The sequence below is a fragment of the Mus musculus genome, chromosome X (assembly GCF_000001635.26).
Source record: "Mus musculus strain C57BL/6J chromosome X, GRCm38.p6 C57BL/6J".
Taxonomy (NCBI): domain Eukaryota; kingdom Metazoa; phylum Chordata; class Mammalia; order Rodentia; family Muridae; genus Mus; species Mus musculus.
This window is the reverse complement of record NC_000086.7, coordinates 26,655,517-26,727,605: the sequence shown is the minus strand read 5'-3', so window position 1 is coordinate 26,727,605 and position 72,089 is coordinate 26,655,517. Positions and strand designations below refer to the sequence as shown.

The window sequence follows — 72,089 nt, the reverse complement described above, 5'->3', positions numbered from 1 at the left end:
TGTTGGGTTGGGGTGCCCAGGACTAGGTGGGGTGGAAGTGCTGCGTTCTGATGATGGTAAGTGGTCTTGATTTCTGTTAGTAGGATTCTTACATTTGCCTTTCGCCATCTGGTAACCTCTGAGGCTAGCTGTGATAGTTGTCTCTGGTTAGAGCTTGTTCCTCAGGTGACTCTGTTAGCCTCTATCAGCAGACCTGGAAGGCTAGTTCTCTCCTTAGTTTCAGTGGTTAGAGTATTCTCTGCAGGCAAGCTCTCTTCTTGCAGGGAAGCTGCCCAGGTATCAGGTGTTTGAACCTGCCTCCTGACAGAAGTTGTGTTCTACTCACCAAAGGTCTTAATTTCCCATGGAGGGTCCTGTGCAGACCTTGGGGATCTCCAGAAACTCTGCGCACAAGGAACTCCAGTGCTGGTGTGGACCAGAAGGGACATGTGACCTTGATTTGCTAATTTTCTGTTTCCCTAATTAAGGCAGTCTCAAATCCCGCCCTATTGGATTGGAGCAGATGCTGAGTTCCACTCACCAGAGGTCTTAAGATCCCGTGAGGGTTCCTTTGGGGGTCCTTGCGGGTGTCCGGAGACTCTGTGAGCAAGATACCCCGTGCTGGTATGGACTGGAAGGGAATTGTGACCCTGATCAGGCTGGTTTTTCTGCTTCCCTAATTAAGGCAGTCTCATGGCCTGCGTGATTGGATTGGAGTACATGGTGTGTTCCACTCACCAGAGGTCTTAAGATCCCATGGGGGATCCTGTGGGGGTACTTGCAGGTGTCCAGAGACTCTGTGGGCAAGGAACCACAGTGTTGGAGTGGACCAGCAAGGCCACAAGTAGCTTTCGTGAAACATATGACCTACATTGCTTCTGGAGGTATTGTTAATGCTAAGGGTCCCTGAAACCATCAGAATAATGTGAAGTTCAAGTTAAATAGTGTTGCCTATTTTCATGTTGAATTACATATTCTGGCATATGTTATGTTGAAAACATATCAATTGTGGTACCAGACACCGGTATATGTCCATGTTACTTCAGGCCTCCAGCATTCTTGATGCCAATTCGGACAATATTGATATGAGGGTGTCAGACATTCAATGGAATTATTACAGATGTATGTTATCCATTTTTCTGCTCAATTTGTGCGAAGATTCTTACCATCTATAATAATTTTGATGTCACTATGCATCCTGCCTCTTGAATTACCTTGATGTCCCTTATTCTTCTTGGCAACAGACTTTACTTTGTATGCCAGATGCCTGTTGTCATAGGCATCCAGGTCAGGGGTGAATCTTACTCCCACTTTAGACTAATTAATGACACCAGAGACCCCAAAGCAAAGTGAAGCTTGCTCTTAGTTTGGACTAATTAATGACATCAGAGGTCCCAAAGGCCATGTATTCATTCATCCATGATGTCACTGGTAACCATGTTGAGATTTATAGTCAGAGTTTGTAGCAGGAATGGTGTTTCAACAATTGTTACCTTTGAAGAGGTCCATGACATCTGAGATGCTCCAATCATAAATATCTATTGTGAACATCATTGTCAGTACTGCTGCCTAAGTTTATAATGACAAAAGAGTTGTGTACTGTTATTGAAGTTCCCTTTGATGTCAGTGATCACATCTGAATGTTGAAGCTATGCTGATATCATTGCTGTTTGCTGTGATAAGCAAGCATAATGGTATCTATTACATGAAGTTCCTATTACTAATGGAGACCCTGATAATGGTTATGAGCAGTGTTGTTTCTGGAGAAACTGCTGAATTCCAAGGTAAATGCTGATACACAATGCCATATTGAGGTAAGTGTTGTTATCTGACACTGGATAGAAAATTGATGTCTGAGATCCTACCCACCACAGGAAGTTCTGTTGATGTCCCTGATGCATTCATGTAGCTCCTGATGTGAAACATGTATGGCATTTTCATTATTATGATTCTACGTGAAACAACAACAACAACAAAAAACTATGATGATGCCAGTGATGTATGCTGTGACCAGCAATTTTGATAGAGTCCAAGTTTGATTTTATTCCTATTGCTAATGGAAACCCTAGTGGTGTCTATGATCTGTGCTACTGCTTGAAAATATAATGAACCTCAAGGTCCACAATAATGCCCAAGATTATTTTGAGGGAAGTATTCTTATCTGGTTCTGGAGATCAGATTAAAATCTGGAAACCTACCTGCCACAGGATCATCAGTTGGTATTTCTCATGTATGTGTATAGCTCACAATATCTAACATGTGATAAATATTGATAATTGTTATCCTGCTGGAAACCTGAAGCTATTTTGAAGTCAGTGATGCAGCTATGACCAGCAATCATGGTGGGGTCTTTTATTCCTGTTGCTAATTGAGACCCTGGTGATGGCTATGATCTGTGTTGTTTCTTGAGAACCTGATGAATTCAAAGGCCCATAGTGAAATGATAGGTTATATTGAGGTAAGTGTTCTCAGTAATGGAGATCAGATTGATATCTAACATCCTAATAGCCACTACAAATTCTGATGATGTCACTGATACATGAATACATTGCATGATGTTGACTAAGTAATGTGCAAGATCCTTACTGCCATCTGAAATAATGTGAATATCAGTGATTTATCCTGCAACTAAATGAGGCAATTATGACAATGATTTATTCTGCCCTGTGAAGTGAGGTTGATGTCATTGATATATAACTGTCTTCACACCCCATGGGATTGCCCTAGGTCCATGTTACCATTCGCAACCTGGTTGCCAGTGATCCCTGCTGTCCCTGGTTACCATGTTAATATCACTATTACATAGTTCCTGTAGAAACTATGGTGATATCAATCATCCATTCTGCCTCAAGTAGCCATGTTTAAACCCTCAGTCCATGATGCTTCTTGGATTATTGTTAATGTCAAGGATCCCTGAGGCTAGCAGAGACTTAGGTGAAGTTTTAGATAAATTCTGCTGAGTCACATCATGTTGAATTACATGTTCTGAGATATATTATGTGGAGGTCACATATATTGTGGCAATGTACACTGTTGCCTGTTACATATACTTCAGGCATCTAGCAGCCATGGCAGTGATACCTTCTGCCTTATGGGACCACATTAATATCACTGTCTCCTACTGCCAATGGAATCATTGTTGATGTCTGTTATCAATGCTTCTGTCAAATTTATGTCAAGTATCCTTCTACCTGTAAACATTTTGATATCATGATTCAAAGTGCCACTAGGGGAGTTTCTTTACATGGACATATCTACCTTTGAAACTCTCTTGATATCCCTGGCAACTGATACCATGGTATATTTCAGATTCCTACTGACACAGGCAACCAGTCAGTGAGTGATCACTACTAACACTTTGGAACAAATTTATATCAGTGATCCCAAATGCTAGGGAAACTGGCCAAGGGAATTGGGAAATTGATGTCACTCATCCATGCTGCCAGTGGTAACCATGTTGAGATCCTCAGTCAGTGTCTTTGAAGATGTCATGATGTCTGTGATAACTCAACAAGAATAATGTGTTGTGAAGTTCATTGTCAGTACTGTTGTCTAAGGTCATAATGATATAAGTGCAGTGTGCTGCTACTGGACACATGTTTGATGCCACTGAACATATTTGCAACCTGAAGCTATGTTGAGGTCAGTGTTGTATTCTGCAACCGGAAATCATGATGAACTCAATTCTTATTGCTTATGGAAACCTTGGTGATGTCTATGATCTGTGCTTTTTCTAGAGAACATACTGAATTCCAAAATTCATACTGACACTTGATGTCATGTTGAGGTAAGTGTTCTTATGTAGCACTGAATATCAGATTGAAGCCTCATATCCCACCTGCCACAGGTAATTTTGTTGATGCCCCTGATACTTTCATGTAGCAACTGCTATCATGCATGAAATGGACAATATTCTTACTACCACCAAAAGAGGTAGTGATCTCAGTAATCTATCTTGTTCCTGGAAAAGCGTTTTATGACCCTAATTTTTTTATGCCCCCTAAATCAATGCTGATGTCACTAATATATACCTGGCAACAGACCCCATGGTATTGTCTGAGAATATTGTTGACAATGGCAAAATTATTGTCAGTGATCCTAGCTGACACTGGAACCATGTTGACTTCACTAATGCACAGGTGCCACAGAAATGTGGATGATGTGAATCATGCATCCTGCCTCTAGTATCCATGTTGAAATCCATTGTATGTGTTGCTCCTGAAGGGACTGTAAATGTGAAGAATCCCTGAGACCGTCAGAATCTTCAATGAAGTTCAGTCAATAATGTTATCTTAGGTCATGTTGAGTTACATGTTCTGAGGAATATTATGATGATGTATATATATATAGTGGCATCAGATACCACTGTATGACCATGATACTTCAGGCCTCTAGCAGAAAATATGTCAGTGATCCCTGAAGACTCTTCTGCCCAAATTATGACCTTCATTAACTGCCAATGGAATTACTACTGATGACTGTTATCTATTCCTCTGTCTAAAATCCCAGAAGTGTCTTGCCATTCATAAGCAATTTGATGTAACAATGCACCTGGCAACTGGAAAAGAGATTTGTTTATATGAAACCCTCTGAAAGTATTTTTATGTCCCTTGTACTTACTGGCAATGGACACTATGTTATATCAGAGATCCCTGCTGCCATAGACAAACAGATTAGGCGTGTTTTCTACTCCCACTTTGGACAATATTGATGACATCTGTGATCCTGACTACCAAGGAAAATATATTGACATTACTGATTCATGCTGACACTGGTAACTACTTTGACACCCATAGTCTGTGTGGTCATTGAAAAGCTACATGATGTCTATGATAAATCAACCATAAGAATCTGTTGTAAAGTCCATGGTAAGTATTGCTGCCTAAGTTCATAATGAGCTAAGTACTGTTAGCTGTTACTGGAGAGTAGTTTGATGCCTGTAATCCTAACTGAAACCTGAAAATACCTTGATGTGAGTGCTGCATGCTGTGATCAGCAATAATGATGGAATCCTTTTTTTTTTTTTTTCTATTGTTGATGAAAAACCCGGTGATGGCCATGATCTCTCCTATTGTTTGAGAACCTGCTGACTTACAAGGTTCATGTTGATGGTAGAGGTCATGTTGAGGTAAGTGTTCTGAGGTGACACAGTAGATCAGATTGATGTCTGAGATTCTATCTTCCATAAGAAATTCTGTTGATGTTCCTGCCTGCTATCAACCATGTAATGTACATGGTTGTTACTGCCCCTGGAATTGCGCTGTCAAGATAAATATTGCCACCTGATAAGAGGTTTATAATCATAATTTTTCTTCCCTTTTAATCTTTGCTAATGCCATTGACATATAAATGGCAATAGATTCCATGGTATGGCCTTCGTTACATGCTGTCAATGGCCACCTTGTCATTAGTGATCCCTGATACCTCTGAGAACTATATTAATGTCACTCATTCAAAGTGCCTACAGAAAATATGATAATATCCATTATGATGCCTTCAGTGGCCTTGTTTAAACCCACAGTCCATGATGCTTCTGATGAGACTGTTAATGTCCAGGATCTATGAGACCATCTGAACATAAGGTGAAAATTTAGGTCTTACTGTTTCTCCATGTCATGTTCAGTTTCATATTCTGTTACACTGAGGACACATAGTGACAAAAGATACCACTTTTATATTCATGACATTTCAGGCCTCAAGCAGCTGTGATCACAGTAATCTCTACTAACTTATGGGGCAACATAAATATGAGCGTCTCCAACTGCCTATAGAATCTCTACTGATATCAGCTATCCAAATTTTTCTGCTGTTATTTATGAGAAGTATGCTTTCAGCTGCAACAATTTTTATGTCAAAGATCCATCCTTTCATCAGAGAAGAGGATTATTTACATAGTCATTCATGCCCTCTTAAATATTTTGATGGCCTTGATACTTCCTGACATCAAACAAGGTGGTATATACCAGTTCTAAGCTGCCACTGGCAACCAGGTCCTGAGGGATTCTTACTGCCTCTTTGGAACAGGTAATGACATCAGAGATCCCAACTTCCCAATTGCCAAGTTAAAAGTATTGACATTACTTATCAATAAAGCATCTGGTAAACATGTTGAGATTCATAGATAGTCTTGACTTTGAAGACTCTGACGTTGAATTCTGTCCTGCCTATGATCCTTTAGTCAAAGAGTCTATTGTAAAGTTCATGATCACTATTGCTGCCTAATGTCATAATGAGGTAAGTGCTTTGTGCTGCTACTGGAGATACTTTTGACACCTGGGATGGTACTTGAAACCTGAAACTATGTTGATGTGGGTAATGAATGTTTTGACCAGCAATCATGATGGATTCCATTGTTTCTATTACTGAAATTGATGGAAACCCTGATCATAAGGATGATCTCTGCTGCTGTTTAAGGTAATTCCATATTTTATGGTCCATACTGACACTGGTTATCATATTGAGGTACAGGATCTGAGGTGCACTGGAGATCACATTGATATCTAAGATCCTATTGGCCACAGGAAATTCTGTTGATATCCCTGATATATGCATGTAGCCCCTGCTCTGGACCATGAGTTCACTAATATATACATAATGGGAAGACAAATCGTTCTATGTCTATACTCTTTGATACCACAAGCAACAATATTGTCATTGATCCTTTCTCGCATTTAGGGCCACATTAATCTGAGTGATTCCAACTGTCATTGGAATCTATACTGATATCAGTGATACATGTTTCTCTCACCTGTGTGAATGTCATTTATTATATATATATATATATATATATATATATATATATATATATATATATATATATACTCTTAGCTGTGATAATTTTGAAGTCAATGCTCCATTCTGACACTATAGATGTGATTTCTGTTCATGGTTCTCCCTGCTATCTGAAACAATCACGATGTTCTGATTCTTCCTGGCAATAGACGCCATGGTATATCCAAGAACTTTGATGCCAGAGGCAACCAGGATGTTAATAATACCTACTGACAGTTTGGACGAGATTGTGATACCAATTGTCCTATTTGCTAAGATAAATATGTTGATTTTACTCTCCCATTGTACCATTTGTAACCACATGTGCTGACTCTGAAGATCTTGGTAATGTCTATGATCACTGTGGACAAAAGCATCAATTATGAAATGCATGGTCAGAACTTCTGCCCAAGATCCCAATGAGGTTAATAATGTGTTTTCCTATTGGAAACTTGTTTCAAGCTTCTGATGTGACTTACAACCTGAACCTATGTTGCTGTCACTGCTATATGCTGAACCCAGGAAACATGATGGTATCCATAGTTTCAATTACTTGGAAGACCCTATTGAAGTCAATGATTTGTTTTGCTTCATGAAAACAGACTGAATTCCAAGGTTCATATTGATGTACAAAGTTATACATTGAGGTGAATGTTCTGAGCTGGCATTGGGGATAAGCTTGATGTCTGAGAGCTTACCTGCTGCTGAAAACTGTGCTGATATATCTGATGCATGAATGTATTTTCTTTTTGTAGACCTTGTTGTGGGTAATATTCTTGCTGCTGCAAGAAGAGATTTGATGTAATTGATCCCTCCTTCCACCAGAGAAAAGATTTATGTCCATAATTGAATCTTTTCAATATTAGTGATACACTTGTCAGCAGACACCAAACTATATCTACAATTCTTACCCGCAATAGCAAACATCATATTAGAGATTTGTGCTGCCACTTTGGACCATGATGATATCAGTGATTCCCAACTACCTATAGTAAAATTATGATGATAGCCATCCATAGTGCTACATGTAACTCTGTTCATATCTATAGACAGTGCTGCCTCTGAAGATCTTGCTAAAATCTATTATCCCTACTGCTAGAAGACTCTGTCTTGAAATTCTTGGTAAATACTGTTGCCTAAGTCATGTTTACTTAAGTGTACTGTGTTACAATCAGTTATGATTTTCATGCCTGTGACCTGACTGCCTTCTGACATCAGTAATCACGACAGTGATTATTGTTCCTCTCAAGATATTATGGGGCACAGGAATCTATGAAATGTCCATGATTTATGCATATAGCCCCTCCTGGTTTTTTTTTTTTAAATAATTTATACGCTCTTTACTGCAACTAGAAGAACAGATCACAGTATCATTGATCCATCCTGGCAATGGAGAAGACGCTTATGTTAATACTATTTCCAGGTTCTGAATCTATGCTGATGTCAAAGATACACCTGGAAACAGTAACTATGTTTTTTTTCCTTCAAGATCTGTGCTACCACAGGCAACCTTGATTTCAGTGACCCCTGTTGCAAATGAGTACCATATTAATATCAATAATTCAAAGTGCAGTTAGAAAGTATTTTGATGTCCATAACCAATGATGGCACTAGCATCTATATTGAAATGTATGGTCTGTGTTGCTTGTGATGGAATTGTTCATATCAAGGAGCCCTTTGGCCACCAGAGTCTATTCTGAAGTTTAAGGTCAATACTGTAGCTTGAGGTCATGTTGTGAAGTGTTCTAAGATATGTTATATTGATTTCATTGATATAATGTGGGAAAAGATATCATTGTTTTATGTCCACAATCCTTGATACCAGGATCATCCAGGATCATCCAGAATGCCCATGTTCTCTGATGCCACTTGGAACATTAATACAAGTTACTCTAAATGCCACCAAAATATATACTGATATCATCAATCCACACTTCTGCCATCTGACACCATGTTAGGTATATGATGTGTACTGCCAACTCTAACCAATTTGATGTCAAAAGTCTATCCTGCCACTAGAGTGGACATTACTGTCTATGGTCTTATATGTCCTCTGAAACTGTGTACATGCCAATGATACCTCCTGGCAACAAACAACATGGTTCATCTCAGATGATGGCTGCCATTAGCCACAAGAAGATTAGGAATTCTAGCTGTCAGTTTGGACCCTATTGATTATATCATTGATCTCAGGTGCATAGGAAAATATCTTGATGTCACTTAATCCTGCTGCCTGTGGTAACCATGTTGATATCCCTAGTCAGTTTTTGCTCTCAAGAGCTTGGTGATGTCTGTGAGCCCTATTGGCAGAAGAATCTAACTTGAAGTTCATGGACAGTGCTGCAACCTACTTCATGTGGAGTGTTCTGAGTTCCACCTCAGAGATGTGTGTGATCCTACTTGCAACTTGAAGCTCTATACTGATATTAATAACACCTGCTTTTACCAGCAAAAAAGATGGTGTACATAGGTATTATTGAGATCCTACCTGCCACAAGTAACTACAGTGAATTCTTTGATGCATGTATGCAGCCCTCAATGCAGATCATATTAATTAAATACCCTTTTTGACAGCAGATTCGCTATTGATGTCAATGATCCATCTTGCCACTGGAGAAGAAATTTATTTGCATGATCTCTTCTTCCCTCTGAGTCTACGATGATATCACTGATTTATCTTGCAATAAACACCATGGAATCTATACTGATGTTGGACCTGGACTCTGCAACAAATGTGTGCGAGCCCCAGTTTCAGCCTGTGTATGCTCCTTAGTTACTAGTTCAGCATCTGAGAGCCTCAGTGATCCAAGTTGTTTGATTGTGTTGGCATTCCTTTGGAGTTCTTATCCCCCTTGGGGCCCTCAATTTTCTGCCCAACTCTACCATAAGAGACCCAAGCTCCATTCAATATTTACCTGTGGGTGTCTGTGTCTGTCTGAGTCAGCTGCTGAGTACAGACTCCTAGAGGTCAACATGCTTCTGTCTGCAATCCTATCACTGTATCATTAATGCTGTCAGGGATTGGTTGTTGCCCATGGGATGGGTCTCTAGTTTGGGCAGTTATTGCTTTGCCATTGCATTGGTGTTTTTTCTTTCTCTTGTCCATGCATTTCTCATAGACAGAATAAATTTTAGGTCCAAAATTTGAAGATGTGTTGGTGTGACGATAGCTTCACTGGAGTTCTTACATAGACACAAGAGGTTGACCATTCAGATTCCATAGCACAATATTGTAAGTCACAGTTAAGATCATACACATTGATATTTGAGTGCCTTCCCTTTCCCAGGTCTCAGTCTCATCCTCAACATGCCACACCCCTACACTCTATACCCATGCAAATTTCAGTTTTCCCTTCATTCTCATGGTCATCTAGACATCTACCCTGCCCTTACCCACACTGGATTCTGAAGACTGCCATGTCATTACTCATTCTTTCTCTCACTCACTTAATTTTGCCCATCTGCTGCCCCTGATTTTTTTTAAGTGAGATTCAAGCATCCTCACTTTGTCCTTTCTTCTTGTTTAGCTTCTTTGGGTCTGTGAAGTACAGCAATTTTATCCTGTATTTTAAGACTAATTTCAACTTATAAGTGACTACATGCCATACATGTCCTTTGGGGCCTGGGTTAACTAGCTCAGGATGATATTCTCCATTCCATCTATTTTCCTACAAAATCCATGATGTCTTTGTTTTTAATAGCTCTATTGTACTCCACTCTGTAGATGTGTCACATTTTCTTTATCCATCTTTCAGTTGAGGGACATCTAGGCTGTTTCCAGTTTCTGGCTATTATGAATAAAGCTATGGACATGGTTGTGCAAGTGTCCTTTTGGGGACAGTGGAATATCTTTTGGGTATATGCACGGGAGTGGTATAGCTGGCTCTTGAATAGAACTTAAATAGAATATTTACAGTTTTCTAAGAAACACCAAATAGATTTCCAAAGTTGATGCAGAAGTTTGCAGTTCTACCAGCAATTGAGGTATGTTCCCCTTGATCCACATCCTAACTAACATGCATTACCACTTAAATTTGTGATGTTAGCCAATATGACTATAGTATGATAGAATCTCAGAGATGTTTTGATTTGCATTTCCCTAATGACAAAGCACATTGAACATTTCTTTAAGTGCTTCTTGGCCATTCAAGATTCTTCTGCTGAGAATTACCTGTACCTAATTTTTCACCTAGGTCATTTGGTTTTTTGGAGGTTAACTTCTTGAATTTTTAGTAAATTTTGGACATTAGTCCTCTATGGGATGTCCGTTAAGTGAAAAATTTTCTTTTTTTTTTTCTTTCCATTTTTTATTAGGTATTTAGCTCATTTACATTTCCAATGCTATACCAAAAGTCCCCCATACCCACCCACCCCCACTCCTCTACCCGCCCACTCCCCCTTTTTGGCCCTGGCGTTCCCTTGTTCTGGGGCATATAAAGTTTGCGTGTCCAGTGGGCCTCTCTTTCCAGTGATGGCCGACTAGGCCATCTTTTGATACATATGCAGCTAGAGTCAAGAGCTCCGGGGTACTGATTAGTTCATAATGTTGATCCATCTATAGGGTTGCAGATCCCTTTAGCTCCTTGGGTACTTTCTCTAGCTCCTCCATTGGGAGCCCTGTGATCCATCCATTAGCTGACTGTGAGCATCCACTTCCGTGTTTGCTAGGCCCCGGCATAGTCTCACAAGAGACAGCTACATCTGGGTCCTTTTGATAAAATCTTGCTAGTGTATGCAATGGTGTCAGCGTTTGGATGCTGATTATGGGGTGGATCCCTGGATATGGCAGTCTCTACATGGTCCATCCTTTCATCTCAGCTCCAAACTTTGTCTCTGTAACTCCTTCCAAGGGTGTTTTTTTCCCACTTCTAAGGAGGGGCATAGTGTCCACACTTCAGTCTTCATTCTTCTTGAGTTTCATGTGTTTAGCAAATTGTATCTTATATCTTGGGTATCCTAGGTTTTGGGCTAATATCCACTTATCAGTGAATACATATTGTGTCAGTTCGTTTGTGAATGTGTTACCTCACTCAGGATGATGCCCTCCAGGTCCATCCATTTGGCTAGGAATTTCATAAATTCATTCTTTTTAATAGCTGAGTAGTACTCCATTGTGTCGATGTACCACATTTTCTGTATCCATTCCTCTGTTGAGGGGCATCTGGGTTCTTTCCAGCTTCTGGCTATTATAAATAAGGCTGCTATGAACATAGTGGAGCTTAGTCAACAAGCCTGCAATCCCAACAAAGAATTCTCACCTGAGGAATACCGAATGGCAGAGAAGCACCTGAAAAAACGTTCAACATCCTTAATCATCAGGGAAATGCAAATCAAAACAACCCTGAGATTCCACCTCACACCAGTCAGAATGGCTAAGATCAAAAATTCAGGTGACAGGAGATGCTGGCGTGGATGTGGAGAAAGAGGAACACTCCTCCATTGTTGGTGGGATTGCAGGCATGTCCAACCACTCTGGAAATCTGTCTGGCAGTTCCTCAGAAAATTGGACATAGTACTACCGGACGATGCAGCAATACCTCTCCTGGACATATATCCAGAAGATGCCCCAACTGGTAAGAAGGACACATGCTCCACTATGTTCATAGCAGCCTTAATTATAATAGCCAGAAGCTGGAAAGAACCCAGTTGCCCCTCAACAGAGGAATGGATACAGAAAATGTGGTACATCTACACAATGGAGTACTACTCAGCTATTAAAAAGAATGAATTTATGAAATTCCTAGCCAAATGGATGGACCTGGAGGGCATCATCCTGAGTGAGGTAACAAATTCACAAAGGAACTCACACAATATGTACTCACTGATAGGTGGATATTAGCCCAAAACCTAGGATACCCAAGATATAAGATACAATTTCCTAAACACATGAAACTCAAGAAAAATGAAGACTGAAGTGTGGACACTATGCCCCTCCTTAGAAGTGGGAACAAAACACCCTTGGAAGGAGTTACAGAGACAAAGTTTGGAGCTGAGATGAAAGGATGGACCATGTAGAGACTGCCATATCCAGGGATCCACCCCATAATCAGCATCCAAACGCTGACACCATTGCATACACTAGCAAGATTTTATTGAAAGGTCCCAGATGTAGCTGTCTCTTGTGAGACTATGCCGGGGCCTAGCAAACACAGAAGTGGATGCTCACAGTCAGCTAATGAATGGATCATAGGGCTCCCAATGGAGGAGCTAGAGAAAGTAGCCAAGGAGCTAAAGGGATCTGCAACCCTATAGGTGGAACAACATTATGAACTAACCAGTACCCCGGAGCTCTTGACTCTAGCTGCATATATATCAAAAGATGGCCTAGTCGGCCATCACTGGAAAGAGAGGCCCATTGGACTTGCAAACTTTATATGCCCCAGTACAGGGGAACACCAGGGACAAAAAGGGGGGTGGGTGGGCAGGGGAGTGGGGGTGGGTAGATATGGGGGACTTTTGGTATAGCATTGGAAATGTAAATGCGCTAAATACCTAATAAAAAATGAAAAAAAAAAAAAAGAAATAAAAACTGAATCATGAAAAAAAAATAAAGATATGTATCTTAAGGTAGCAGGTTCCACGAATAAATAATAAATCTTATATTGATAAAACCAAACCAACATAGCATATAATATTATATTCAACATGTACATTAAAACCACGAAAAGAACTTCATTGGTAAATAAAATATAAAAGTTTATATAATAAAGGAGTGGGGGTAGGGGAAGAATTGGCCCAGTTACACACAAATGGGCAATTTAAACATCAGAGAGTAACTCTAAAGGGAGGGTGTTTATCTTGGTGGGCAGGACATCTGGCTAAGCTCAAACCATATCAGCAGGTGGTCCACTACTCATCTTGAGCTTGTCTGCAGGATTATCCTTGCATGCCTTTCTTACCTCAAAGGCTAGTTGGTTCCTGGGATGACTTTACAGCCTTTGTTCTTTGCTCTAAGCCCAAAAAGCCCTCCTAACTAGCAAGCTGCATGAGACATGGACCTTGAATAAACTTTCTGGGTAGGGCTTTAAAGTCTTGAATTTAGTTTTCTTTGTTTCAATAGGAATCAAATTTGAGATATTAACATAGTCTTTCCTTTTAGGGTTACATTATAATTGGCTATAAAGGAGTCTCCATTGTTCTGCACAACCTTGATAAAACATTTTACCATGAACGAATGAAAAAAAAATTAAATTACAATTATAAAAGAAGCAACAAAAAATATATATATTTGTTTGGGTTGACCACAACATAAGGAACAGTATTAAAGGATTGCCAGCAATAGGAAGATTGAGGACAACTGCTTTAAATGGTACAAATAAGCTACCAGAAGCAAGGTAATACCAAGTGAGTTTATAGTAATAGTCCTCTGAAAATACTACAGGCTTTGATAGAATGGTCAAGATATGATTACATATTTCCTAATAAACAGACTTGTTTTATCTAGTTGAAGTAAGACTACACACACTAACATTTTCTGTACCTTGCTTTTTGTCTTGTTGACAGTGTCCTTTGCTTTAAAGAAGTTTCGCAGTTCCATGAGGTCCCATTTATGGATTGTTGGTCTTAGAGCCTCAGCTATTGGTGTGTTATATTCAGAAAATTTCTCACTATGCCAATGTATTCGAGTTTATTTTCCACTTTCTCTTCTATTAAATTCAGTGTTTCTGGTTTCATGTTGAGGTCCTTGATCCACTTGAATGTAAGCTTTGTGCATGGTGATAAATATGAATCAGTTTGCATTCTTCTACAGGCAGACTTCCAGTTAGACAAGCACCATTTGTTGATGCCTTATTTTTTTCCACTGTATGGTTTTAGCTTTTTTTGTCAAAGATCAGGTGTCCATAGGTGTATGTGTTTATTCATGGGTTTTCGTTTTTTATCTCATTGATCAACCTGTCTGTCTCTGTACCAACTCTATGTGGGTTATTATTATTATTATTATTATTATTATTATTAATTTTTCTTAAGTGATTCTTCTAGATATTCTTTTATTGTTCAGAATTGTTTTGGCTATCCTGGTTTTTTGTTTTCCCATATGAAGTTGAAAATTGTTCTTTCCAAGTCTGTGAGGAATTATATTGGAATAGTGATGGAAATTGTATTGAGTCTATACATTTTCAACCTAAAATTGTTCCTATGTAAAAGAAATGCAGGGGGAAATGAAGTAATAACTAAAGGAATGGCAGACCAGTGACCAGCCCAACTTGGGATCTATCCCATGGGCAGGTACCAAACCCTGACAGTATTACTGATGCTCTGTTGTACTTTCAGAGAGGAACCTAGCAGAGAGGAACCTGTCCTCTGAGATGCTATACCAACAACTGAATGAGACAGATGTAGATGCATATATCCAACTACTAGACTGAGGTCAGAGACATGTATGGAAGATTTAGGGGGAGGAATGAAAAAACTGAAGGGGTTGGCAACATGGAAGACCAACAGTGTCAACTAATGTGTACCACTGGGAGCTCCCAAAGACTAGGTCACCAATCAAAGAGGAAATAAGTCTGGTCTGAGGCCACCAATATATATGTAGCAGTGGACTGCCTCGACTGGCCTTAGTGGGAGAGGTTCTGCCTAATCCTGTAAGAGTTGCAGACCCAGGGAAGGGGGATGCCCATGGTGATACCCATCTCAGAGGCAAAGTGAGAGGGAATAAGGTGAAGAACTGTGCAAGGGGGTGCAGGAGCAGGACAGTATTTGAGATGTAAATAAAACAATGATAATGGTAATAATAATAATATGTTCTTTAAATAAAGATGAAAAATAACATTTTTCTGACTTCACTGGATCTCAGAACAAAGGAAAAAAAGGACCAATGAAAAAAGAATATGAAAATATTATGGAAACATAGAAAGACAGACTATGTGTGAAAGAGAACTTGGTTGACACAGCTGGAGTCTTTGAAGTCTCAGTATATTTCTGCTGTGTCATACATGATCATTTCTGGGGGAATCTAATCTTCACCTTTATCCAACAGAGTCCTTTGAAAATATAAAAATTATGCCTTTTTAATAATAATAATCACATAAAATATATGCACAGTGTGTATAAATAGAACCAATTGATATGAAATAATGATTATTAATTTTTAGGCAGATAAGGTAACAAAAGACCAAACAGTTAAAATAGTGTGTTCCTGGAGACATAAAAGCCTGAGTATCATTGGCCTTAGGAGGATTGCATCATAATACATTGTGACTGGTGCAAAAGCTAGAAGGGGAATTGGGGTTGGTATAAAATAAAAATAGAAGATAAAAAGATAGTAGGGGATAAAGACGGAGTATCCAAATACCACTCATGCATTTTGCTTACTGAGAGATTAGACCATGATTGATAGAGATTACACATGGATTGTCAATCTTTTCCAATTGTTAAAAAGCACCACAGAAAGATATAGGAATCAGTGGACTACTCATTGATAACTTGTGAGTTTGGAGATTTGATGGAATTCACTTTGGGAGTTGAATGTGTAGTGTGCACATGCTAAGTGTATAGTTCCATGAGAGAGATAAACAAATAATGCAAGAATAAAGCCAAAGCTCCTGAACAACAAACTATATTAACTATTCTGCTTCTAAGTAACTAACAAAATACACAGGCTGGATCTAGGCCTCTCAGCTTAAAGGTCATAGATGTACAGCTTGGTCGTCATGCGGGTCCTGAAGAACTAAAGTGGGGGTTATCTCAAAAGAAACAACAATTTGAAAATTCATTGGGAATAACAAAAAACCTAGGATAGTGTAAACTATTCTCAACAATAAAAGAACTTCTGGTGGAACCACATTCCCTGACCTCAAGTTGTATTACAGAGCAATTGTAATTAAAAAAAAAAAAAACAAAAAACAAAAAACAAAAAACTGCATGGTATTGGTACAGAGACAGGCATGTAGACCAGTGGAATGGGATTGAAGAACTAGAAATGAGTCAACACACATATGTTCGCGTGTTCTTTGACAAGGGAGCTAAAAATAATCCAGTAGAAAAATGACAGCATTTTCAACAGATGGTGCTGGTTCAAGTAGAAGTTAGCTTGTAGAAAAATGCAAATTGATCCATTCTTGCCTCCTTGTACAAAGCTCAATTCCAAATGGATCAAGGACCTCCTCATAAAACCAGATACATTGAAACTAATAGAAAAGTAAGTGGGGAAGAGTCTTGGGCACATGGGCACAGGGGAAAATTTCCTAAACAACAAGAGTTAACAAATGGGACCTCATAAAATTGCAAAGCTTCTGTAAGGCAAAGGACACTGTCAATAAGACAAAATGGAAACGAACAGAATGGGAAAAAAATTTTAACAATCCTACATCAAATAGAAACCTAAATTCCAGTATATACAAAGAACTCAAAAAGTTAGATGCCAGAGAAAAAATGACCCTATTAAAAATGGGGTACAGAGCTAAACAAAGAATTCTCAACTAGGGAATATATAGTGGCTGAGAAGCACCAAAAGAAATGTTCAACATCATTAGTCATCAAGGAAATGGAAATCAAAACAACCCTGATATTCCACCTCACACCATTCAGAATGTCTAAGATCAAAAACTCAGGTGACAGCAGATGCTGGCAAGGATGTGGAGAAAGAGGAATACTCCTCCATTGCTGGTGGGGCTGCAAGCTGGTAAAACCACTCTGGGAATCATTTTGGTGGTTCCTCAGAAAATTGGACACAGTACTACCTAAGGACCCAGCTATACCACTACTAGGCATGAACCCAGAAGATGTTCCAATTTGTAATAAGGTCACATGCTCCACTATGTTCATAGCTGTCTTATTTATAATAGTCAGAAACTGGAAAGAACCCAGATGTCCTTCAACAGAGGAATGGATAAAGAAAATGCGGTATATTTATACAATAGAGTACTACTCAACTATTAAAAATTAATTTATTAAATTCTTAGGCAAATGGATGTCTCTGGAGGATAACATCTTAAGGGAGGTAACCCAATCACAAAACACATGATATGCACTCACTGATGAGTAGACATTAGACCAGAAGTTCGGAATGCCCATGAAAAAATTCACAGACCACATAGGTGTAGATTAGAATGAAGAATTTCAACTTAAAGGTCCAGGAAATATCATCAAAAAATATATAAGAAAACTTCCCATACCTTAAGAAAGAGATGGCCATGACCATACAAGAAGCATACAAAACTCCAAATAGACTAGACCAGAAAAGAAATTCCTCCTCACACATAATAATCAGATCAACAAATGCACTAAATAAAGTAAGAATATCAAAAGCAGTAAGGGGAAAAGCTCAAGTAACATATACAGGCAGAACTATTAGAATTACTCCAGAATTCTCACCAGAGACTGTGAGAGCCAGAAGATCATGGACAGATGTTATACAGACACGAAGAGAACACAAATTTTAGCCTAGGCTACTGTACCCAGCAAAACAATCAATTACCATAGATGGATTAACCCAAGTATTCCATGACAAAAACAATTTCACACAATATCTTTCCACGAATCTAGTCCTTCAAAGGATAATAATGGGAAAACACCAACACAAAGATGGAAACTACACCCTAGAAAAAGCAAGAAAGTAATCCTTCAACAAACCTAAAAAGAAGACAGCTGCAAGAACAAAATCACAACTTTAACAACAATAATAACAGGAAGCAACAATTACTTTTCTTCAATTTCTCTTAGCATCAATGGACTCACTTCCCCAATAAAAGACATAGACTAATAGACTGGCTACAAAAACAGGACCCAACATTTTGCTGCTTGCAGTAAACCCACCTCAGGGACAAAGACAGACAGTAATTCAGAGTAAAAGGCTGGAAAATAATTTTCTAAGCAAATGGTCCCAAGAAACAAGATGGAGTAGCCATTCTAATATGGAATAATATTGACTTCCAACCCAAAGTTATCAAAAAAGATAAGGTGGTGGGAATCATACTCACAAAAGATAAAATCTACCAAGATGAAATCTCAATTTTAAACTTCTATGCTCCAAATGCAAAGGCATCCACATTCATAAAAGAAATTTTAGTAAAGCTCAAAACACACATTGCACTGCACACTATAATAGTGGAAGACTTCAACAACCCTCTCTCATCAATGGGCAGATTCTAGAAACAAAACCTAAACAGACACACAATAAAAGTAACAGAAATTATGAAACAAATGGATTTAGTTGATGTCTATAGAACATTGTATCATAAACCAAAAGGATATCCCTTCTTCTCAGCACCTCATGATGCCTTCTCCAAAATTGACCATATAATCAATAACAAAACATGCATCAACAGATATAAAAATATTGAAATAATCACATGCATCCTATCAGATCACCACAGACTAAGGCTGATCTTCAATAAAAATATAAATAATAGAAAACTCACATACACGTGGAAGGTGAACAACAATCTACTCTATGATAACCCTGTCAAGTAAGAAATAAAGAAAGAAATTAAAGACATTTTAGAGTTTAATGAAAATGAAGCTACAACATACCCAAACTTTTGGGAAACAATGAAAGCAGTCCTAAGAGGAGAACCCATAGCTTTGAATGCCTCTAAAAAGAAACTGGAGAGAGGATACAGGAGCAGCTTGACAGCACAACTAAAAGTTCTAGAACAAAAGGAAGCAAATTCTCCCAAGAGGAATAGAAGGCAGGAAACAATCAAACTCAGGACTGAAATCAACCAAGAAGAACAAAAAGAACTATAAAAAGAATCAACCAAACCAGGAGCTGGTTGTTTGAGAAAATCAACATAATAGACAAACCCTTAGCTAGACTAACTACAGGGCACAGGGACAATATCCAAATTATCAAAACCAGAAATGAAAAGGGAGACATACCAAAAGAAATTTAGGAAATCCAAAAAAAATCATCAGATCCTACTACAAAAGCCTATACTCAACAAAACTGGAAAATCTGGATAACTTGTACAATTATCTAGACAGATATCAGGTACCAAATTAAAACCAGGATCAGATAAACAATGGAAATACTCCCATAACCCCTAAAGATATAGAAGCAGTCATCAATAGTCTCCCACACAACAACAACAAAAAAAGCCCAGGATCTGATGAGTTTGTATAAAATTCTATGAGATTTTCAAGAAGACCTAATACCAATACTATTCAAAATATTATGCAAAATCAAAAGAGAAGGAACATTATTCAATTTGTTCTATGATGCCAGAATTACAATTATACTCTAACCATACAAAGACCCAATGAAGAAAGGAAACTTCATACCAATTTCCCTTATGAATATCAATGCAAAAATACTCAATAAAATTCTTGCAAACTGAATCCAAGAATACATCATGATCAAGTAGTAGTCTTCATCCCTGTGATGAGAGGATAGTTAAGTATACAGAAATCCACCAACTTAATCTACTAGAGAAAAAAACTCAAAGACAAATCCACATGATCATCTCATTAGATGCTGAGAAAGCATTTGACAAAATACTACACCATTTATAGTAAAATTTGAGGAAAGATCTGGAATTCAAGGCCCATACCTAACATAATAAAAGCAAGAGACAGCAAACCAGTAGCCAACATCAAACTAAATGGTGAGAAACTTGAAGCAATCCTACTAAAATCAGGGACTAGACAAGGTTGCCCACTTTCTCCCTACTTATTCAACATAGTACTAGAAGTCCTAGCGAGAACAAATCAACAACAAAAGGAGAACAAATAAATATAAATTGGGAAGATGGCAAAATATCACTATTTCCAGAAGATATGATAGCATGTATTAGTGACCCCAAAAATTACACCAGATAAATCCTAAACCTGATATACAACTTCAGTGCAGTAGCTAAATATACAATTAACTCAAACATGTCAGTGGCCTTTCCCTACACAAAGAATAAAGAGGATGAGAAAGAAATTAGGGATACAACACACTTCACAACAGTCAAAAAATATAAAATACATTGGTGTGACTGTAACTAAGGAAGTGAAAAGTCTGTATGACAAGAACTTCAAGTCTCTGAAGAAAGAAATTGAAGAACTCAGAAGATAAAATGATCTCCCATACTCATGGATTGGCAGGGTTAATATAGTAAAAATGTCTATTTGCCGAACAAAATCTACATATTCAATGTAATACCCATCAAAATTCTAACTCAATTCTTCACTGAGTTAGAAAAGGCAATTTGCAAATTCATCTGAAATAACAAAAACAAAAACAAAAAAACAGAAAAAAAAACAAAAACAAAAAACTAGGATAGCAAAAACTATTTTCAATAATAAAAGAACCTCTAGGGGAATCACCATGGCTGACCTCAAGCTGTACCATAGAACAATTGTGATAAAAACTGCATGGTACTGGTACAGCAACAGACAGGTAGATCAATGGAATAGAATTGAAGACACAGAAATGAATCCACCCTGAGATTCTACCTCCCACCAGTCAGAATGGCAAAGATCAAAAATTCAGGTAACAGCAGATGCTGGCAAGGATGTGGAGAAAGAGGAACACTTCTCCATTGTTGGGTTTGCAAGCTTGTACAACTCTGGAAATCAGTCTGGCGGTTCCTCAGAAAATTCGACATAGTACTACCAGACGATCATGCAATTCTTCTCCTGGGCATATATCCAGAAGATGTTCCAACCAATAAGAAGGACACATGCTCCACTATGTTCACAGAAGCCTTATTTATAATAGCCAGAAGCTGGAAAGAACCCAGATGACCCTCAACAGAGGAATGGATACAGAAAATGTGGCACATTTACAAAATGGAGTACTAATCAGCTATTAAAAAGAATGAATTTATGAAATTCCTAGGCAAATGGATAGACCTGGAGGGCATCACCATGATTGAGGTAACCCAATCACAAAAGAACTCACACAATATGTACTCACTGATAAGTGGATATTAGCCCAGAAACTTAGAATACCCAAAATATAAGACAATTTGCGAAACACATGAAATTCAAGAAGAATGAAGACCAAAGTGTGGACATTTTGCCCCTTCTTAGAATTGGGAACAAAACACCCATGGAAGGAGTTACAGACACAAAGTTTGGAGCTGAGATGAAAGGATGGACCATCTAGAGACTGACATACCCGGGGATCCATCCCATAATCAGCCTCCAAACACTGACACCATTGCCTATACCAGCAAGATTTTGCTGAAAGGACCCTGATATAGCTGTCTCTTGTGAGACTATCCCGGGGCCTAGCAAACACATAAGTGGATGCTCACAGTCAACTATTGGATGGATCACAGGGCCCCCAATGGAGGAGCTAGAGAAAGTACCAAAGGAACTGGGAGTACCTGCAACCCTATAAGTGGAACAACAATATGAACTAACCAGTAACCCCCGGAGTTCATGTCTCTAGCTACATATGTATCAGAAGATGACCTATTCGGCCATCAGTGGAAAGAGAGCCCATTGGTCGTGCAAACTTTATATGCCCCAGTACAGGGTAACATCAGGGCCAAGAAGTGGGAGTGGGGGAGGGGAGTGGAGGGGGAGTGGGTCGGGGACCGTGTGGGGGACTGTTGGGATAGCATTGGAAATGTAAATGAAATAAATACCTAATAAAACTTAAAAAAAAAGAAATGAACCCACACACCTATGGTCGCTTGATCTCTGACAAGGGAGCTAATACCATCCAGTGGAAAAAAGACAGCATTTTCAATAAATGGTGCTGGCACAACAGGTGGTTATCATGTACAAGAATGAGAACTGATCCATTCTTATCTCCTTGTACAAAGTTTAAGTCAAGTGGATCAAAGACCTCCACATAAAATCTGAGACACTGAATTTTATATAGGAGAAAGTGAGAAAAAGCCTCGAAGATATGGGCATAGTGGAAAAAATTCCTGAACAGAACAGCAATGGCTTGTGCTGTAAGATCAAGTATCAACAAATGGGACCAGATAAAATTGCAAAGATTCTGTAAGGTAAAAGACACTGTCAATAGGACAAAAAGGCCACCAACAGATTGGGAAAGGATTTTTACCAATCCTAAATCTGATAGGGGATTAATATCCAATATATACAAAGATCTCAAGAAGCTGGACTCCAGAAATTCAAATAACCCAAAAAAATGGGGTACAGAGCTAAAAAAGAATTCTCAACTGAGGAATATCGAAGGTTTGAGATGCACTTGAAAAAATGTTCAGCATCTTTAACCATCAGGGAAATGCAAATAAAAACAACCCTGAGATTCTACCTCACACCAGTCAAAATGGCTAAGATCAAAAATTCGGGTGACCTCAGATGCTGGCGAGGATGTGAAGAAAGAGGAGCACTCCTACTTTGCTCGTGGGATTGCAAGCTTGTACAACCACTCTTGAAATCAGTCTGGCAGTTTCTCAAAAAAATTTGACATAGTAATATCTGAAGATTCAGTAATTCCTATCCTGGGCATATACCCAGAGAAGGACACCTGCAGTAGTATGTTCATGGCAGCTTTTTTTATAATGGCCAGAAGCTGGAAAGAATCCAGATGTCCCTCAACAGGGGAATGGATACAGAAAATGTGGTACATTTACACAATGGAATACTACTCAGCTATTAAAACAGTGGATTTATGAAATTCCTAAGCAAATGGATGGACCTGGGGGACATCATCATGAGTGAGGTAACCCAATCACAAAGAAGTCACTTGAAATGCACTCACTGATAAGTGGATATTATCCCAGAAACTTACAATACCCAATATACAATTTGCAAAAAAAAAAAAAACCCACAAGAAAATTAAGAAGGAAAACAACGCATGGACACTTCATACTACCTTAGAATAGGGAACAAAATACCCATGGAAGGAGTTACAGAGACAAAGTTTGGAGCTAAGTCGAAAGGATGGACCATCCAGAGACTACCCCACCCGGGCATCCATTCCATAATTAGCCACCAAATGCAGACACTATTGCACATGCCAGAAAGATGTTGCTGAACAGACTCTGACATACCTGTCTTGTGTGAGGATATGCCAGTGCCTGGCAAATACAGAAGTGGATGCTCACTGTCATCTATTGGATGGAACACAGGGTCCTAATGGAGGAGCTAGAGAAAGTATTCAAGGAGCAGAAGGGGTCTGCAACCCTATAGGTGGAACAAAAATATGAACTAACCAGTATCCCCAGAGCTTGTTTCTCTAGCTTCATATGTAGCAGAAGATGGCCTAGTCAGCCATCACTGGGAAGAGAGGCCCGTTGGTCTTGCCAACTTTATATGCTGCAGTACAGGGGAGTGCCAGAGCCAAGAAATATGAGTGGATGGGTATGGGAGCAAGACGGGGAGGGGGAGGGTATAGGGGACATTCAGGATAGCATTTGAAATGTAAATGAAAAAAATATGTAGTAAAAAAATTGAAAACAAACAAAAAACAAAGAAAAGGAATACACCTCACAAGGAAGTTGTACAAGGCGTGAAATAGGACAAAAGGAGTTATAGAGAAATATGCAAATTAAAAAATATCAGTGGGTTTTGTGTGTGTGTGTGTGTGTGTGTGTGTGTGTGTGTGTGTGTGTTAGGTCAACATTAATTTAAACACACCAGATGCATGCCTGGTACCTGAAGAAACCATAGGAATGCAAATAAGTGCACAAAACAGTGGTTGGAAAAATGACTCATCTGTTAAAAGCACCTGTTCTATGCAGATGACCAGGCACAAAACACCCACATCGTGGCTCACAATTTATGCACAGCTAAAGTTTCAGAGAATCAGTGCACACTTCCAGCCTCTGTAGGCAACAGAGGCATAAGTGAGAGAGAGGGCCAGAAGGGTCTAGCATGTTCTTGTAATCAAGGTCAGTACTAGGAAGGTGGAGACAGGAGTGTACCAGGGGATATAGGGGATCTGGATGCTCCCTTCTGATCTCTTAGGACAGAATAAACTCTTGTGGTGTGCTTATGTACATTCAGAAAGAGTCCACACACATTCATTGTTACGCATATGAATAAATACAAACCAAAATGGCATGCAAGAGCCTCTACTGTTGAAATAAAGTAGTGCCGTTTGCAGTGTTTCATATGTTTCACATTTGTTCAAGTTTTTCAAGTATGTAAGGGCTTAAAAACTAGAAATTGTCTTAAAGCCAGTAGTAGCTCATTCCCACCTTCTGAAAACTCCCTTTGAAGCGATGGGGCCTGGTACTCCATGTACGCATGAGCAGGATATATTCAGCCAATCAGCACAGACCTGATTTCTCCAGCTTGCATCACAAAGGGTCCTCAGAATCCTCAGTCCAGGAATCTCTGCTGACAACGGTTTTTTACCATTGAGGAGTTGAGCACAGAAGGGTGCAGTTGTGAAGGTGTTCACCTCTGAGATAACCTTTAAGTGATAATCGGCTCTGCTCAGGGTTGTTGGACAGTTAATCGAGGTATGACAGGGTGGGGCATATCAGGCCCAGGTGGCCACTAGGTGAGGGAATGCCTCATGATCGCCATTTCCTATGGCTTCTGATTGTTAACTGAAGGTGGAGGACCATATTCATGGCAGAGGATTGAACAGGTCAGGGCCTTAGAAGATTGTGAACCCTTGGAGGACACAATCATGGGGCCTTGGGATAGGATCAGAGAGCTGGCTGCAGGATTGTGGGTCGGGGGAGCATGGGGCTGTGAGTGAGGAGCCTTGGCGCTTGTCCAGTGTGCTGTAAGGAGCCTTAGGGTCCAACTTGGCGCTTGCCCTGTGTGCTGTCCCGGATCCAATTAAAACACACTGAGGATTCCTCCCTCTTCATTGTCTTCTCTACGGTGTGTTCCTTTGGTATAGACTGTATGGACATTGCAGAGAGGGGAGTGGCGTAGGAAGAATGAATGAAAAGAAGAAGAGGAGACATTACAAGAGATTAATAAGTAATCTGGGAAGGATTCTGAACAGGGATCCTCCTGTCTAATCGCCCATGTATTGGGATTAAAGACTTGGACCACCAAGTTCAGCTTTTTCTCTCAGTTTTAGTTCTGTAGGATGGGATCTTCCTTTGTAGCTCAGACTGGTCTGGCTTGGGCTGGCCTTTAACTTACAATCTTCAGATGTTTGAAATCCTCGGCTTCCCCCAATCCCAAATTTCTCCAATATAAGGATTTTCTGTGTGGGTAGTGGTGGTGAGTGTTTGTTGTAGACTGAGCATTGGGTCTTCTTGACATGAATATATAGTTACCATGTTCATCATCTTTCTGGATAGTACTATGAATTTACTTTAAAACTGAGATATACTGAAAATCAGAATTGCTGATGTTTTGTTTAAAAAGAATCTTTGGGAGATAGTACCAAAATTCAGATGCCTCAAAGTTTAAATGCAAACACATTTTGCTCATCATTTTTGGTGAGAAAGGGAGGACTCACGTATTAAAGGCTGGCCTGTTTTTGCCTTTTTTAAACTGAGAAATGACAGATTGTTAACTTGGGTTCTAAAGAAGGATTTAAAATAAGTAAGTTAAAGAAGATTTTAAAACAAAGTTGGGAGGGAGAGGGACATGATAAATGGGATACATGAAGGAAATTTTAAGGGGAAGCATATATATATATATATGTGTGTGTGTGTGTGTGTGTGTGTGTGTATACATATACACATACACACACACACATACACATGTATACGTGTGACCATATTGAATATGTATGCAAAACTCTCTGATAAAAACAAATTATTAAAAATATAAGTGTTAAAAAACAAAAGAAACAATCTTTCAATGAGCTAAGATAATTATATAATTATTTGACTTTTTGACATTTTTAACTATTTAAATGATACCTTTGGATTTAGATAACTACATTTTTTTCTTTTTTCCTTTTTATTTTTATTTTTTAACTAAGAAGACAACTGAGCGCTTAAGAGAAAAATGTCTATTAAGAAACTGTGGGTGATACCAAAGGATGGTTACTTATTACTTCTTGACTATGATTCAGATGAAGAAGAAGAGCAGGCTCATTCTGAAGGTATCCAGTCTTCAGTATTGATTGTGTCCTGAAGTTCATTAGACCTTTCCCAACTCACCTGCAATGGAAGAAGTCTTTTCTAAGTTTTCATATACTTCATTTCTAATTTTACCTATATCTATATATTCCTATACCTGAGTTTTAGCAGTGCATATACCTACTCTTGGCACTGTAGACATAATATGTTGAGAAACGATAACTTGCTATGGTTTTACCCCAGAAAAAGACATGAACGTTGTTCCTATATGTTAGCAAAACATGAATTTATTTCATAATACCTGCAAATAAATTATTCCATTCCTTTTTTCTATTGTATATTTTCTTTATTTACATTTCAAATATTATCCCCTTTTCTATTTCCCCTCTGCAAATCCCCTCTCCTCTTACCACTCCCCCTGCCCCCAACACACCCACCCCCAATTCCTGGCCCAGGCATCCCTTAATACTGGGGCATAGGACCTTTACAGTACCAAGGGTCTCTCCTCCCGTTGATGACATACTAAGCCATCCTCTCCTACATATGCAGCTGGAGCCATAAGTCCCACCATCTGTTTTATTTGATTGGTGCTTTAGTCCCAGGGAACTCTGGGGGTACTGGTTAGTTCATATTGTTCACCCTCCTATGGGGCAGCAAACCCCTTATGATCCTTGGGAACTTTCTCTAGCTCCATCATTGGGGACCCTGTGCTCAGTACAATGGATGTCTGTGAGCATTCACTTCTGTATTCGTCAGGCACTGACAGATCCTCTCAGGAGACAGCTATATCAGTCTCCTGTCCCCAAGCTCTCGTTGGCATCTGCCATAGTGTCTGGGTTTGTTGGTTATTTATTGGATTGATCCCTGAGTGAGGCAGTCTCTGGATTCATTCAGTCTCAGCTGCAAACTTTGTCTCTATAACTCCTTCCATGGACATTTTGTTTCCCATTCTAAGAAGGAATGACGTATCCACACTTTGGTCTTCCTTCTTCTTGAGTTTCATGGGTTTGCAGATTGTATCTTGGTTATTCTGAGCTTCTGGGATAATATCCACTTATCAGTGAATGCATATCATGTGTGTTCTTTTGTGATTGGGTTATCTCCCTTAGGAAGATATCATCCAGATCCATCCATTTGTCTAAGAATTTCATGAATTCATTGTTTTTAATAGCTGTGTAGTATTTCATTATGTAAATGTACCACATTTTCTGTATCCATTCCACTGAAGAGGGACATCTGGGTTGTTTTCAGCTTCTTGCTATTATAAATAAGGATGCTATGAACATAGTGAAGCATGTCATTATTACAAGTTGGAATATCTTCTGAGAATATGCCCAGGGAGGAGTATTGCTGGATCTTCCAGTAGAACTATGTCCAATTTTCTGAGGAAACACCAGACTGACTTCCAGAGTGGTTTTACCAGCTTGCAATCTCACCAGCAATGGAGGAGTGTTCCTATTTCACCACATTCTCGCCAGCATCTGCTGTCATCTGAGTTTTAGATCTGAGCCATTCTGACTGGTATGAGGTGGAATCTCAGGTTTATTTTGACATGCACTTCCCTCATAATTAAGGATGATGAACATTTTTAGGTGCTTCTCAGCCATTCGGTTTTCCTTAGTTGAGAATTCTTTGTTTATCTCTGTCCCCATTTTTAATGGGGTTATTTTATTTTCTGGAGTCCAGATTCTTGAGCTCTTTATATATATTGGATATTAGTCCCCATCTGATTTAGGATTGGTAAAGATTGTTTTCCCATGTATTGGTTGCTGTTTTGTCCTATTGACAGTGTCCTTTGACTTATAGAAGCTTTGCAATTTTATAAGGTCACATTTGTCTATTCTTAATCTTACAGCACAAGCCATTGCTGTTCTGTTCAGGAATTTTTCCCTTGTGCCCATGTCTTCGAAGCTCTTCCCCACTTCCTCCTCTATAAGTTTCAGTGTCTCTGGTTTTATGTGGAGTTCCTTGATCTACCTAGACTTGAGCATTGTACAAGGAGATGAAAATAGATCAATTTGCATTCTTCTACATGCTAACTGCCAATTGAGCCAGCACCATTTGTTGAAAATGTTGTCTTTTTTTCCACTGGATGGTTTTTGCTCCTTTGTCAATGATCAAGTGACAATAGGTGTGTGGGTTCATTTCTGTGTCTTCAGTTCTATTCCATTTATCTACCTGTCTATCAGTATACCTGTACCATGCAGTTTTTATCACAATTGCTCTATAGTACAGCTTGAGGTCAGGCACGGTGATTCCAGGAGAGATTCTTTTATTGTTGAGAATAGTTTTTGTATCCTAGGTTTTGTTCTTATTCCAGATGAATTTGCAAATAGCCCTTTCTAACTCAGTTAAGAATTGTGTTGGAATTTTCATGGGGATTGCATTAAATCTGTAGATTGCTTTCGGCAAGAAAGCCATTTTTACTATATTAATCCTGCCAATCCATGAGCATGGGAGATCTTTCCATCTTCTGAGATTTTCTTTGATTTTTCTTCAGAGACTTGACATTTTTATCATACAGATCCTTCTTTCACTTACTCAGTTAGAGTCACACCAACGTATTTTATATTATTTGTGACTAATGTGAAGGGTGTTGTTTCCCTAATTTCTATTTCATCCTGTTTATTCTTTTTGTAGAGAAAGGCCACCGATATGTTTGAGTTAATTTTGTATTCAGCTACTGCACTGAAGCTGTGTATCAGATTTAGGATTTCTCTGGTGTAATTTTTGGGGTCACTTATATATACTATCATATCTTCTGGAAATGGTGAGATTTTGCCTTCTTCCTTTCCAATTTGTATTCATTTGTTCTCTTTTTGTTGTCTAATTGCTCTGACTAGGACTTCAAGTACTATGTTGAATAGGTAGGGAGAAAGTGGGCAGCCTTGTTTAGTCCCTGATTTTAGCGGGATTGCCTCCAGTTTCTCACCATTTAGTTTGATGTTGGCTACTGGTTTGCTGTCTACTGCTTTTATTATGTTTAGGTATAGGATTTGAATTCCTGATCTATCCTGGACTTTTCTATGAATGGGTGCTGTATTTTGTCAAATGTTTTCTCAGCATCTAATGAAATGATCATGTGATTTTTGTCTTTGAGTTTGTTTCTATAGTGGATTAAGTTGATGGATTTCTGTATATTAAACCATCCCTCATCACAGGGATCAAGTGTACTTGATCATGATGGATGATCATTTTTATGTATTCTTGGATTCAGTTTGCAAGGCTTTTATTGAATATTTTTGCATCAATTTTCATAAGGGAAATTGGTCTGAAGTTTCCTTTCTTCATTGGATCTTTGTATGGTTTGAGTATAATTGTAATTCTGCCTTCATAGAACAAATTGAATAATGTTCCTTCTCTTTAGATTTTGCATAATGGTTTGAAGAGTATTGGTATTAGGTCTTCATGAAGATCTGATAGAATTCTGTACTAAACCCATCAGATCCTGGGCTTTTTTGTTTGGGAGACTATTAATGACTGCTTCTATTTCTTTAGGTGTTATGGGAGTATTTCTAGGGTTTATCTGATCCTGAATTATATTTGGTACCTGATATCTGTCTAGAAATGTGTCCATTTCATCCAGATTTTCCAGTTTTGTTGAGTATAGGTTTTTGTAGTAGGATCTGATGATTTTTTGGATTTCCTAAGTTTCTGTTGTTATGTCTCCCTTTTCATTTCTGGTTTTGTTAATTAGGATGATGTCTCGGTTTCCTTTAGTGAGTCTGGCTAAAGGTTTACCTATCATGTTGATTTTCTCAAACAACCAGCTCCTGGTTTGGTTGATTCTTTGTATAGTTCCTTTGTTTCCAATTGGTTGATTTCATTCCTGAGTTTGATTGTTTCCTGCCTTCTATTCCTCTTGTGAGAATTTGCTTCCTTTTGTTCTAGAGCTTTTAGTTGTGCTGTCAAGCTGCTCCTGCATCCTCTATCCTGTTTCTTTTTAGAGGCATTCAGAGCTGTGAATTTTAGTCTTATTACTGTTTCCATTGTGTACCATATGTCTGGTTATGTTGTAGCTTCATTTTCATTAAACTCTAAAAAGTCTTTAATTTCCTTCTTTATTCCTTCCTTGACCAAGTTATCATTGAATAGGTTGTTGTTCACCTTCCACATATATGTGGATTTTCTATTATTTATATTATTATGGAAGATCAGCATTAGTCTGTGGTGATCTGATAGGATGCATGGGATTATTTCAATATTTTTATATCTGTTGAGGCATGTTTTGTGACTGATTATATGGTCAGTTTTGGAGAAGGCCTCATGAGGTACTGAGAAGAAGGGATATCCTTTCGATTTAGGATACAGTGTTCTATAGATATCAACTAAATCCATTTGTTTCATAACTCCTGTTGGTTTCACTGTGTCTGTTTTTAGTTTTTGTTTCCAGGATGTGTCCATTGATGAGAGAGGGGTTTGGAAGTCTTCCACAATTATAGTGTGCAGTGCAATGTGTATTTTGAGGTTTACTAAAGTTTCTTATATGAATGTGGCTGCCCTTGCATTTGGAGCATAGATGTTCAGAATTGGGAGTTCTTCTTGGTAAATTTAATTTTGATGAATATGAAGTGTTCCTACTTGTCTTTTTTGATAACTTTGGGTTGAAAGTCAATTTTATTTGATATTAGAATGCCTACTCCAGCCTGTTTCTTGTGACCATCTGCTTGGAAAATTGTTTTCTAGACTTTTACTCTGAGGTAATATCTGTCTTTGTCTGTGAGGTTTATTTCTTATATGAAACAAAATGCTGGGTCATGCTTACACATTAAGTCTTTTAGTCTATGTCTTTTTATTGTGGATTTGAGTCCACTGATATTAAGAGATATTAAGAAAAAGTTGTTGTTGGTTCCTGTTATATTTGTTTTTAGAAATGGAATTTTGTTCATGTGGCCATCTTCTTTTAGTTTTACTGCAAGATTACTTTCTTGCTTTTTCTAGAATGTAATTTCCCTCCTTGTTTTGGTGTTTTCCCTTCATTATCCTTTGAAGGGCATGATTTGTTGGAAGATATTGTGTAATTTTGATTTTGTCATAGAATACCTTGGTTTCACCATCTATGGTAAAAGAGTTTTACTGTTTATAGTAGCCTTGGCTGGCATTTGTGCTCTCTTAGGGTCTGTATGTCAACTGTCCTGGATCGTCTGGCTTTCATAGTCTCTGGGGAGAAGTTAGGTGAAATTCTGATAGGTCTGCCTTTATATGTTACTTGAACTGTTTTCCCTTACTGCTTTTAATATTCTCTTTTTTGTGTGCATCTGGTGTTTTGATTATTATGTGATGGCAGGAATGTCTTTTGTGGTCTAAAGTATTTGGGGATCTGTAGGCTTCTTTTATGTTCATGGGCATCTCTTTCTTTAGGTTAGGGAAGTTTTCTTCTATAATTTTGTTGAAGATATTCACTGGCCCTTTAAGTCTGAAATCTTACTTCTCATCTATACCTATTATCCTTAAGTTTTGTTTTCTCCTTGTATCCTCAATAACCTTGATGTAATTATTTCATTTATAAAACTGTTTGAAAAACTCACATGGGCAGTTTTTCCAGAGAAATGCAAATTGAAAATACTTTATTAACTATTACTTATATAGCATACTTTCAAATGTTTCCATTTTCTATTGTCAATATAGTAAAGAGGCCAGCATTTGGCAAACATGAGAATATGCCGCCTCACGTAGAAGCAGATGAAGATATAAGGTAATATTTTCAATTTTTCCCAGTTCAATAGAGTACTTCAAAAGTAGTGTTTGTGATCCCTTCACTGGAGGAGTAGATTCAGGAAAATCAACAATTCATGGTCAGATGCAGCTATATATTGAGTTCAAGCCCAGCTTGGGGTCCTTAAGTCCTTGTCATCACAAACACATAGCAACTAGGACAATATACCCACCTGCATGGGATCTTCCCAGATATACACACAAACAAAAGGAGAAACATAATAAAAATAAGAGGGGGACCATCTGGGAAGAAGAAGGGTCTCAGCAAGTGTGGGAGAGTTATGAATAAACTACTGTGTGTTGTAAATGTATGAATTGTTAAAAGTAAGTAATTCAGGTTCACTTTGGTTGTCTGCCATGTATTTTATATGCATATGACATTTGTTCCAAACCAAACATTATATATTTATTCTAAATAATTAAAAGAAGTTCCTGTGTAAATTTTTTTTGTGTGCTAGGCAAATGCTCTACCAGTCCACTATATTTCTAGCTTTAACATTTTATTGTCCTTTCTTCACAGAGATGAACAAGACAGTATGTTGGATAAATCTGGAGGTAGGTGTTTTTGGAGATATTTGCCTGTTGTTTGAAGAGGACATAAGATGGCATCAGATCTCTATAAACCCTACAGCATAAGAGGATAATTTTAGGTTTCACAGTAATTGTAGTTTTCTTTAAAACACATACAGATGACTACTCACCCAACATTCAGAAACAAAGATTAGCTGAAGGTGTACCTCAGTGGTACAGCACCATGTAAAAGCTATGAGTTTCATCTTCAGTGGTGAAAAAACAAAACAAAACAAAACAAAACCCAACCAACACACGAAATTAACAAAACACCCACCAAACAAACAAAACACAGCAATAAGCCTTGCAAATGAAATGTTAGTTTTCCCAGTTTGCCCAATTAACTGTAAAGTGAGCAAGAAATGCAATTGGCTATTATAAGGAAACAAACAAAACCAGCATTAAGCATTTTAGGAACCTAAATTTAGGCATGATTAGAGAAATACACCCCCCATATAAAAAGACAGTGGCTACAGCAACATAACAAACCTTGCAGAGTGGCTAGAATTATGGCTCACTTGGTAAAGTGCTTTCCTTGAAAATATATGGACTTAAGGTGGGGACCTAGAATCCACTTTAAAAATGCAGGCTGCAGTCCAGTGCTGAGTAGGTAGAGATAGCTAGCTGGCTAGCCAGGCTAGTGACGTTGGTGAGCTGCAGATTCAGAGAGACCCTGTCTCTGAAGATTTAATTTGGATCAGGCAGTGGTGGCGCATGCCTTTAATCCCAGCGTTTGGGAGGCAGAAGCAGGGGATTTCTATGTTTGAGGCAACCCTGGTCTACAGGTTGAGTTCTAGGTCAACCAGGGCTATACGGAGAAACCCTGTCTGGAAAAACAAAAAAACAAAAAATGTAAGTTGGAATATGATTGAGAATAAAGCCTTCTTCTGCACACATATACTGAAATGTATAAACATCATTTTTGCTGAATCTCTTTTTATGATTTACAGAATCCTTTAAAATTATGTTTTTTTTTTCTTTTTCTGGAAATAGACAATATTAGGAAAGTGTCATATTTCTATAATCTCCACTGTATATTAAAAATAAACATCTATCGAGAGAAATGATCCAGCATACCTTAAAACACACACAGGACAGGGATGGAAAGTTAGCTTTCAAATTAAGACCACTTGTTGCTTGAAAACCAAGGTTTAGTTCCTAGGACCCATATAATGGCTCACAACCATTTGTAATTCTAGATCCAGGGGAATTGGCATCCTATTCTAGTTTCTATGAGCACCAGACATGCATGTTGAACAAATACAAACATGCAAAAGCACGTTAGTTAAATAAATAAAACAAATCCGAAATACACATAACAGCCCCTTCAACTGAAACAAAGTAGGAGAGTCTTCTTTAGGGTTCATTTTATTTTAAGTTTCAAGTTAGTATTGCAAACTTGGAAAATGGAAAGCTTCTGGGTAGTAGTGGCAGCTAAAATACTACCTCTTTTTTGCTCCTTGGATGACAGATGACTGATAGAGCCTCTCTCACTTTTGTAAGCATGTGCAAACACGGCCAGTCAGCAAGGGGCTTGGCTGAGATTGTTTTACAGCTGCCCAAACCCTGTTACCCAGTATGCTTTGTGGTGGCCACGAAGCTGAGTTCTTGAGGAAGGGAAGTTTCTTGAGGAAGCATGGTAGGGGGAAGTCTCTGTGGAGGTAGTCAGTGACCTGTTAAAAGATGGTTAATAATGGTTCAGGTGGGGGTCCGGGTGGGGTGAAGGTGGCGGGCGGAGTTGTTACTTCCAGAGTAAGGAGAGGAGGTGACCCTCCCTGGACTCCGGATAGCACTGCTGCTGGGTTCACAATCGACTTTACCCACTTAGACCTCTGCGGTGAAAAACGGAGAACTTCACTAAGGGCAGGAGTTTGAAAAGCCTAGCATCTAGCAGAAAGCAGGAAGGCCATGGAATTGGAGACCCTGAAAGTCTTCCTTGGGCCTGGGGATGTGAAGTGTGAGTAAACTGGAGGTCAGTTAGTGGCAGAAACAGACTAGAACCTTTTCTGTGCTGCTGCTACCCGACAGAAATTGATTAAAAACAAACTGAAGACGAGTCTTCATTTTCTTCTACCTGGTGTTGAAAGGCCAGATTGCCGAAATTTGTATATATAGGATCCACACGGCCTCAAAATCCCGAGGCTCCTCTCAGCCTCTGAAGTGCTGGAACTTCAGACATACTTCAGGCCAGGCTGTGTTTATTTATGTGTTGTTTTGGTTTAGGGAAGTAAGCTCTAACTCTGTATCTCAGGAGTGTCTGAAACCTCATGTGCAGCTTGAACTGGCCTTGAAACTGAAGTCCTCAGCCTTACAAATGTACTGGGACCTGAGGAAACATGCTTGTTTTATTTTTTACTTTTAAAATTTGTGGGGGTTTTTCATAGTTGAAGATTGAACCCAGAGCTTCTTGCTGTAGTAGTGAAATATATGTCCAGCCAGACAGAACTTTATAATTTAGATTTGTATTTCGATGAAAAAGATTGAGGAGCTTGGTTGTGATAATAGCAACTATGATTTTATTTGGAGATTGAGATGCAGACACATTTGCTCTAACTTATCAAAAACCTTGCAGGAATGGGACCAACATGCAGATCCTCCTATGTTTAGATATAAACCCACATGAAGTCACAGTTAAAGCCATCATAGTGTGTGTGTGTGTGGTGTGTGTAAGAGAGAAAGAGAGAGAGAGAGAGAGAGAGAGAGAGAGAGAGAGAGAGAGAGAGAGAGAGAGAGAGAGAGAGAGTTTTAAACTAAAAAATAACAAACCTCTATTCTTTTATAGTAAGGAAGACCAAGATACTTTATTCAACTTAAATAATTCTTTTTAAAAATGTGTACATATTAAAGTTAAGGTTATTAATGGCTATCTTTGAAGCCAACTATTGTGTTCCATGTTTAAATACTAAAGTCTTTAGTATTAAATCAGAGGGTAATAGAAATATGGTTTTATCTTTAAACCCTTCATGCAATTATGAAGTGCTGTTTTTGTAAACATCATTCCTTAATGTTATTTTATATTTCAATTTTATTAGTTTAAGTGATTTTTTATTCAAAAGGCTTGAGAAAATTTCTTTTTTTATTTTAAATCAGAAAATGTAAGTTTCTCAGAGGAATGGCAGCGTTTTGCACGTTCTGTAGAGACACCAATGGAAAACTGGAATTTGTTAAGTGGTGAACAGCAAGTTAGGAATGCTTCAGAATTGGACCTTATGGAAGGTACCAGATATTTAATGATGGGCATTGATGTTACACTTCCTTTTTTTCTCAGTTGTTCTTCTTAGGCTTGTAAAGGAGATCAAAAATCTCATATTGTATCTCTTTTCTTTAATCACAACATATAAATAAATAGCTTAAAACATATTTTTAGATGACAATTAGACATTACTTGATTTTGTTTAACTTCTAGGCAAATAATAGATCTGCTTTAAAACCTAATGTTGGCACTATGCCTGAATGATCACAAAGTATTTCATTAAAATTTGCAAAATAACATAATTGTTTTAATATCTTGTTTTATTACGAACCCAGTACAGAATCCAGTAACTCATGATGATGGGAATGCAAATCCTGAAGAAGTAGTTGGAGATACACGGTAATATGTTCAAACTTACTATTTCCTTCTTAGTGTAAGTACTTCGAGAAAAGTTTAATTGATTGTATAGCAAGTAATGTATATTAATAATTGAAATATGATATATACTATAAACAATATTTCTATAAGATTAATCCTTAATTTGAATGGTTTTCTTGGAGGCTGTAATGTTGTGGGTCAAACTCTCATCGTCCTGCTTGTAGGACTAAAGCTGAGCCATCAAACTGTATCCCCAGCATCCTTACTTTTTAAAGCTTTAATTACTTCACAGATCTCCAGTACAAAATATACTGGGAAATTTTGAAGGTACATTTTTGGATATATAATTTGTTTAAACTATATAGTATTAACATAATTTATATATTAGATAATATTGATTAATATACTATATGGCATCTTAATGACTTATTTATATGTAGTATTTTGTGAATATTTTTATTTTAATTTAATTTATTTATTATGTGATAATATCTTTATTTACATTTCAAATAATAGCCCTTTCCTGGTTTCACCCCAGAAACTCCCTATTCCATTACCCCTCCCTGTGATACTATGAGGGTGTTCACCCACCCACCCACTCCCACTTCCCCACCCTCGCATGTGCATACACTGGGGCATTGAACCTTCACAGGACCAAGGACCTCTCCTCCCACTGATGTCTGACAAGGCCATCTGCTGCTATATATGCACTGGAGCCATGGGACCCCCTCTTTTGTTGATGGCTTAGTCCCTGGGTGCTCTGGGAGGTCTGGTTCATTCATATTGTTGTTCTTCCTATAAGGTTGCAAACTCCTTCAAATCCTTCAGTCCTTCCTCTAACTCCTCCACTGGGAACCCTATGATCAGTCTGATGGTTGGCTGTGAGCATCAGCCTCTGTTCTTGCCAAGCTCTGAAAGAGCCTCTCAGGAGAAAGTCATATTAGGCTCCTGTCAGCAAGCACTTGTTGGCATCCACAATCGTGACTGGGTTTGGTGTCTGCATATGGGATGGATACACAGTTTGGGCAGACTCTAGATGGTCATTCCTTCAGTCTCCGCTCTGTACTTTATCTCCATGTTTCCTCCCAGGAGTATTTTGTTCCCCATTCTAAGAAGGACTGAAACACGCACACTTTTGTCTTCCTTCTTCTTGAGCTTCATGTGGTCTGTGGATTACATTTTGGGTATTCTGAGCTTTTAGACTAATATCCACTTATCAGTGAGTGCATACCATGTTTGTTCTATTGGGATTGGGTTACCTCACACAGGATTATATATTTTAGATCCATCCATTTGCCTGTGAATTTCATGAAGTACTTGTATCTGTACCATTACCATACATTTTTATCATTATTTCTCTATAATACAGCTTGAGTTCGGGAATGATTCCCCCTGAAGTTCTTTTATTGTTGAGAATAGTTTTTTGATATACTGGATTTCTATTATTCCAAATGATTTTTCAAATTACTCTTTCTATTTCTATGAAGAATTGAGTTTAAATTTTGATGGAGATTGCATTGAATCTGTTGATTGCTTTTGGCAAGATGGCCATTTTTACTAAATTAATTGTGCCAATCTATGAGCATGGGAGATCTTTCCATCTTTTGAGATTTTCAATTTCTTTCTTCAGGGACTTGAAGTTCTTATCATACAGATCTTTTGCTTGCTTGGTTCGAGTCACACCAAGGTATTATAATTTGTGACTATTGTGAAGGGTGTTGTATCCATAATTTCTTTTTCAGGCTGTTTATCCTTTGAGTAGAGGAAAGCTACTGATTTGCTTGAGTTAATTTTATATCCAACCACTTTGCTGAATTTGTTTATCAGGTTTAGGAGTTCTCTGTTGGAATTTTGGGGGTCACTTACATATACTATCATATCATCTGCAAATAGTGATATTTTGAATTCTTCCTTTCCAATTTTTATCCCTTTGACCTCTTTTTGTTATATAGTTGCTATGGATATAACTTCTAGTACTATAAAATACTACTATATTATATACTACTGTGAATAGGCAGGAAGAGAGTGGTCTTGTCTTGTCTGATATTAGTGGGATTGCATCAAGTTTATCTCCATTTAATTTGATGTTGGATACTGGTTTGCTCTATATTGCTTTTACTATGTTTAGGTATGGGCCTTGACTTCTTGATCTTTCCAAGAATTTTATCATGAAGAGTTATTGAATTTTTGCAAATGATTTCTCAGCATCTAATGAGATAATACTGTTTTTTTTCCTCAAGATTTTTTACATAGTGGATTACGCTGATGGATTTCCATATATTGAACCATCCCTGTATCCCTGGGATGAAGAACACTTGATCATGAAGGATGATCATATTAACATGTTCTTGGATTAGGTTTACCAGAATTTTATTGAGTATTTTTGCATCAATATTCATAAGTGAAACTGGTCTCAAGTTCCCTTTCTTCATTTGGGTCTTTGTATGTTTTGGGTATAAGTGTAATTGTGGCTTCATAGAAAATTGAATAGTGTTCCTTCTCTTTTGATTTTGCATAAAAGTTTGAAGAGTATTGGTATTAGGTCTTCCTTGAAGGTCTGATAGAATTCTGTACTAAACCCATCTGATCCTGGGCTTTTATTTTTTGTGAGGGGGTTGGGAGCCTATTAGTAACTGCTTCTATTTCTTTAGGGGTTATAGGAGTGTTTACAGGGTCTATTTGATCCTGATTTAAATTGGTACCTGATATCTGTCTAGACAGTTGTCCATTTCATCCAAATATTCAAGTTTTGTTAAGTATAGGCTCTTATAGTAGGATCTGATGATTTTTTTTGGGGGGGGTTCCTAAGTTTTTGTTGTTATGTCTCTCTTTTCATTTCTGGTTTTGTTAATTTGGATACTGACTCTGTGCCCTCTCTTTAGTCTGCCTAAGGGTTTATCTATTTTGTTGATTTTCTCAAAGAACCAGCTCCTGGTTTGGTTGATTCTTTGTATAGTTCTTTTTGTTTCCACTTGTTTGATTTCAGCCCTGAGTTTGATTATTTCCTGCCTTCTACTCCTCTTGGGTGAATTTGCTTCCTTTTGTTCTAGAGCTTTTAACTGTGCTGCCAGGCTGCTAGTGTATGTTCTCTCCAGTTTCTTTTTTAGAGGCACTCAGAGGTATTAGTTTTTCTCTTAGGAATGCTTTCATTGTGTCCCATAAGTTTGGATATGTTGTAGCTTCATTTTCATTAAACTCTAAAAGTCTTTAATTTCTTCCATGACCGAGTTATCGTTGATTAGACTGTTGTTCACCTACCACGTGTATATATATGGGTTTTCTATTATTTATATTATTATTATTATTATTATTATTATTATTATTATTATTTGGGGGGTTAAGACAGTGTTTTTCTGTGTATCCGTGGCTGTCCTGGAACTCACTTTGTAGACCAGGCTGGACTTGAACTCAGAAATCCACCTGCCTCAGTGTCCCGAGTGCTGGGATTAACGGCATGTGCCCCCATGCCTGGCTTATTTCTATTATTATTGAAGATAAGCCTTAGTCCGTGGTGACTTGATAGGATGCATGGGATTATTTATATATTTTGTATCTGTTGAAGCCTGTTTTGTGACCCATTATATGGTCAGTATTGGAGAAGGCATCATGAGGTGTTGAGAAGAAGGCACATTCTTTTGTTTTATGATAAAATGTTCTATGATATCTATAGATATAGATATCTGTTAAAACCATTTGTTTCATAACTTCTGTTAGTTTCACAGTGTCTCTGTTTTGTTACTGTTTCCCGGATCTGTCCGTTGCTGAGAGTGGGGTGTTGAAGTTTCCCACTATTATTATGTAGGGTACAATATATACTTTGAGCTTTAGTAAAGTTTCATTTATGAATTTGGTTGCCCTTGCATTTGGAGCATAGATGTTCAGAATTGTGAGTTCATCTTTGTTGATTCACCCTTTGACAAGTATAGTGACCGTCCTTATCTTTAAAAAACAAAAACAAAAACAAAAACAAAACAATAACAAAAAAAAATAACAAAAACCTTTTGGTTGTAAGTTGATTTTATTCCATAGTAGAATGGCTATTACATGTTGTTTCCTGGAAATATTTGCTTGCAAAGTTTTTTCCAGACTTTTCCTCTGAGGTAGTGTCTGTCTTTGTCACTAAGGAGGGTTTACTGTATGCAGCAAAATCCTGGGTTCTGTTTATGTATCCAGTCTATTACTCTATGTCTTTTATTGGGGAATTGAATCCATTGCTATGAAGAAATATTAAAGACCAGTGACTGTTGGTTGTTTCCTGTTACTTTTGTTGTTTGAGGTGGAATTATGTTTATATTGCTATCTTCTTTGGGGTTTCTTGAAAGAAGATTTCTTTCTTGATTTTTGTATGGTGTAGTGTTTCCCTCCTTGTGTTGTAGTTTTCCATCTATTTTTTTGAAGGTTTGGATTTGTGGAAAGATATTGTGTGAATTTGATTTTATCATGGAATACTTTGGTTTCTCCATCTACGGTAATTGATAGTTTTGCTGGGTATAGTAGCCTGGGCTGGCATTTGTGTTCTCTCAGGGTCTATATAACATCTGTCCAGAATCTTCTGGCTTTTATAGTCTCTGGTGAGAAGTCTGGTGTATTTCTAACAGGTCTGCCTTTTTATGTTATTTGACTTTTTTCCCTTACTGCTTTTAATATTTTATCTTTAGTGCATTTGTTGTTCTGATTATTATGTGTCGGCAGGAATTTCTTTTCTGGTCCAGTTTATTTGGAGTTCTGTAGGCTTCCTGTATGTTCATGTGCATCTTTCCTTAGGTTTGGGAAGTTTTCTTCTATAATTTTGTTGAAGATATTTGCTGGCCCTTTGACTTGGGAATCTTCTCTCTCTTCTATACCTATTTTCCTTAGGTTTTGTTTTCTTATTGTGTCCTGGATTTCCTGGATGTTTAGGGTTAGGAGATTTTTGCATTTTGCATTTTCTTTCACTGTTGTGTCAATGTTTTCTATGGTATCTTCTGTACCTGAGATTCTCTATTCTATCTCTTGTATTCTGTTGGAGATGCTTGCATTTATGTCTCCTTGGTTTTCTTTCTCCAGGTTCATCTCTCTTTGTGAGTTTTTATTCTGTATTTCCATTTTTAGATCTAGATGGTATTTGTTCAATTCCTTCACCTGTTTGATTGTGTTTTCTTTAACTCTTTAAGGGATTTTTGTGTTTCCTCTTTAAGGGCTTCTAGCTGTTTTCCTGTATTTCTTTAATGGAACTATTTTTGTTCTTAAAGACCTCTATCATCAACATGAGATGTGATTTTGAATCTGAATCTTTCTTTTCCAATATGTTGAGGTATTCAAGACTTGCTCTGGTGGCCAAACTGGGTTATGATGATGCCGACTAGTCTTGGTTGCTATTGCTTATATTCTTGCACTTACCTCATGCCATCTCGTTTTCTTTGGTGCTACCTTCCCTTGCTGTCTCTGTCTGGAGCCTGTCCCTCCTGTAATCCTAGTTGTGTCAGAACTCATAGGAGTCCAGCTGTCTCTGAGATCTTGGGATCCTGGGATCCTGATATTTTGGGGGTGTCTGAGCTCCTGGAAGTCATGCTGCCTCTTGGATCTTGAAATCCTGGTGTGACCAATCTCCTGAGATTCTGCTGTGTCAGAGCTCCTGGGGGTTAAACGTTTTCTTGGTGTTGCAAGATTTGGTGGGGTGCCAGAGCCCTAGGTTTTCTCTAGACACAGTTGCATACTGCAAGGAACCTGTGCCTCTGGCCGGGAGGATGATTTTGTTTCCCTGGTTCTTGTGGGGGTCCCAGATACACAGGTTGTTGGGAAAGATGTTGTGCCCTCAGCTGTGCTCTTCTGTCAGAACTCCAGTGTTCCTGGGTGTGTCTGATCTCCTGGGAGTCGAGCTTCCTCTGTGATCCTGTGATCTTGAGCATTTCAGAATACCTGGGAGTCGTGCTCCCTTTGGGTGTTTTAAGAGTGGGTGCAGAGCCAGTACCCCAGGTCTGATCCAGGTGCAGTTTCAGACCAGAAGGAATCCATGCCACTGGAAAGGCAGGAGTTCCCGTGTCCCTGGATCCTTAGGGACTAAGTTAATCCTGATGTTGGGGCCATTCCTGTGATCCTGGGAGTGTTAGAGCACCTGGGATTTGAGCTTACTCTGGGTATTGTGGGACTAGGTCAGCACCCAAGATCTATTCATGACATGGACACTTGCAAATATTTTTGATTTAGCATCATGGACTTATTTTTGCCTGTGGTACAGAAGTGAAAATGGTGCTTTTTCAACAGGTGTGACATTAATTAAACTTAATTTTAATTTTTTCGTATATTTGTGTCTGTGTTTCATATATACACATGTGGAGGGCAGAGGAGGATGTTGGGTTTTGCTCTATTTCTTCCCACCTTATTCCCGTAAGACCTGCTCTTTCACTGAACATGTAGCTAGATAAGCAGCCAGCAAGTCCTAGCAATTCTCACTCTGCCTACCACAGTGCTGCTATTGTAGAAGCAACCATCCATGGTTAGTTTTCCAAATGGGTACTAGAATCAAACTTGCGAACGTCCTCCTTTCACAGTAAACCCTATTTATTACTGAGGCATCTTCATAACTGCATTGAAGGGATTTTTAGAGGAAAAAAATGATGTAAACTTTTCTACATTCCATGTATTCAAAGCTAAGTGATATGTATACAAAATTCTGTACATACAACAGTATTTCTTTGACCCAGTATTAATTTTATATTAAGTCAGTTTCTTTTCTAAAACTCCTCTGTGCTTTTCTTTATATGACACAATGGAAAAATGAATTCTTTAATATAACCCTTATTACTTATTTTTTTTTAAATTTTATTTTATGGGTATGTTTGTTTTGCTTGATTGTGTGTTTGTACACAGCTTGTATGTCTTGTACCTCAGGAGGCCAGATGAAGGCATTGAATTCCCTGGAACTGGAGTTATAGGTTGTGAGCAACCTTGTGGAAGCTGGGAATCCATTCTCAGATCTCTGGAAGGGAACCAGTGCTCTTAACTGATGAATCATCTCACCAATCCCCTCACTGATTTTTATAAAATGAATTATGTAACTGAAAGTGAAAGACAAATTTACTAACCAGTGAGGGAATGAAACTCAGATCCCATAGAATCTATTTTAAATTATATGTAATTGAATGTTGCATAAGCTTTCTTAGAGGATAATAATTTGTCTTTGATATATAGTCTCACTATGTATGTCAGGCTGGCTGGAATTTTCCTATGTAACCTATGTTGTCCTTTACACTGGAAATCTCCTACTAAGCTTCCTAGACTAGGATCATAGACCCAAAACGTCTTAAATGGCTTAAGAAACAATGCTCTTAATACCTATTTTTCAGACATATTTGTGTATTAGTGTTTTGCTTACAGGTATATATGTGTACCACATATGTGCCTGTTGCCCATACATATAAGATGATTATTTCAGACACCTTGGACCTGGAGTCACATAAAGAGAAAACACATGGAAATTTATATCACAGATTCTTTCAAAAAAAAATTCAAACAGAAATTAGAATGACTTTGGCAAACGAACAAATGGGAGAGGTAGAGTTGTTAGTTTTGTAGGGTCACATTTGTATCATTTTAAAAATTATATGTGGCTGAAGTTGAAAAAAAAAACATTACTGAGCTTTTAGTAAAAATGTGTGTCTTTGATTTTGTCTAAGCAGTTAACCCTATAACTTCATGCCTTCAAGGAAACTAAATCTAAATCTTAGAAATCTGTGAAAATTTTTATTTTCTACTTTAAGTACCTGTTAATGAGATTTTAAAATTTGATTTACATTCATTGTGGAAACACAGAAGTCTTGCACAAAATCTTAGAAGTGTAATTTGTTGTTTATTATGTTTAACAATATGGAAAAAATCAATTACATATGCAGACAATTTGTATATTTTAATTGACTTATGTTTTGCACTAAGTCTTAACTGAATCAATATAGGAAAATAAATTAGACATTATATTTGATAGAAAATAATGAAAAAATACTTTGAAATACAATTAATTTTCTAAAATAAGATATATATGTATTAAAACTTCTTTAATTTTTGAAAAGCTAAAACATAAAAGAAGACTTCTCTGATAATCTTTCAGGGGAAAAAAACTATAATGATTTCCCATTAGATAATTTTTTACTGCTGTTTTTCTTTTTATAGTATGAAATGGTCAATTTAATTTGTTTTGAGTGTTCTTTTTCATATAGGTATGAAATGTGACTGCTTTTATTACTGTGCTTTACAGAAAGAAGATCAACAACAAATTGTGTGAGCAGAAATTTGATATGGATATACAGAAATTCAATGAAGAACAAGAAAAATCAGTGGTTGGTATCATAACTAACTTTATAATTAACCTAGAATAACTAAGTATCAAATAGGAATGGAGAAACTAGCCTTGTGTTGGGCACATGCAACGAAGTTAATTTTCATTATCTATCTATCCTTGGTTCTGTTCTAGTCCTACTGAATTGTAAAGCAGAGAAGTATGATCATATACTATATCAATGAAAACCACTAGGTATTTTCTGGTAGACCAGATTATAAATTTTCAAGAGGCAGACTTTTGCTGAAAGATGAAGAGAGGATTACCAGTTTCTACAAAAGGAAGCACACTATGTCAGCCTCAGGTACAGTGGAAAGGAGAGAGAAAGCTTACTTACTGGTGTCATCTGGACTCTGTTGTTAATATTCGAAAGCCAACTCAAACTGGCAAGTCAGTTCTTACAATTTTAAACTTAGTACAAATTTAGTAACAACAGTGGGTAGAAACAACCTTTCTCAACAGCCCTGGCAGAATATTCCTGTGGAAGAATATCACCAAACTATTTTAGATCATCTCTCCATTACTGTACCAATGACTGTAGTCATCACATAGTTTCCAAGTAAGATCTGAGATGATGACCATATTAACTATTTTTTATTTCATTGGTTAATAGTTTGAGAAGTATTCAATTTGAAATGAACAGGAGATCCATTCCTGCCTGGGAAGGCATTGAGGAAGCCGCCATTATGAGTCAGTTCTGGAAAGAGATAGGGACTAAAGATAAAAAGTAAATGAATACTCCAATTGAAGGCAATTTTTAAACCTTGAACCCTGGATGAAATTTCAAGGGGGAGTAACCATCCATGTATATGAGGAGTCTAAAGACAGACTCCCAGAGTAATTCAATATTTGTAATTCTGCATGAGGTGGGGGTGGGGGGTGAGAGTGAACCAGTAAGGGAAGAGAACGATTGGTACAAATAAAACTACCATGAGTGAAGGAAAACATTTAAGGAAGAAAAGTTCACTAACTTTGTCATATGTTGCTAATTGGCCAAACAAAATAGATTTGCAGGGCTGGAAGATGGTTTATTTGGTAATCTTTCTCACTGTAGGCATGGAGACTCGAGTTTATATTCCCTGAATAAGCATGCACGCACACACCTCCACCACCACCACTACCACCAACACCACCAACAACAAAACAAACTAGCAAAACTAAAAACAAACCACCACAACAATAAAAGTTGGTGTGGTGGTGAGCATTTTAGAACCACCAAACTCAGATTTAGTTCAGAGATAAGAAGATTCACAGAGCTTCCTAGCCACCAGTTGTAGCCTAATGGATGAGCTCTAGGTTCATTGAGACCCTGTCTCCCAAACAGTGGGATGCAACCAAAGAAGACACCCAATATTAATCCTTTGTCTCCATATGTATGCACGTGTCCATTTTTTTAAAGGGAAACTTCACAAAGTGCAGGTCATTGTACTTAATCAGGATGATTTGAGTGGAAATGTGAGGTACAAAACTGATCACAGTGAATAAAGGACAAAATAGGAATCTAGTAGCAGAATGAGAAAAGGTGGAAACGGCTTGTCTTAATTTTTTTAAATGCAAATTACCATGGTTGTCTGCCAACATAAAGAATACAAAGAGAAATTTATATTACTTCTTCCATGTGTTACTTGAGATTGGAACCTAGAGAAAACAAATCTACCACTAAACTTTGTCCCCAGACATCTTTTTACACTTTATTTCGAGGCAGGGTATCTTTAAGTGATCAAGTCTATTCATGATCTTGTGATCATTCTAACTCAAACTTTATAAAAGTTAGTTTTATAGGCATTACACTGACGACCAGCTAAAGTCATGAATTTAAAATAACAGTTACAATTGCTGAAACTCTTGACAATAGTTGAGAAAAGTGAAGATGTTGGACTTAGTAAAGAATAAGTATAAGGCATCCTTAAGAAAGGAAGAAAAAGTAGAAGACATGGCACATACACCTTAGGTGGGGGCTAGATACAGAGATGAGGTAATGAACCACATCCTGGGATTACTTCTGCTAGTGAGAAAAAGGAGGCCACCATATGGTAAAAGCATTAACACTAGCTAGAGTTAAGCTTCCAGGGCTAGGATTTTACCAAGTTCATGTTTACATGGTGCATGCCTATAAACTTAAGTACTTGAGAGGCTAAGGCCAGTCTCTGCAGCATGGCAAACAATTTCTCATAAAAAAAGTTTTATTGCCCTTCCGCTCGACTCGAGACTCGAGCCCCGGGCTACCTTGCCAGCAGAGTCTTGCCCAACACCCGCAAGGGTCCACACGGGACTCCCCACGGGACCCTAAGACCTCTGGTGAGTGGATCACAGTGCCTGCCCCAATCCAATCGCGCAGAACTTGAGACTGCGGTACATAGGGAAGCAGGCTACCCGGGCCTGATCTGGGGCACAAGTCCCTTCCGCTCGACACGTGACTCGAGCCCCGGGCTACCTTGCCAGCAGAGTCTTGCCCAACACCCGCAAGGGTCCACACAGGACTCCCCACGGGACCCTAAGACCTCTGGTGAGTGGATCACAGTGCCTGCCCCAATCCAATCGCGCGGAACTTGAGACTGCGGTACATAGGGAAGCAGGCTACCCGGGCCTGATCTGGGGCACAAGTCCCTTCCGCTCGACTCGAGACTCAAGCCCCGGGCTACCTTGCCAGCAGAGTCTTGCCCAACACCCGCAAGGGTCCACACGGGACTCCCCACGGGACCCTAAGACCTCTGGTGAGTGGATCACAGTGCCTGCCACAATCCAATCGCGCGGAACTTGAGACTGCGGTACATAGGGAAGCAGGCTACCCGGGCCTGATCTGGGGCACAAGTCCCTTCCGCTCGACTCGAGACTCGAGCCCCGGGCTACCTTGCCAGCAGAGTCTTGCCCAACACCCGCAAGGGTCCACACGGGACTCCCCACGGGACCCTAAGACCTCTGGTGAGTGGATCACAGTGCCTGCCCCAATCCAATCGCGCGGAACTTGAGACTGCGGTACATAGGGAAGCAGGCTACCCGGGCCTGATCTGGGGCACAAGTCCCTTCCGCTCGACTCGAGACTCGAGCCCCGGGCTACCTTGACAGCAGAGTCTTGCCCAACACCCGCAAGGGCCCACACGGGACTCCCCACGGGACCCTAAGACCTCTGGTGAGTGGAACACAGCGCCTACCCCAATCCAATCGCGTGGAACTTGAGACTGCGGTACATAGGGAAGCAGGCTACCCGGGCTTGATCTGGGATACAAACCCCTTCCACTCCACTCGAGCCCCGGCTACCTTGCCAGCTGAGTCGCCTGACACCCGCAAGGGCCCACACAGGATTCCACACGTGATCCTAAGACCTCTAGTGAGTGGAACACAACTTCTGCCAGGAGTCTGGTTCGAACACCAGATATCTGGGTACCTGCCTTGCAAGAAGAGAGCTTGCCTGCAGAGAATACTCTGCCCACTGAAACTAAGGAGAGTGCTACCCTCCAGGTCTGCTCATAGAGGCTAACAGAGTCACCTGAAGAACAAGCTCTTAACAGTGACAACTAAAACAGCTAGCTTCAGAGATTACCAGATGGCGAAAGGCAAACGTAAGAATCCTACTAACAGAAATCAAGACCACGCACCATCATCAGAACGCAGCACTCCCACCCCACCTAGTCCTGGGCACCCCAACACAACCGAAAATCTAGACCCAGATTTAAAAACATTTCTCATGATGATGATAGAGGACATCAAGAAGGACTTTCATAAGTCACTTAAAGATTTACAGGAGAGCACTGCTAAAGAGTTACAGGCTCTTAAAGAAAAGCAGGAAAACACAGCCAAACAGGTGATGGAAATGAACAAAACCATACTAGAACTAAAAGGGGAAGTAGACACAATAAAGAAAACCTAAAGCGAGGCAACGCTGGAGATAGAAACCCTAGGAAAGAGATCTGGAACCATAGATGCGAGCATCAGCAACAGAATACAAGAAATGGAAGAGAGAATCTCAGGTGCAGAAGATTCCATAGAGAACATCGACACAACAGTCAAAGAAAATACAAAATGCAAAAGGATCCTAACTCAAAACATCCAGGTAATCCAGGACACAATGAGAAGACCAAACCTACGGATAATAGGAATTGATGAGAATGAAGATTTTCAACTTAAAGGGCCAGCTAATATCTTCAACAAAATAATAGAAGAAAACTTCCCAAACATAAAAAAAGAGATGCCCATGATCATACAAGAAGCATACAGAACTCCAAATAGACTGGACCAGAAAAGAAATTCCTCCCGACACATAATAATCAGAACAACAAATGCACTAAATAAAGATAGAATATTAAAAGCAGTAAGGGAGAAAGGTCAAGTAACATATAAAGGAAGGCCTATCAGAATTACACCAGACTTTTCACCAGAGACTATGAAAGCCAGAAGAGCCTGGACAGATGTTATACAGACACTAAGAGAACACAAATGCCAGCCCAGGCTACTATACCCGGCCAAACTCTCAATTACCATAGATGGAGAAACCAAAGTATTCCACGACAAAACCAAGTTCACACAATATCCTTCCACGAATCCAGCCCTTCAAAGGATAATAACAGAAAAGAAGCAATACAAGGACGGAAATCACGCCCTAGAACAACCAAGAAAGTAATCATTCAACAAACCAAAAAGAAGACAGCCACAAGAACAGAATGCCAACTCTAACAACAAAAATAAAAGGGAGCAACAATTACTTTTCCTTAATATCTCTTAATATCAATGGACTCAATTCCCCAATAAAAAGACATAGACTAACAGACTGGCTACACAAACAGTACCCAACATTCTGCTGCTTACAGGAAACCCATCTCAGGGAAAAAGACAGACACTACCTCAGAGTGAAAGGCTGGAAAACAATTTTCCAAGCAAATGGACTGAAGAAACAAGCTGGAGTAGCCATTTTAATATCGGATAAAATCGACTTCCAACCCAAAGTTATCAAAAAAGACAAGGAGGGACACTTCATACTCATCAAAGGTAAAATCCTCCAAGAGGAACTCTCAATTCTGAATATCTACGCTCCAAATGCAAGGGCAGCCACATTCATTAGAGACACTTTAGTAAAGCTCAAAGCATACATTGCACCTCACACAATAATAGTGGGAGACTTCAACACACCACTTTCTTCAAAGGACAGATCGTGGAAACAGAAACTAAACAGGGACACAGTGAAACTAACAGAAGTTATGAAACAAATTGACCTGACAGATATCTACAGAACATTTTATCCTAAAACAAAAGGATATACCTTCTTCTCAGCACCTCACGGGACCTTCTCCAAAATTGACCATATAATTGGTCACAAAACAGGCCTCAATAGATACAAAAATATTGAAATTGTCCCATGTATCCTATCAGACCACCATGGCCTAAGACTGATCTTCAATAACAACATAAATAATGGAAAGCCAACATTCACGTGGAAACTGAATAACACTCTTCTCAATGATACCTTGGTCAAGGAAGGAATAAAGAAAGAAATTAAAGACTTTTTAGAGTTTAATGAAAATGAAGCCACAACGTACCCAAACCTATGGGACACAATGAAAGCATTTCTAAGAGGGAAACTCATAGCGCTGAGTGCCTCCAAGAAGAAACGGGAGACAGCACATACTAGCAGCTTGACAACACATCTAAAAGCCCTAGAAAAAAAGGAAGCAAATTCACCCAAGAGGAGTAGACGGCAGGAAATAATCAAACTCAGGGGTGAAATCAACCAAGTGGAAACAAGAAGAACTATTCAAAGAATTAACCAAACGAGGAGTTGGTTCTTTGAGAAAATCAACAAGATAGATAAACCCTTAGCTAGACTCACTAAAGGGTACAGGGACAAAATCCTAATTAACAAAATCAGAAATGAAAAGGGAGACATAGCAACAGATCCTGAAGAAATCCAAAACACCATCAGATCCTTCTACAAAAGGCTATACTCAACAAAACTGGAAAACCTGGACGAAATGGACAAATTTCTGGACAGATACCAGGTACCAAAGTTGAATCAGGATCAAGTTGACCATCTAAACAGTCCCATATCACCTAAAGAAATAGAAGCAGTTATTAATAGTCTCCCAACCAAAAAAAGCCCAGGACCAGATGGGTTTAGTGCAGAGTTCTATCAGACCTTCAAAGAAGATCTAATTCCAATTCTGCACAAACTATTTCACAAAATAGAAGTAGAAGGTACTCTACCCAACTCATTTTATGAAGCCACTATTACTCTGATACCTAAACCACAGAAAGATCCAACAAAGATAGAGAACTTCAGACCAATTTCTCTTATGAATATCGATGCAAAAATCCTCAATAAAATTCTCGCTAACCGAATCCAAGAACACATTAAAGCAATCATCCATCCTGACCAAGTAGGTTTTATTCCAGGGATGCAGGGATGGTTTAATATACGAAAATCCATCAATGTAATCCATTATATAAACAAACTCAAAGACAAAAACCACATGATCATCTCGTTAGATGCAGAAAAAGCATTTGACAAGATCCAACACCCATTCATGATAAAAGTTTTGGAAAGATCAGGAATTCAAGGCCCATACCTAAACATGATAAAAGCAATCTACACCAAACCAGTAGCCAACATCAAAGTAAATGGAGAGAAGCTGGAAGCAATCCCACTAAAATCAGGGACTAGACAAGGCTGCCCACTTTCTCCCTACCTTTTCAACATAGTACTTGAAGTATTAGCCAGAGCAATTCGACAACAAAAGGAGATCAAGGGGATACAAATTGGAAAAGAGGAAGTCAAAATATCACTTTTTGCAGATGATATGATAGTATATATAAGTGACCCTAAAAATTCTACCAGAGAACTCCTAAACCTGATAAACAGCTTCGGTGAAGTAGCTGGATATAAAATAAACTCAAACAAGTCAATGGCCTTTCTCTATACAAAGAATAAACAGGCTGAGAAAGAAATTAGGGAAACAACACCCTTCTCAATAGTCACAAATAATATAAAATATCTTGGCGTGACTCTAACTAAGGAGGTGAAAGATCTGTATGATAAAAACTTCAAATCTCTGAAGAAAGAAATTAAAGAAGATCTCAGAAGATGGAAAGATCTCCCATGCTCATGGATTGGCAGGATCAACATTGTAAAAATGGCTATCTTGCCAAAAGCAATCTACAGATTCAATGCAATCCCCATCAAAATTCCAACTCAATTCTTCAACGAATTGGAAGGAGCAATTTGCAAATTTGTCTGGAATAACAAAAAACCTAGGATAGCAAAAAGTCTTCTCAAGGATAAAAGAACTTCTGGCGGAATCACCATGCCAGACCTAAAGCTTTACTACAGAGCAATTGTGATAAAAACTGCATGGTACTGGTATAGAGACAGACAAGTAGACCAATGGAATAGAATTGAAGATCCAGAAATGAACCCACACACCTATGGTCACTTGATCTTCGACAAGGGAGCTAAAACCATCCAGTGGAAGAAAGACAGCATTTTCAACAATTGGTGCTGGCACAACTGGTTGTTATCATGTAGAAGAATGCGAATCGATCCATACTTATCTCCTTGTACTAAGGTCAAATCTAAGTGGATCAAGGAACTTCACATAAAACCAGAGACACTGAAACTTATAGAGGAGAAAGTGGGGAAAAGCCTTGAAGATATGGGCACAGGGGAAAAATTCCTGAACAGAACAGCAATGGCTTGTGCTGTAAGATCGAGAATTGACAAATGGGACCTAATGAAACTCCAAAGTTTCTGCAAGGCAAAAGACACCGTCAATAAGACAAAAAGACCACCAACAGATTGGGAAAGGATCTTTACCTATCCTAAATCAGATAGGGGACTAATATCCAACATATATAAAGAACTCAAGAAGGTGGACTTCAGAAAATCAAATAACCCCATTAAAAAATGGGGCTCAGAACTGAACAAAGAATTCTCACCTGAGGAATACCGAATGGCAGAGAAGCACTTGAAAAAATGTTCAACATCCTTAATCATCAGGGAAATGCAAATCAAAACAACCCTGAGATTCCACCTCACACCAGTCAGAATGGCTAAGATCAAAAATTCAGGTGACAGCAGATGCTGGCGAGGATGTGGAGAAAGAGGAACACTCCTCCATTGTTGGTGGGAGTGCAGGCTTGTACAACCACTCTGGAAATCAGTCTGGCGGTTCCTCAGAAAACTAGACATAGTACTACCGGAGGATCCAGCAATACCTCTCCTGGGCATATATCCAGAAGATGCCCCAACAGGTAAGAAGGACACATGCTCCACTATGTTCATAGCAGCCTTATTTATAATAGCCAGAAGCTGGAAAGAACCTAGATGCCCCTCAACAGAGGAATGGATACAGAAAATGTGGTACATCTACACAATGGAGTACTACTCAGCTATTAAAAAGAATGAATTTATGAAATTCCTAGCCAAATGGATGGACCTGGAGGGCATCATCCTGAGTATGGTAACACATTCACAAAGAAACTCACACAATATGTATTCACTGATAAGTGGATATTAGCCCCAAACCTAGGATACCCAAGATATAAGATATAATTTGCTAAACACATGAAACTCAAGGAGAATGAAGACTGAAGTGTGGACACTATGCCCCTCCTTAGATTTGGGAACAAAACACCCATGGAAGGAGTTATAGAGACGGAGTTTGGAGCTGAGATGAAAGGATGGACCATGTAGAGACTGCCATAGCCAGGGATCCACCCCATAATCAGCATCCAAACGCTGACACCATTGCATACACTAGGAAGATTTTATTGAAAGGACGCAGATGTAGCTGTCTCTTGTGAGACTATGCCGGGGCCCAGCAAACACAGAAGTGGATGCTCACAGTCAGCTAATGGATGGATCATAGGGCTCCCAATGGAGGAGCTAGAGAAAGTAGCCAAGGAGCTAAAGGGATCTGCAACCCTATAGGTGGAACAACATTATGAGCTAACCAGTATCCCGGAGCTCTTGACTCTAGCTGCATATATATCAAAAGATGGCCTAGTCGGCCATCACTGGAAAGAGAGGCCCATTGGACTTGCAAACTTTATATGCCCCAGTACAGGGGAATACCAGGGCCAAAAAGGGGGAGTGGGTGGGCAGGGGAGTGGGGGTGGGTGGATATGGGGGACTTTTGGTATAGCATTGGAAATGTAAATGAGTTAAATACCTAATAAAAAAAAAAAAAGTTTTATTAACCCACAATTGGAAGTATAATTGTATTTCATGTTACTTAAAAATATAAGTATATTTAGTCATAATAGTTGTTAAAATGTTAAATCACTTGGAAAACTATTCCTTTTAATTTTCATATGGAATTATTTTTGCTCACGTAAACATTTTAGTATTGGAAATACATTAAGTGGTTGGTTGTTAGCCTAGCATTCATGCTGCATGGCAGTAACAACAAAAATGAACAGAATTGTTACAGTAATGTTTTCCTTTTACATTTGTAGAACAATTATCAAAAAGAACAAGAAGCATTAAAACTGTCCGAATGTAGTCAGAGTCAGACCCTGGAAGCAATTGAAGACATGCATGAGAAGTCCATGGAGGTATGTTGCACATGGTCCATAAAATGTCCTTAGGAAACGAAATATGTTTTAGGAATCAAAAAGTTTAACTACTTGCTATTTTGAATAATTTCTTACTGAAATGACTGATATTATCTGTAAAATCCTAATGACTTTGTAGGACTTATTCAAGACATGAAATGATAAATTGGGAATTTGACCTCAGATGTACCTCATAGTTTATTAACACTATAATTATCCTGCTTAACTAAACATAGCACATCTATACATCATTTGCACAGAATCTTTCATATTTGTATCCTTGGGAGTTTCTTTAGTAAGAAGTGCTTTTCTGTTTTAGGGTTTGATGAACATGGAGACCAACAACTACGATATGCTTTTTGATGTAGATAGTGAAGAGACATTATGAAGCATACTCTGAAGTACTCTTCTCCTTTCCCATCTTCAGACTAATGAAGCATACATATTTCTCACTTGCTGGTACATTGTAACCAAATAAAAAATTCACTAACATTTTTGTCTCCTATGAAACAGAGTTTGAAAGGCTCTTTAATCCTTGTAATTCTGATGATTCTAAGAAGGAAGTTAACCCCCGTGAAATGATTACAAAGTTAACTAGGAGGTATACCTTCAGAGTCAAAATAGAACTCCTTTATTTTTAAACATCTTTAATCATTTTCTTGTTTAAGTGTAAGAGCCTCTTTATATTAACTTCCAAACAAAATCTAAATGAATAAGTGAGTGGCAAATAGTCCTTTGTACCGAAATTCCACACACTAATGTAGTGAATTATTTAAAATTTATTCCTTAATCTTTTTTTAAAGTCCAGACTTTATCCCCCTCCTTGTCCACCCTCTGATTGTTTCACATCCCATACCTCCTTGCCTCATGCTCCCACACCCCCACTCCTCATCTCTAAGAGGATATCCCCACCATCCTACCCCCACCCCACCAGACCTCCCTACTTCCTGTGGCCTCAAGTCTCTTGAGAGTTAAATGCACCTTCTCTAACTGAGTCCAGACCTGGCAGTCCTCTGCTGTATATGTGTTGGGGGCTTCATATCAGCTGGTGTATGCTGCCTGTTTGGTGGCTCAGTGTCTGAGAGATCCTGGGAGTTCCAGGTTATTTGAGACTGTTGGTCCTCCTCCTTCAACTACTCTTCCTCAGCTTCTTCTAGCTTTTCCCTAATTCAACCACAGGGGTTCCCAGCTTCTGTCCATTGGTTGCATGTAAATTTCGGCATCTGACTCTTTCACCTGCTGGTTGGGTCTTTAAGAGGGCAGTCATGATAGGCCCATTTTTGTGAGCACACCATAGCATCAGTAATAGTGTCAGGCCTTGATGCCTCTTATTGAGCTGGATCCCAATTTGCGCCTGTCACTGGATCTCCTTTTCCTTAGGCTTTTCTCCATTTTTTTTCCAGTAGTTCTTTCAGACAGAAACAATTCTGGGTTAGAGCTTTTGACTGTGGGATGGCAACCCCATCTTTCCACTTGATGTCCTGTCTCTCCACTGGAGGAGGACTCTACAAGTTACCTCTCCCCACTGCAGGGCCTTTCATCTAAGGTCCCTCCCTTTGAGTCCTGAGAGTCTCACACCTCCCAGGTCTGTGGTATATTCTAGAGGGTTTTCTAACCTCCTACATATCAAAGATGCCTGTTTCCACTCTTTTTGCTGGTCCTCAGCTCTTCAGTCCTTTTCCCCACCCCCACAATACCTGATCATGTTCCTCTCCTCTTCTCCTTGTCTGCTTTCCCACCCAGGACCCCTCCACCATCCCTGTAGTGATTTTTTTAACCTTCTTAACATTTCTAATTATTTTTATTCATACGGATAATTGAAATTTATTTTTGATTCATTATCTTATTAGTTCCCGAAGGTAAAAGATACAAATATAGAAGGCACATTGGTTTGGTTTTATTTCATTTATTTTATTTTTGAGATAGGCACTTAGTATTTTTTGTATGTCTAGTAAGGTCTAGAATGTTTTGGTTCAGCATTCCATGTAGGTGCTATACAGGAATGTGACAAGATACCTGGCTTACACTGTTCTTAAGAAAATAGTCCCAAAAAAATCTCCTATAAACACTATAAAATTAACACTGTCAGCTCTGAGAGATGAAAATATTTCCTGTTCACTTACAAAATTCATTGACAGAAAGTATATTTGTTTCTTGAAACAAACTAAACTGCTAACTGTGAGGCAGGATAAAAGAACTGATTAGCCCCATCTCACTGTTCCAGGCCCAGCCCCTTCTCTCTGTTCCCATTGTTCTTGTTTCTGAGCTCTCTGTCTCTGTCTTTGTTCTCAGCTTCCCCTCTATCTGTTCTCTGCCCTACTTTTTCTGACCTAATGACTTTGCTTCTTCTGTCTGTCTGCCTCTATCCCTTCCCCATTTCCTCACTCTTCTCCCTTCCCCCAATAAATCCATTTTATACCAGGTCTGTTGCATGGTATAATTTCTCAGGGGCACACCTTGCATGAGCCCACCAAAGGTACTCCCTTGCCATGTTATATTTCATAACACTAACACATTAAATGCAACTGACAAAATCTATAAATATTAGTTTGAGACATGGATTTTTGTATTCTCATCAAGTCATCAAAACATCATTTCATTGTGCTTGGCCTTCAGATAAATGACACCTAACCTTACCTAATGCTTAAGAATGCTTCACATATGTCTTCAAACATAAGTAATCAAGAATGCCTTCTATTTTCATGTTCAGCAAACATATAGAAGTTTGATTTTTAGATTCATTCTTTTTTTAGTATTAGTATTTTATTTATTCATGCAGATTCAACATTTTGCAAACTTTGTATGTTTCAGTATGGGGGAACGCCAGGGCCAAGAAGTTGGAGTAGGTGGGTAGGGGAGTAGGGGGAGGGTCTAGGGGATTTTGGGGATAGCATTTGAAATGTAAATGAAGAAATACCTAATTTTAAAAAGAAATAATTCTGATAGGCCTGAATTTATGTGTTACTTGACCTTTCTCCCTTACTGCTTTTAATATTCTATCTTTATTTAGTGCATTTGTTTTTCTGATTATTATGTGTCGGTAGGAATTTCTTTTCTGGTCCAGTCTATTTGGAGTTTTGTAGGCTTCTTGTATGATCATGGGCATCTCTTTCTATAGGTTTGGGAAGTTTTCTTCTATGATTTTGTTGAAGATATTTGCTGGCCCTTTAAGTTGAAAATCTTCGTTCTCATCAATTCCTATTATCCATAGGTTTGGTCTTCTCATTTTGTCCTGTATTTCCTGGGTGTTTTGAGTTAGGATCCTTTTGCATTTTGTATTTTCTTTGATTGTTGTGCCGATGTTCTCTAAGGAATCGTCTGCACCTGAGTTTCTCTCTTCCATCTCTTGTATTCTGTTGCTGATGCTCACATCTATGGTTTCAGATTTCTTTCCTAGGGTTTCTATCTCCAACGTTGCCTCACTTTGGGTTTTCTTTATTGTGTCTACCTCCCTTTTTAGGTCTAGTATGGTTTTGTTCATTTCCATCACCTTTTTGGATGTGTTTTCCTGTTTTTCTATAAGGACTTCTACCTGTTTGTTTGTGTTTTCCTGTTTTTCTTTAGGACTTGTAACTCTTTAGCAGTGCTCTCCTGTATTTCTTTAAGTGAGTTACTAAAGTCCTTCTTGATGTCCTCTACCATCATCATGAGATACGCTTTTAAATCTGGGTCTAGCTTTTCAGTTGTGTTTGGGTGCCCAGGACCAGGTGGGGTGGGAGTGCTGCGTTCTGATGATGGTGAGTGGTCTTGATTTCTGTTAGTAGGATTCTTTTTTTTTTTTAAATTAGGTATTTTCCTCGTTTACATTTTCAATGCTATCCCAAAGTTACCCCATACCCACCACCCCAATCCCCTACCCACCCACTCCCCCTTTTTGGCCCTGGTGATCCCCTGTACTGGGGCATATAAAGTTTGCAAGTCCAATGGGCCTCTCTTTGCAGTGATGGCCGACTAGGCCATCTTTTGATACATATGCATCTAAAGACAAGAGCTCCCGGGTACTGGTTAGTTCATATTATTGTTCCAGCTATAGGATTGCAGTTCCCTTTAGCTCCTTGGGTAATTTCTCTAGCTCCTCCATTAGGGGCCATCTGACCCATCCAATAGCTAACTGTGATCATCCACTTCTGTGTTTGCTAGGCCCCGGCATAGTCTCACAAGAGAGAGCTATATCTGGGTCCTTTCAGCGAAATCTTGATAGTGTATGCAATGGTGTCAGCATTTGGAAGCTGATTATGGGATGGATCCCTGCATATGGAAATCACTAGATGGTCCATCCTTTCGTCACAGCTCCAAATTTTGTCTCTGTAACTCCTTCTATGGGTGTTTTGTTCCCATTTCTAAGAAAGGGTAAAGTGTCCACACTTTGGTCTTCATTCTTCTTGAATTTCATGTGTTTGGCAAGTTTTATATTATATCTTGGGTATCCTAAGTTTCTGGGCTAATATCCACTTATCAGTGAGTACATATTGTGCGAGTTCCTTTGTGATTGGGTTACTTCACACAGGATGATACCCTCTAGGTCCATCCATTTGCCTAGGAATTTCATAAATTCATTTTTTAAATAGCTGAGTAGTATTCCATTGTGTAAATGTACCACATTTTCTGTATACATTCCTCTGTTGAGGGGCATCTGGGTTCTTTCCAGCTTCTGGCTATTATAAATAAGGCTGCTATGAACGTAGTGGAGCATGTGTTCTTCTTACCGGCTGGGACATCTTCTGGATATATGCCCAGGAGAGGTATTGCGGGATCCTCCTGTAGTACTATGTCCAGTTTTCTGAGGAACCGACAGATTGATTTCCAGAGTGGTTGTACAAGTTTGCAATCCCACCAACAATGGAGGAGTGTTCCCCTTTCTCCACATCCTCCCCAGTATATGCTGTCACCTGAGTTTTTGATCTTAGCCATTCTGACTGGAGTGAAGTGGAATCTCAGTGTTGTTTTGATTTGCATTTCCCGGATGATTAAGGTTGTTGAACATTTTTTCAGGTGCTTCTCTGCCATTCGGTATTCCTCAGGTGAGAATTCTTTGTTCAGATCTGAGCCCCATTTTTAAATGGGGTTATTTGATTTTCTGGAGACCACCTTCTTGAGTTCTTTATATATATTGGATATTAGTCCCCTATCTGATTTGGGATAGGTAAAGATCCTTTCCCAATCAGTTGGTGGCCTATTTGTCTTATTGATGGTGTCTTTTGCTTTGCAGAAGCTTTGCAATTTTATGAGGTCCCATTTATCGATTCTTGATCTTACAGCACAAGCCATTGCTGTTCTATTCAGGAATTTTTCCCCTGTACCCATATCTTCAAGGCTTTTCCCTACTTTCTCCTCTATAAGTTTCAGTGTCTCTAGTTTTATGTGGAGTTCCTTAATCCATTTAGATTTGACCTTAGTACAAGGAGATAGAAATGGATCAATTCGCATTCTTCTACATGAAAACTGCCAGTTGTGCCAGCACCATTGGTTGAAAATGTTGTCTTTTTTCCACTGGATGGTTTTAGCTCCCTTGTCAAAGATCAAGTGACCATAGCTGTGTGGGTTCATTTTTGGGTCTTCAATTCTGTTTTATTGGTCTACTTGTCTGTCACTATACCTGTACCATGTAGTTTTGATCACAATTGCTCTGTAGTACAGTTTTAGGTCCGGCCTGGTGATTCCACCAGAGGTTCTTTTATCCTTGAGTAGCGTTTTTGCTATCCTTGGTTTTTTGTTATTCCAGATGAATTTGCCGATTGCCCTTTCTAAATCGTTGAAGAATTGAGTTGGAATTTTGATGGGGATTGCATTGAATCTGTAGATTGCTTTTGGCAAGATAGCCATTTTTACAATGTTGATCCTGCCAATCCATGAGCATGGGAGATCTCTCCATCTTCTGAGATCTTCTTTAATTTCTTTCTTTAGAGACTTGAAGTTCTTATCATACAGATCTTTCACTTCATTAGTTAGAGTCACGCCAAGGTATTTTATATTATTTGTGAGTATTGAGAAGGGTGATGTTTCCCTAATTTCTTTCTCAGCCTGTTTATCCTTTGTGTACAGAAAGTCCATTGACCTAATTGAGTTAATTTTATATCCAGCTACTTCATTGAAGCTGTTTTTCAGGCTTAGGGGTTCTCTGGTGGAATTTTTAGGGTCACTTATATATTATATCATATCATCTGCAAAAAGTGATATTTTGACTTCTTCCTTTCCAATTTGAATCCCCGTGATCTCCTTTTGTTGTCTAATTGCTCTGGTTAGGACTTCAAGTACAATGTTGAATAGGTAGGGCGAGAGTGGACAGCCTTGTCTAGTCCATGATTTTAGTGGGATTGTTTCCAGCTTCTCACCATTTACTTTGATTTTCGTTATTGGTTTCCTGTAGATTGCTTTTAACATGTTTAGGTATGGTCCTTGAATTCCTGATCTTTTTAAGACTTTTAACATGAATGGATGTTGTATTTTGTCAAATGCTTTCTCAGCATCTAAGGAGATGATCATGTGGTTCTTGTCTTTGAGTTAGTTTATATACTGGATTACATTGATGGATTTCTGTATATTAAACCATCCCTGCTTCCCTGAGTTGAAACCTACTTGGTCAGGATGGATGATTGTTTTGATGTGTTCTTGGATTCGGTTAGCAAGAACTTTATTGAGGATTTTTGCATCGATATTCATAAGGGAAATTGGTCTGAAATTCTTTATCTTTGTTGGTTCTTTTTTTGGTGTAGGTATCAGAGTAATTGTGGCTTCGTAGAATGAGTTGGGTAGAGTACCTTCCGTTTCTATTTTGTGGAATAGTTTGTGAAGAACTGGAATTAGGTCTTCTTTGAAGGTCTGATAGAAGTCTGCATTAAACCCGTCTGGTCCTGGGCTTTTTTTTTGGCTGGGAGACTATTAATAACTGCTTCTATTTCTTTAGGGGATATGGGACTGTTTAGATGGTCAACTTGATCCTGATTCAAATTTGGTACCTGGTATCTGTCCAGAAATTTGTCCATTTCGTCCAGGTTTTCCAGTTTTGTTGAGTATAGCCTTTTGTAGAAGGATCTGATGGTGTTTTGGATTTCTTCAGGATCTGTTGTTATGTTTCTCTTTTCATTTCTGATTCTGTTAATTAGGATTTTGTCCCTGTGCCCTCTAGCGAGTATATCTAAGGGTTTATCTATCTTGTTGATTTTCTCAAAGAACCAACTCCTCGTTTGTTTAATTCTTTGAATAGTTCTTCTTGTTTCCACTTGGGTGATTTCACCCCTGAGTTTGATTATTTCCTGCCTTCTACTCCTCTTGGGTGAATTTGCTTCCTTTTCTACTAGACCTTTTAGGTGTGTTGTCAAGCTGCTAATGTGTGCTCTCTCTAGTTTCTTTTTGTAGGCACTCAGAGCTATGATTTTCCTCTTTGGAATGCTTTCATTGTGTCTCACAAGTTTGGGTATGTTGTGACTTCATTTTCATTACACTCCAAAAAGTCCTTAATTTCTTTCTTTATTCCTTCCTTGACCAAGGTATCATTGAGTGGAACACAAAAGTGCCCCTCCTTGTCTTTTTTTGATGACTTTGGGTTGGAAGTCAATCTTATCAAATATTAGGATGGCTTCTCCAGCTTGTTTCTTCGTACCATTTGCTTGGAAAATTGTTTTCCAGCCTTTCAATCTGAGGTAGTGTCTATCTTTTTCTCTGAGATGAGTTTCCTGTAAGAAGCAAAATGTTGGGTCTTGTTTGTGTAGCCAGTTTGTTAGTCTATGTCTTTTTATTGGGGAGTTGAGACCATTGATATTAAGAGATATTAAGGAAAAGTATTTGTTGCTTCCTGTTATTTTTGTTTTTAAAGTTGGCATTCTGTTCTTGTGGCTGTCTTCTTTTAGTTTTGTTGAGGGATTATCTTCTTGTTTTTTCTAGGGCGTGGTTCCCATACTTGTATCATGAGATATGCTTTTAAATCTGGGTCTAGCTTTTCTGTTGGGTTGGGGTGCCCAGGACTAGGTGGGGTGGGAGTTCTGCGTTCTGATGATGGTGAGTGGTCTTGATTTCTGTTAGTAGGATTCTTACGTTTGCCTTTCGCCATCTGGTAACCTCTGAGGCTAGCTGTGATAGTTGTCTCTGGTTAGAGCTTGTTCCTCAGGTGACTCTGTTAGCCTCTATCAGCAGACCTGGAAGGCTAGTTCTCTCCTTAGTTTCAGTGGTTAGAGTATTCTCTGCAGGCCAGCTCTCTTCTTGCAGGGAAGGTGCCCAGGTATCAGGTGTTCGAACCTGCCTCCTGACAGAAATTGTGTACTACTCACCAAAGGTCTTAAGATCCCAAGGAGGGTCCTGTGCGGACCTTGAGGATCTCCAGAAACTCTGCGCACAAAGAACTCCGGTGCTGGTATGGACTGGAAGGGAATTGTGACCCTGATCAGGCTGGTTTTTCTGCTTCCCTAATTAAGGCAGTCTCAGGTCCTCCGTGATTGGATTGGAGTAGATGGTGTGTTCCACTCACCAGAGGTCTTAAGATCCCATAGGGGATCCTGTGGGGGTCCTTGCAGGTGTCCGGAGACTCTGTGGGCAAGGAACCCCAGTGCTGGAGTGGACCAGCAAGGCCACCAGTAGCTTTCTTGAAACATATAACCTACGTTGCTTCTGGAGGTATTGTTAATGCTAAGGGTCCCTGAGACCATCAGAATAATGTGAAGTTCAAGTTCAATAGTGTTGCCTATTTTCATGTTGAATTACATATTCTGGCATGTGCTATGTTGAAAACATATCAATTGTGGTACCAGACACCGGTATATATCCATGTTACTTCAGGCCTCCAGCATTCTTGATGCCAATTGGGACAATATTGATATGAGGGTGTCCGACAGTCAATGGAATTATTACAGATGTATGTTATCCATTTTTCTGCTCAATTTGTGTGAAGATTATTACCATCTATAATAATTTTGATGTCACTATGGATCCTGCCTCTTGAATTACCTTGATGTCCCTTATTCTTCTTGGCAACAGACTTTACTTTGTATGCCAGATGCCTGTTGTCATAGGCATCCAGGTCAGGGGTGAATCTTACTCCCACTTTAGACTAATTAATGACACCAGAGACCCCAAAGCAAAGTGAAGCTTGCTCTTACTTTGGACTAATTAATGACATCAGAGATCCCAAAGGCCATATAGTCATTCATCCATGATGTCACTAGTAACCATGTTGAGATTTATAGTCAGAGTTTGTAGCAGGAATGGTGTTTCAACAAGTGTTAACTTTGAAGAGGTCGATGACACCTGAGATGCCCCAATCATAAATATCTATTGTGAACATCATTGTCAGTACTGCTGCCTAAGTTTATAATGACAAAAGAGTTGTGTACTGTTATGGAAGTTCCCTTTGATGTCAGTGATCACATCTGAATGCTGAAGCTATACTGATATCATTGCTGTTTGCTGTGATAAGCATGCATAATGGTATCTATTACATGAATTTCCTATTATGAATGGAGACCCTGGTAATGGTTATGAGCAGTGTTGTTTCTGGAGAAACTGCTGAATTCCAAGGTAAATGCTGATACACAATGCCATATTGAGGTAAGTGTTGTTATCTGACACTGGATAGAAAATTGATGTCTGAGATCCTACCCACCACAGGAAGTTCTGTTGATTTCCCTGATGCATTCATGTAGCTCCTGTTGTGAAACATGTATGGTATTTTCATTATTATGATTCTACGTGTAAAAAAAAAAGAAAACTATGTTGATGCCAGTGATGTATGCTGTGATCAGCAATTTTGATGGAGTCCAAGTTTGATTTTATTCCCATTGCTAATGGAAACCCTAGTGGTGGCTATGATCTGTGCTACTGCTTGAAAATATAATGAACCTCAAGGTCCACAATAAAGACCAAGTTTATTTTGAGGGAAGTATTCTTATCTGGTTCGGGAGATCAGATTAAAATCTGGAAACCTACCTGCAACAGGATCATCAGTTGGTATTTCTCATGTATATGTGTAGTTCACAATATCTAACATTTGATAAATATTGATACTTGTGATCATGCTGGAAACCTGAAGCTATTTTGAAGTCAGTGATGCAGCTATGACCAGCAATCATGATGGGGTCTTTTATTCCTGTTGCTAATTGAGACCCTGGTGATGGCTATGATCTGTGTTGTTTCTTGAGAACCTGATGAATTCAAAGGCCCATAGTGAAATGATAGGTTATATTGAGGTAAGTGTTCTCAGTAATGGAGATCAGATTGATATCTAAGATCCTAACAGCCACTACAAATTCTGATGATGTAACTGATACATGAATACATTGCATGATGTTGACTAAGTAATGTGCAAGATCCTTACTGCCACCTAAATAATGTGGATATCAGTGATTTATCCTGCAACTAAATGAGGCAATTATGACAATGATTTATTCTGCTCTGTGATTTGAGGTTGATATCATTAATATATAACTGTCTACACACCCCATGGGATTGCCCTAGGTCCATGCTACCATTTGCAACCTGGTTGCCAGTGATCCCTGCTGTCCCTGGTTACCATGTTAATATCACTATTACATAGTTCCTGTAGAAAATATGGTGATATCAATCATCCATTCTGCCTCAAGTAGCCATGTTTAAACCCAAAGTCCATGATGCTTCTTGAATTATTGTTAATGTCAAGGATCCCTGAGGCTAGCAGAGACTTAGGTGAAATTTTAGATAAATTCTGCTGTGTCACATCATGTTGAATTACATGTTCAGAGATATATTATGTGGAGGTCACATATAGTGTGGCAATGGACACTGTTGCTTGTTACATATACTTCAAGCATCCAGCAGCCATGGCGGTGATACCTTCTGCCTTATGGGACCACATTAATATCACTGTCTCCTACTGCCAATGGAATCATTGTTGATGTCTGTTATCAATGCTTCTGTCAAATTTATGTCAAGTATCCTGCTACCTGTAAACATTTTGATATCATGATTCGAAGTGCCACTAGGGGAGTTTCTTTACATGGTCATATCTACCTTTGAAACTCTCTTGATATCCCTGGAAACTGATACAATGGTATATTTCTGATTCCTACTCACACAGGCAACCAGGCAGTGAGTGATCACTACTAACACTTTGGAACAAATTGATATCAGTGATCCCAAATGCTAGGGAAACTGGCCAAGGGAATTGGGAAATTGATGTCACTCATCCATGCTGCCACTGGTAACCATGTTGAGATCCTCAGTCAGTGTCTTTGAAAATGTCGTGATGTCTGTGATAAATCAACAAGAATAATGTGTTCTGAAGTTCATTGTCAGTACTGGTGCCTAAGGTCATAATGATATAAGTGCTGTGTGCTGTTACTGGACACATGTTTGATGCCACTGAATATATTTGCAACCTGAAGCTATGTTGAGGTCAGTGTTGTATTCTGCAACCAGAAATCATGATGAACTCAATTCTTATTGATTATGGAAACCTTGGTGATGTCTATGATCTGTGCTTTTTCTAGAGAACATACTGAATTCCAAAATTCATACTGACACTTGGTGTCATGTTGAGGTAAGTGCTCTTATGTAGCACTGGAGATCAGATTGACGCCTGCGATCCAACCTGCCACAGGTAATTTTGTTGATGTCCCTGATACTTTCATGGAGCACCTGCTATCATCCATGAAATGTACAATATTCTTACTACCACCAAAAGAGGTAGTGATGTCAGTGATCTATCTTGTTCCTGGAAAAGCGTTTTATGACCCTAATTTTTTTATGCCCTCTGAATCAATGCTGATGTCACTAATATATACCTGGCAACAGACCCCATGGTATTGTCTGAGAATATTGTTGGCAATGGCAAAATTATTGTCAGTGATCCTAGTTGACACTGGAACCATGTTGACTTTACTAATGCACAGGTGCCACAGAAATGTGGATGATGTGAATCATGCATCCTGCCTCTAGTAGCCATGTTGAAATCCATTGTCTGTGTTTCTCCTGAAGGGATTGTAAATGTGAAAAATCCCTGAGACCATCAGAATCTTCAATGAAGTTCAGTCAAAAATGCTATCTTAGGTCATGTGGAGTTACATGTTCTGAGGTATGTTATGATGAGGTATGTATATATATATATATATATATATATATATATATATGTGTGTGTGTGTGTGTGTGTGTGTGTGTGTGTGTGTGTGTGTGTATGTGTGTGTGTGTGTGTGTGTGTGTGTGTGTGTGTGTGTGTGTGTAGTGGCATCAGATACCACTGTATGTCCATGATACTTCAGGCCTCTAGCAGAAAATATGTTAGTGATCCCTGATGACTCTTCTGCCCAAATTATGACTTTCATTAACTGAAAATGGAATTACTACTGATGACTGTTATCTATTCTTCTGTATAAAATCTCAGAAGTATCTTGCCATCCATAAGCAATTTGATGTAACAATGCACCTGGCAATTGGAAAAGAGATTTGTTTACATGAAACCCTCTGAAAGTATTTTTATATCCCTTGTACTTACGGGCAATGGATACTATGTTATATCAGAGATCCCTGCTGCCATAGACAAACAGATTAGGAGTGTTTTCTACTCCCACTTTGGACAATATTGATGATATCTGTGATCCTGACTACCAAGGAAAATATATTGGCATTACTGATTCATGCTGTCACTGGTAACTATTTTGACACCCATAGTCTGTGTGGTCATTGAAAAGCTACATGATGTCTATGATAAATCAACCATAAGAATCTGTGGTAAAGTCCATGGTAATTATTGCTGCCTAAGTTCATAATGAGGTAAGTGCTGTTCGCTGTTACTGGAGACTATTTTGATGCCTGTAATCCTAACTGAAACCTGAAAATACCTTGATGTGAGTGCTGCATGCTGTGACCAGCAATAATGATGGAGTCCATTTATTTTTCTATTGCTGATGAAAAACCTGGTGATGGCTCTCCTGTTGTTTGAGAACCTTCTGACTTACAAGGTTCATGTTAATGGTAGAGGTCATGTTGAGGTAAGTGTTCTGAGGTGACACAGTAGATCAGATTGATGTCTGAGATTCTATCCTCCATAAGAAATTCTGTTGATGTTCCTGCATGCTATCAACCATGTAATGTACATGGTTGTTACTGCCCCTGGAATTGCGCTGTCAAGATAAATATTGCCACCTGATAAGAGGTTTATGATCATAATTTTTCTTCCCTTTTAATCTATGCTAATGCCATTGACATATAAATGGCAATAGATTCCATGGTATGGCCTTTGTTACTTGCTGTCATTGGCCACCTTGTCATTAGTGATCTCTGCTACCACTGAGAACTATATTAATGTCACTCATTCAAAGTGCCTACAGAAAATATGATGATATCCATTATGCTGCCATCAGTGGCCTTGTTTAATCCCACAGTCCATGATGCTTCTGATGATATTGTTAATGTCCAGGATCTATGAGACCATCTGAACATAAGGTGAAAATTTAGGTCATACTATTCCTCCATGTCATGTTCAGTTTCATATTCTGTTACACTGAGGACACATAATGACAAAAGATACCATTTTTATATTCATGACATTTCAGGCCTCAAGCAGCAGTGATCACAATAATCTCTGCTAACTTATGGGGCAACATAAATATGAGCGTCTCCAACTGCATATAGAATCTCTACTGATATCAGCTATCCAAATTTTTCTGCTGTTATTTATGAGAAGTATGCTTTCAGGTGCAACAATTTTTTCATCAAAGATCCATCCTGCCATCAGAGAAGAAGATTCTGTACATAGTTATTCATGCCCTCTTAAATATTTTGATGGCCTTGCTACTTCCTGACATCAAACAACGTGATATATACCAGTTCTAAGTTGCCACTGGCAACCAGGTCCTGAGAGATTCTTACTGCCTCTTTGGAACAGGTAATGACATCAGAGATCCCAACTTCCCAATGGCCAAGTTAAAAGTATTGACATTACTTATCGATAAAGCATCTGGTAAACATGTTGAGATTCATAGATAGTCTTGACTTTGAAGAGTCTGACTTTGAATACTGTCCTGTTTATTATCCTTTAGTCAAAGAGTCGATTGTAAAGTTCATGATCACTATTGCTGCCTAATGTCATAATGAGGTAAGTGCTGTGTGCTGCTACTGGAGATACTTTTGACACCTGGAATGGTACTTGAAACCTGAAACTATGTTGATTTGGGTAATGAATGGTTTGACCAGCAATCATGATGGATTCCATTGTTTCTATTACTGAAGGTGATGGAGACCATGATCATAAGGATGATCTCTGCTGCTGTTTAAGGTAATTCCATATTTTATGGTCCATACTGACACTGGATATCATATTGAGGTACAGGATCTGAGGTGCAATGGAGATCACATTGATATCTAAGATCCAATTGGCCACAGGAAATTCTGTTGATATCCCTGATATATGCATGTAGCCCCTGCTCTGGACCATGAGTTCACTAATATATACATCATGGGAAGACAAATAGTTCTATGTCTATACACTTTGATACCACAAGCAACAATGTTTTCATTGATCCTTTCTCCCATTTAGGGCCACATTAATATGAGTGATTCCAATTTTCATTGGAATCTATACTGATGTCAGTGATACATGCTTCTCTCACCTGTGTGAATGGCTTTTATGAGATATATATATATACTCTTAGCTGTGATAATTTTGAAGTCAATGCTCCATTCTGACACTATAGATGTGAATTCTGTTCATGGTTCTCCCTGCTCTCTGAAACAATCACGATGTTCTGATTCTTCCTGGCAATAGACGTCATGGTATATCCAAGAACTTTGATGCCAGAGGCAACCAGGATGTTAATGATACCTACTGACAGTTTGGACCAGATTGTGATACCAATTGTCCTATTTGCTAAGATAAATATGTTGATTTTACTCTCCCATTGTACCATTTGTAACCACTTGTGCTGACTCTGAAGATCTTGGTAATGTCTATGATCACTGTGGACAAAAGCTTCAATTATGAAATGCATGGTCAGAATTTCTGCCCAAGATCCCAATGAGGTTAGTAGTGTGTTTTCCTATAGGAAACTTGTTTCAATCCTCTGATGTGACTTACAACCTGAACCTATGTTGCTGTCACTGCTATATGCTGAACCCAGGAAACATGATGGTATCCATAGTTTCTATTCCTTGGAAGACCCTATTGATGTCAATGATCTGTTTTGCTGCATGAGAACAGACTGAATTCCAAGGTTCATATTGATGTACAAAGTTATACATTGAGGTGAATGTTTTGAGCTGGCATTGGGGATAAGCTTGATGTCTGAGAGCTTACCTGCTGCTGAAAACTGTGCTGATATATCTGATACATGAATGTATTTTCTTTTGTAGACCTTGTTGTGGGTAATAATCTTGCTGCTGCAAGAAGAGATTTGATGTAATTGATCCCTCCTGCCACCAGAGAAAAGATTTATGTCCATAATTGAATCTTTTCAATATCAGTGACAAACTTGTCAGCAGACACCATACTATGTCTACAATTCTTACCCCCAATAGCAAACAACATATTAGAGATTTGTGCTGCCACTTTGGACCATGATGATATCAGTGATTCCCAACTACCTATAGTAAAATTATGATGATAGCCATCCATATTGCTGCATGTAACTCTGTTCATATCTATAGAAAGTGCTGCCTCTGAAGATCTTGCTAAAATCTATTATCCCTACTGCTAGAAGACTCTGTCTTGAAATTCTTGGTAAATACTGTTGCCTAAGTCATGTTTACTTAAGTGTACTGTGTTACAATCAGTTATGATTTTCATGCCTGTGACCTGACTGCCTTCTGACATCAGTAATCACGACAGTGATTATTGTTCCTCTCAAGATATTATTGGGCACAGGAATCTATGAAATGTCCATGATTTATGCATATAGCCCCTCCTGGTTTTTTTAATAATTTATACGCTCTTTACTGCAACCAGAAGAACTGATCACAGTATCATTGATCGATCCTGGCAATGGAGAAGACACTTATGTTAATACTATTCCCAGGTTCTGAATCTATGCTAATGTCAAAGATACACCTGGAAACAGTAACCATTTTTTATTTCCCCCAAGATCTGTGCTACCACAGGCAACCTTGATTTCAGTGACCCCTGTTTCAAATGAGTACCATATTATAATCAATAATTCAAAGTGCTGTCAGAAAGTATTTTGATATCCATAACCAATGATGGAACTAGCATCTATATTGAAATGTATGGTCTGTGTTGCTTCTGATGGAATTGTTTATATCAAGGAGCCCTGTGGCCACCAGAGTCTATTCTGAACTTTAAGGTCAATACTGCTGCTTGAGGTCATCTTGTGAAGTGTTCTAAGATATGTTATATTGATTTCATTGATATAATGTGGGAAAAGATACCATTGTTGTATGTCCACAATCCTTGATACCAGGATCATCCAGGATCATCCAGGATGTCCATGTTCTCTGCTGCCACTTGGAACATTAATACAAGCTACTCCAAATGCCACCAAAATATATACTGATATCATCAATCCACACTTTTGCCAACTGACACCATGTTAGGTATATGATGTGTACTGCCAGCTCTAACCAATTTGATGTCAAAGGTCTATCCTGCCACTAGAGTGGACATTACTGTCTATGGTCTTATATGTCCTCTGAAACTGTGTACATGCCAATGATACCTCCTGGCAACAAACAACATGGTTCATCTCAGATGATGGCTGCCATTAGCCACAAGAAGATGAGGGATTCTTGCTGTCAGTTTGGACCCTATTGATTATATCATTGATCTCAGTTGCATAGGAAAATATCTTGATGTCACTTAATCCTGCTGCCTTTGGTAACCATGTTGATATCCCTAGTCAGTTTTTGCTCTCAAGAGCTTGGTGATGTCTGTGAGCCCTACTGCCAGAAGAATCTATCTTGAAGTTCATGGACAGTGCTGCTACCTACTTCATGTGGAGTGTTCTGACTTCCACCTCAGATATGTGTGTGTTCCTACTTACAATTGGAAGCTATACTAATATTAATAATACTTGATTTTACCAGCAAAAAAGATGGTATACATAGGTATTATTAAGATCCTACCTGACACAAGTAACTATAGTGAATTCCTTGATGCATGTATGCAGCCCTCAATGCAGATCATATTAATTAAATACCCTTTTTGACACCAGATTTCCAATTGATGTCAATGATCCATCCTGCCACTGGAGAAGAAATTTATTTGCATGATCTCTTCTTCCCTCTGAGTCTACGATAATATCACTGATTTTTCTTGCAATAAACATCATGGAATCTATGCTGATGTTGGACCTGCACTCTGCAACAAATGTGTACGAGCCCCAGCTTCAGCCTGTGTATGCTCCTTGGTTGCTAGTTCAGTATGTGAGAGCCTCAGTGATCCAAGGTGTTTGATTGTGTTGGTATTCCTTTGGAGCTCTTATCCCCCTTGGAGCCCTCAATTTTCTGCCCAACACTACCATAAGAGAACCAAGCTCCAGTCAATATTTGGCTGTGGGTGTCTGTGTCTGTCTGAGTCAGCGGCTGAGTAGAGCCTCCTAGAGGTCAACATGCTTTTGTCTGCAGTCCTAACACTGTATCATTAATGCTGTCAGGGATTGTTTGTTGCCCATGGGATGGGTCACTAGTTTGGCCAGTTATTGATTTGCCATTGCATTAGTGTTTTTTCTATCCCTTGTCAATGTATTTCTCATAGACAGAATAAAATTTAGGTCCAAAGTTTGAAGATGTGTTGGTGTGACGATAGCTTCACTGGAGTTCCTACATAGACACAAGAGGTGGACCATTCAGAATCCATAGC

The 72,089-nt window shown here is 38.8% G+C and overlaps 1 protein-coding gene across 1 annotated transcript; it reads left to right on the top strand.

The window, feature by feature from the left end:
* The first annotated feature begins 24,967 nt into the window (after positions 1-24,967).
* Gm14525 (predicted gene 14525) lies at positions 24,968-54,826 on the top strand. The gene is made up of 9 exons (NM_001162364.2): positions 24,968-25,073; positions 26,510-26,632; positions 32,238-32,304; positions 32,845-32,879; positions 35,985-36,110; positions 36,423-36,486; positions 44,696-44,777; positions 54,221-54,319; positions 54,639-54,826. The coding sequence occupies exons 2-9, from the start codon at positions 26,536-26,538 to the stop codon at positions 54,705-54,707; spliced, it is 639 nt and encodes a 212-aa protein (NP_001155836.1). The 5' UTR covers positions 24,968-25,073; positions 26,510-26,535; the 3' UTR covers positions 54,708-54,826.
* Positions 54,827-72,089: the final 17,263 nt, after the last annotated feature.

Coding starts and splice junctions, on each gene's coding strand:
- Gm14525 (NM_001162364.2), top strand. CDS start 26,536: ATGTCTATTAAGAAACTGTGGGTGATACCAAAGGATGGTTACTTATTA. Junction 32,880..35,984: donor TATGTTGGATAAATCTGGAG/GTAGGTGTTTTT, acceptor ATTTTAAATCAG/AAAATGTAAGTTTCTCAGAG. Junction 44,778..54,220: donor AAGAACAAGAAAAATCAGTG/GTTGGTATCATA, acceptor TTACATTTGTAG/AACAATTATCAAAAAGAACA.